General features: G+C 45.4%; 3 protein-coding genes and 1 long non-coding RNA gene across 13 annotated transcripts; 1 reads left to right on the forward strand and 3 right to left on the reverse strand.

Moving 5' to 3' along the window:
• Positions 1–667: 667 nt before the first annotated feature.
• Positions 668–8,219, reverse strand: LOC135372222 (zinc finger protein 883-like). 3 transcript variants are annotated; one of them, XM_064605896.1, is made up of 5 exons: positions 8,168–8,219; positions 7,849–7,917; positions 7,528–7,727; positions 3,665–3,820; positions 668–2,397 (listed from the first exon to the last, which is right to left on the reverse strand). In XM_064605896.1, exons 2-5 carry the CDS (start codon positions 7,878–7,880, stop codon positions 1,187–1,189), a joined length of 1,599 nt encoding a protein of 532 aa, XP_064461966.1. In that variant the 5' UTR covers positions 7,881–7,917; positions 8,168–8,219; the 3' UTR covers positions 668–1,186. The 3 variants fall into 3 exon arrangements, with proteins under 3 accessions (XP_064461966.1, XP_064461965.1, XP_064461967.1); XM_064605895.1 differs by having other exon boundaries at positions 7,849–7,912; positions 8,168–8,206; XM_064605897.1 differs by lacking the exon at positions 7,849–7,917 and having other exon boundaries at positions 8,168–8,215.
• Positions 8,220–13,630: 5,411 nt separating this feature from the next.
• On the reverse strand, positions 13,631–16,319 carry LOC135372219 (putative zinc finger protein 705EP). Of its 2 annotated transcripts, XR_010415883.1 has the most exons (3): positions 14,948–16,319; positions 13,851–14,280; positions 13,631–13,815 (listed from the first exon to the last, which is right to left on the reverse strand). XR_010415883.1 is itself a non-coding variant. In XM_064605893.1 (2 exons), the coding sequence occupies exons 1-2, from the start codon at positions 15,087–15,089 to the stop codon at positions 13,913–13,915; spliced, it is 510 nt and encodes a 169-aa protein (XP_064461963.1). In that variant the 5' UTR covers positions 15,090–16,319; the 3' UTR covers positions 13,824–13,912. The 2 variants fall into 2 exon arrangements, 1 of the variants encoding a protein (XP_064461963.1); XM_064605893.1 differs by lacking the exon at positions 13,631–13,815 and having other exon boundaries at positions 13,824–14,280.
• An 85-nt stretch (positions 16,320–16,404) lies between these two features.
• LOC135372221 (zinc finger protein 574-like) lies at positions 16,405–40,726 on the reverse strand. 5 transcript variants are annotated; one of them, XM_064605894.1, is made up of 5 exons: positions 36,198–40,726; positions 35,030–35,317; positions 31,187–31,538; positions 23,078–28,032; positions 16,405–18,484 (listed from the first exon to the last, which is right to left on the reverse strand). In XM_064605894.1, exons 4-5 carry the CDS (start codon positions 23,187–23,189, stop codon positions 18,210–18,212), a joined length of 387 nt encoding a protein of 128 aa, XP_064461964.1. In that variant the 5' UTR covers positions 23,190–28,032; positions 31,187–31,538; positions 35,030–35,317; positions 36,198–40,726; the 3' UTR covers positions 16,405–18,209. The 5 variants fall into 5 exon arrangements, 1 of the variants encoding a protein (XP_064461964.1); XR_010415885.1 differs by lacking the exon at positions 16,405–18,484 and having other exon boundaries at positions 23,081–28,032; positions 36,198–36,373; positions 37,321–40,726; XR_010415887.1 differs by lacking the exon at positions 16,405–18,484 and having other exon boundaries at positions 23,081–23,830; positions 27,905–28,032.
• A 798-nt stretch (positions 40,727–41,524) lies between these two features.
• On the forward strand, positions 41,525–59,554 carry LOC135372235 (uncharacterized). 3 transcript variants are annotated; one of them, XR_010415899.1, is made up of 5 exons: positions 41,525–41,667; positions 42,630–42,743; positions 56,773–56,933; positions 56,990–57,031; positions 57,105–59,554. It is a non-coding gene; the product is annotated as an uncharacterized LOC135372235 (long non-coding RNA). The 3 variants fall into 3 exon arrangements; XR_010415898.1 differs by having other exon boundaries at positions 56,990–59,554; XR_010415900.1 differs by lacking the exon at positions 56,773–56,933 and having other exon boundaries at positions 56,990–59,554.
• Positions 59,555–60,948: the final 1,394 nt, after the last annotated feature.

Raw genomic sequence — 60,948 nt, forward strand, 5'->3', positions numbered from 1 at the left:
AGTGTCGGACTTTGCCACGAAAGGTCCGCAGTTCGATTCGAGACATTCACGTCTTTTTGCTTGTCTCCTATTGCTACATGAGTACTTTATTTTTATTTTTTTGCTGTTATATATTCATGCTACAATTATTGTTTTCACAGGTCACTACCGCCTGCACTGACTGTTTATGGAATTTTTAGTTGCTCTCCGTATTGTTTTACTAGTGCATACTTACTGTATGCCGACGTACAAGTGTGATCGGATAGTACGGATGCCGGTATCTCGGAGGGTCTCAATTGGATCTACCAGCGGCTGTAAATTAGGCTATCAACATTGCCTACACACTCTCGCCCCCTACCTGTCTCTCACAAAATTGCTTGGTCCCTGGACACATCCAGTCCACCAACGCTCAGCCCTCAAAGCTCTCTTGACCTTTCTGGATACGATAGGACTTCGATCCTTATTGTGAACGAGCTCATTATTTCATTCTCCACATCACCACCAGCAATTTGTTTAGAGTGTCACCCCTGGAGATGAAAATTCTCATTCATCACCTCACAATAAAGTTGTTGTTGTTGTTATAGCATCAGATATTCATTTAATATTCGAAATTTCGAATATTCGCCCAAAATATGCCGTGGAAGCGAAGCATGAGGTTCCCCCATTCACAACACAATCAACCAAAAACCGACTGGTACACATATTTTAACTCCACTCTCTTCATGCGTGCGAGTTTTCAAAGCCCAAGAGAGTAGTGAAACGCAGTGGTATACAGTTTGAATCAATGCAGCCTCTACACTCTGGCCATTACCACGCAGGAACGTGCACCGACTCAACTTCGCTGAACAGGGATCGCACTCGTGCGGCTTTTCACCCGTCTGCGTTCGCCTGCGGCACTGCAGGTTCTTGCTGTCCGTGGACGTTGCAGGATAGTGCATCCTGCAACGTCCACGGATTCGTGTACAGATTCTTGTACATGCGTGTTTGCTTTTGATGCTCGAGGTCCATTCTCCTATTTAACTCTACAGAGCAGAAATCGCATGCGTACAGCTTCTTGCCACTGTATGTCTGCTTTTGATGCCGCAGGCTCCAGTTCTCGCTGTTCGCTGCAGGACAGAGGTCGCCACTCGTGTGGCTTCTTTCCTGTACGCGTTTGCTCGTTACGGTTCCTGCGCTGGCTGAACTGTGCCGGACAGAGATCGCGCTCCTACGGCTCTTCGCCCGCGTGTGTCGTCTTGTGACGCCGCAGAGTCGCGCTGCGGCTGAACCGTGCGACGCAGAGGTCGCACTCGTACGGCTTCTCGCCGGTGTGAGTCCTCGTGTGAACCTTCAGCGCCTCCCTGTGGACAAACTCTGCAGGACAAACACCACACTGGTACTGCTTCTTGCCCGCGTGCGTCTGCTTGTGACGCCGCAGGGTCGTGCTCTGGCCGAACTCCGCAGGACAGAGGTCGCACGCGTACGGCCTCTCGCCCGTGTGCGCGCGCTTGTGACGCCACAGCAACGTGCCCTTCCTGAACCTCGCGGGACAGAGGTCGCACTCGTACGGCCTCTCGCCGGTGTGGGCCCGCGCGTGGGCCTTCAGCTCGTGCCCGTGGGCGTACTCCGCGGGGCAGACGTCGCACCTGTACGGCTTCTCGCCCGTGTGTGTCCGTCTGTGGCGCTGCAGGTTCGTCCCCTGGCTGAACTCCGCGGGGCAGACGTCGCACTTGTACGGCTTCTCGCCCGTGTGCGCCCGCTTGTGGCGCTGCAGGTTGGGGTTGTGCCGGAACTGGGCGGGGCAGACGTCGCACTTGTACGGCTTCTCGCCCGTGTGTGTCCGTTTGTGACTCTGCAGGTTCGAGCGCTGGCTGAACGCCGCGGAGCAGGCGTCGCACTTGTACGGCCTCTCGCCCGTGTGCGTCCGCCTGTGAGTCCGCAGGTACGCGCGGTTGCTGAACGGCGAGAGACAGACGTCGCACTGGTACAGCTTCTTGTTGCCGGGGGGCTTGTTGTGGGACCTGGCACTCTCAGACGGGGGTAATGCAGTGGGACGTGGGTCATTCGCGGGCCTCGTCTCTCGCGTCCGGCCGTACGACCCTGCGGGACACTGTTCGGACCCCTCGGTAAGTGTCTTCACGCCGTTAGTTTTTGTCCGAACGTCCGAGTGGCCGCTGTCAACGCGTGCAGCCGAACAGACGCCGTGCTTGCACGTCTCATCTCGTGCCTCGGCCTCATCCGAAGCAACGTCTCCGGGCCTGGAATCCCCGTGCCGACCGTTCACAATGGCGGAGATGGCGTTTTCGAACAACGGAGGTTGGGATGACGTCATGTTGACGTCGGACTCTGCATTTGAAGGGTAGCAACCCAAAGGCGCTGGATCGCAAATGTCTTTGGGCTCATTCTTCGTCTGGACCACACTGGTGCTTGCTGCTGCTTCTGAAATGGTAAAAATGGGGCTGTGAGTATGCAGATGTTCTTCATTTCTAAGCAGGGATCGGAACCGGTATTTTTTTCGGTCCGGTTCGGGTATATTGGTTCGGTTCGGGTTTAGCTCCGCTGAACCGAAATTATCAGCTTGAACCGGTTCAGGTATATCGGTTCGGTTCGGGTTCGGCTCAGGGAGAACCCCCACCCCCGCACATACACAGACAAAAAAAATCTGTCGGCGGTCGGGGCATTTACAGGGATTGGAACAGTTACTTTTTTAGGCCTCGGTTTAACCGGTCCACGGGCAGTAATTTTGCTACATGCAAGCAAGCTTACGCTCACCGTACACGATTGTAAGAGAAAGGTGTGAGATAACCGTTTCAGGTGAGCAAAAAAAAAAGGTCGGTCAGTAGTACAATTAATTCACCTCTGAACCGATTCCCGAACCGGTAACCGTATCAATTTTTTTCGGTTCAGTTCCGGTTCGGCTCAGGAAAAAACAAAAAAATTGTTCGGGTTCGGTTCGGGTTCGTCAGAAAATAACGTTTTTTTTTTTCGGTTTTCGGTTCGGGTTCAGTTCCGGTTCCGATCCCTGTTTCTAAGTTCACCCCTTTTTTTGTGCGTGCACATGCACATGTCACTCAGTTTTTGTTTACTAGAGTCAAACCTCGATCTAATGGAATGCTATAAAATGGAATTCGCGGTACAGCGAAGAAATTTGTAGTCCATGCCGCAACTGACTTTCATATTTCGTCAGGCTCGATACAACGAAATATGCGGTACAACAGAAGAAACTGTGTTCCATGCGAGTTTCATTGTACCGGGTGTTTCAGTTAAATCCCCGGGCTAAATAATTCGCGAACGGGTGCACCAATCGAAGAACTTTCTTTTTTACAAGTATCTGTCCGATACCGCCTACAAGCTGCGCACCGTGTGAATGAGTGGGAGGCGCTCATTATTTAAATAAAAATTCAAATGAGTTTCGTAAAAAAAAACGAAACTTCTAAAGCAGGGCACTGTCGGCATTCAAATGGGTACTACCCCTTTTGGGACCTTCAGTGGACACCTTTTAGAGAAAAATCTGCAACCGAAGCGGGTCGTTTGTTGCAGTAATTAGTTGGTTTAGTAATTGGTAGGTGGTATCGCACAGATACTTGTAAAAAAGAAAGTTATTCGATTGGTGCACCCGTTCGCAAATTATTTAGCCCGGGGATTTACCTGAAACACCCTGTATAGAGGTTCGACTGTATAGCCCGTTGACAATTTTTGTATCTACCTTCTGATGTCGACTCACGGACATGTCCCACTTCGTCCAGTCCTGACAATATTGCAGTGTTGTAAGGCTCAGTTTCCAATTCTACGATCGGATGTTCATCTGTTGAACTGTTGTCCGGAGGTTCTTCTTTGACACGGCACCTCCGATCCGTCGGTCCTGAAGCAAAACAAAAAGGAAGGAGATGTGATCCACACTGCAATGCTTCGAGTCACGTGACTCTCATCTTCATGCCCTATACAGGAATGGGTTACGTTCGACCTCAACGTACAGTCGACCCGCGTTTATCCGGACTTCAGCTTCTGGACTCGGACGAGAATTCCAGGGAACAGAAGAGACTAATACCCAACAATCGGCTTCAGTTATCGGTCATTGTCCAGGAATGACACTTGGCCCACAAGCGAGGTCAAGCGAGGTCGAGAACCCTGGTTGTGGCCTCCGTTTTACTGACACAAAGACAGTGTTGTTAGGAAGAATTTTCTCCCTTTCCGACTTTGCACGTTACACAAAAGTTAATCCACTCAGCAAGTCTGGTCATTTCAGACTGAGAAGGTCCGCAACGAGGACCCCTGCGCTGCAATCACAGATGACGACATCGTCAGTGTCGTCGCTTCCGATAGTGTTCAAGAACAATCTGATGACGAAAGCATGGATGCATCAGTTGTGACGGTAGAAAATGCGCGGGCTGCACTGAGTACAGCGCTATCATTTTTCGAGCAACGGAACAATATTTCGCAAGTAAATGCCATTCGCAAAGATTTGCAAGAACTGGATGGGTGTGTTAGAATGAAACATATGACAATGGATAGTTTTCTGTGTAACGGCCAACAAAGATGTCCTTTTAGGATCACTCTGGACTTTCGTGTTTCACTTATCCGGTTCCCCCCGCTCAGGGATGGGCAGTATTTAAATACATTGTATTTAAAATAGTATTTAAAATATAAATACATGAATTTAAAATACGTATTTAAATACAGGCAAAAAAGTATTTATATTTATATTTAAATACCGTTTTAGGCGTATTTATATTTAAAATACACTTAAATACACATATCTCATCCTCCTGCATTTGTGGGCTTCTCTCGAGTTCCACATCGTTAGCCTCCAGCGATGAAGGATAGCTTGGTTAGAGGCTACAGGTCACTCATCCCGTGTGTTCAGGGATTTCCGTCCTTCTAGAAAACACCACAATGCGCGAATGAGGGCATCGCCACCCCCGTTGCAGCGGGCGGAACTGGACAGGGCAGACAGACGGGACAAGAACTTACAACGACGACTCAAAACCGGCAAATAAACACTTTATTCAACATACAGAAAGTGGATGAAGCGATAACGGGTTCATTAGCTGGTTTTGAGTCGTCGTCGGTTCTTCTCCCGTTACCGTCCTAACACCCCCTTCGCTGCTCCTGACACTCAAGGTGACGTTTCCGTTCAATGGAAAGTCGGTCCACGCAAGATGCTAAAATCATCACACTGCATCACGGAAAAATAAAGAAATATGTGGGCATTGTGTGCAGCAGAGATGCATCCATAGGTGGCTCCATTTATACACTAATTTAAAAGAATAATGTGCCTAGACGGCTCAAAGTATTTACTGAAGTAGTTACAGTATTTAAATACTGCCTTATTGTATTTATATTTTGTATTTAATTACTTTCAACATAAAGTATTTATAAGCAGTATTTAAATACATGAAAACATGTAGTATTTTGTATTTATATTTAAATACCTGAAAAGTGTATTTATGCCCATCCCTGCCCCCGCTATTGGGACATTTTCACGGGAAACGAAGCCGTCGGGATAAACGCGGGTCGACTGTACATATTGTGAACAAAGACGTGACGAAACGTTGCGGCGAATCTTGTGTCGTCAGGTGACACGATGCGAGAGAACCAGACCTAAGACATGTTCTTCAGGAATATTAAGTACAACTATTCCGTATAACATTCACCATTAAAGCTCATAGTTTTGTAAGTATACAGGGTGTCCCAGAAAACGTGTCATTGAATTATAATAAAAAAACTACGCCACCTAGAATCATGCGGTCAACGGCATTTGTTCTTATTAGGTTTTTGCCACCTTGTAAAGTTAATGTCATGTACCCCAAGTTTTCCGATTCCCATTTTTTCCGATGGTATAGCTCCTGAATATCCCTGTAAATTATCATTAATACGAGTAAATTAAACACGCTCTTCACATTGGTGGGGTAAAAAAGTGACATTTACTAGGCAACTTTCCGAGTTCAGTTCGCAAAAATTTGCATAATTAAACTTACGTTGCACGACATTCACATGAGGAAGCGGCAAAATCCCAGTAAGAACAAATGCCGTTGACCGCATGGCTCTAGGGGGTGTAGTTTTTTTATTATAATTCAATGACACGTTTTCTGGGACACCCTGTATATCTGTTATATATCTATATAGTTTATAGGTATACAGTATATCTATTGCCTTTGAAAAGTATACGGGGTGTCCCATCGAAAAAGGGCAAGGGGCTGAAGAAAAAAACAGTGCTCCACACAAACGGAACCAACTGTACGTGTTTGGCCAGTTGTGTGGTCTATCCAAAGTATCATCGCATTTTTCATCGCCCCTTGTCAATTAATTAGTGGTAATTAATTTTCTAACGTTCTAATTATCGGTTTTAGCTCTCAGACGTCAATGAGGAAGTTGCGGTCCTCAGACGGATGGTACAGATGGACGTGAAAAAGATACAAGACTACGAGTAATGAAGAGGCTTGGGAAGCCTTATAAGGATTAAAAACAATTGCTCCTTTTATTACATTAAAAATTAAGCAGGGGGTACTTAAAAATTGATACAGTTAGGTGCCGACGTTTCAGCAGTCAGCTCTGCCTTCAAACTGTTGAACGGGGGCTGTTAAACATACCAGGTCTGCATTCTCGTAAGGAAGCTATAATGAAGCAAGCTACAAATAGTAATGATAGAATAATGACAATAAATGCTCAATAGTAATATTTGTACAAATTGAGGCAAGCTAGTTCGGAATTCGCCACCCAGCTGCCTGTTGCATAGTTTTGTCGGATCTCTTTATCATACAGTGAACCCTCATTATTATGACCCCCGTTAATCTGACATTCACGCTTTATGACCGAATTCGTGGGGAACGGTTTTTTCCCCATGTAAATCCTTCCCGTTAATATGACATTCTGCTTATCGGACTATGACTGAGATTTTTGGGCACAGCTGGGGTCAAAGACACGTATTATCCTCCCGTTATTATGACCGCGTCACGCACCCCTTTGAGTGGCTGCTGAAGTTTCTCAGGAACAAAGTGACACAGTTAAAGTGGGGCGCAAAGGATTAGGGTGACTCGAGGTGTTGTTGTCCTCAATATTACTCATACCTCTTCTCGGATTGCTAAAGGAGTGAAGCACTGAAGGTTGCCTTATTGTTTTTTGAGCAACACAATGACATTAATAATGTTTGCGTGATCAATAATACTCTTGTACAGTTAGAAAAGCTGATCACTGCAAGCTACTCCAAGCAGTCATTGCTGACAGACTTTTTTATTAAATAAATTGTTGTACAGCATCATGCGTACGTTTTGTTCTGCCGTGCATGCCCTCTGGTCCCCACTGGACCGCTTTCTCGTTATTATGACAATTCGCTTTATGACCAAAATCTGCGGGAACGGAGGCGGTCATATTAACGAGGGTTCACTGTAGTTCCTTTGATGCGCGCGAAACTGTACTATGCGTGCCGTCGACAATTTTGCAAAGTTCCGAAGTGTACGTCATTGTAGAGGTTGATGGGGAAAAACTGGTGCTTTGCCCCCCTCCCAGCCAGAATTCTGTGGCCAGCAGGCCACAGAATTTTTATTTTTAGAATATTTTTATAATTTTTACCAAGGGTACCGGGCTTGGTTGCAGGCTCGTCACAGTGCTGCAGCTGGTCCTGGGTCTCCTCTGGTGACCACAGAGCATCACAAGGTGCCGATTTTACTCCGGGAAGCTGACCACTCAACTCTGAGGTCAGCTGCATTTCTCTCAGTTGTGAATCCAAAGTGGTAGTCAGGACGTCAACACAGCGAAAGGTATATGGCTGTCTTCTCGTGCAATGAACGAAAGCGCGGGTCCGGAAATAAAAAGAAAAAAAGCATCACGTTAAGAGTTGTCGCGCAATCAGTGAAAGTGAAAAACAGTGTGTTGATTAAGTCAGCAACTCACTTTTCAATATGGATTGTCATCCGTGCTTGCATGTGTTCCCAGTGAGGCAGAAGGCAATCAACGCCTAGTCTTTTAACGTACGGTCAAAGTTAGCGAATTTTTACTGTCTAATTGATAAATTCAGCGCAAGACAAGACAAGATTCAGTAGAGAAGAATAAAGTAGCCCCACATTCCGCCTGCCTACCACACGAACTTTCCGTGACGACGAATTCATGCTATGAAAATCACAACCAAAATCACGATGACTAAAGACTTGGTCACTCAAACTTTACTCTCCGTGCATCTCGATATCTCGATCATCCCGATTCCAGTACTAACCTGTGAGCATCAAGCAGATATCAAAAGTTCATCAAAACAGAAAACAGCGTACATGTTGATGGCGATAACGATACGATAACCCCCTTCACTTGACCAAAAGAAGCAATGTGTACCTTATAAACGTATTTTTTTTTTATTTTCTAAGATTCTTAAGGAAAAAGCTATGAGAGCAGCATAGATGACGGTCCTGCAGATCAGGGTTAACTTTTCAATTAGGATTGTCCGCACCTTGACAAGTGAACCCTTGAGTGAACCGAAACCGAAAGTTCAGAGAGGGACGCGTTAGGGCGAACCCTGTCCCTACAAAATGTTTCGGTGCGCACACTCATGCAGACATACGTGCGTAATATATATGAACAGAATGACGCACAGCAATAGTCAACTACTACTCTAGTTAATAGTCAACTAGACAGCTAACAGCAAGCAATAAGCATTATTATTATTTGGAACAGTGAAGTGAGTGAAGGATGCGCAGTACAGAATTACTCAAACTATATATCAAACGATGTTTATTTGTTCTAACAGCTTTAATTATTCTTGCAAAATATTACCAAGCTCATTTTCCGTTATTATTAAATGCATGTGCTCTTTGTGGATCTTCATAGCGAAAAGAAAAAGCAAATATAAGTAGTAGTAGATGCATTCTAAACTTTGTTGGCCAAGATTTGGAGTTTCAAGCCTCCAAATATTTTGCCTGACTGCCACATTATTTGCTCTGCTCAGTCCTTCTACATGGTTTATTGATCATTTCGAACAAAATCAACTTTTGACAACACAATACTTCCATATTTTTCTCCCACTATATAAAAGGATCGAAGCTCCATCTGGCTGTTCTTGGCTGTTGACACATGGCTAAGAGAAAGTACATAAATTATATAAGAACAAAATGACGACATCGTGGCAAATTGGAAATTTCACTACATATTTTATATGGCAAGTAATTGCAGAATATATCTATCAAATATTCAGGTAACAGCGTGCTCAAGATTCACCAGAGGCAGGTGTTCATCCAGTGCTTCACCCAATACATCCAGACACATAGTGGCAGCCATCTGCAGAAGACTACAGTTCCACAGGGTTCATCTCCAGAGTTCACTTCGTGGCACTACCAAAGGCGCTTGAGTAGAAATGCATGCGGACATGTGCAATATTTGGAACTCCATTCCTCCTCCACAACCTTGCCCTCTACGAACTATCCTAGAGACACCGATATACCCATATTGAGGACATCCTACGCAATCCCTTGAAACTAGAGATATGAGACAAATCCAGAATTTCAGAATCCAAATCCAAGGAAGGCTCAGTGAATCCACCAATCTTACAAATGTCGAATCTTTACGAACACCTAATACGAATCTTTAAAAATAAAAGTTTGAAACAGTCACAGAAAAAAATACTTTTACTGAAAAGTGTTTTCAAGCAGAATCTGGTATCTTTGCTGAATGAAGAATAAATTATGTTGTAGTAGTTTATAACTTTCAGGAGAACACATACCCACATACTTCTTGAAGAAGTCCCATTCTTCAGAAGGAATATAAGTCCTCTTGCTAAGTGTAATTTATTTAGTGCGTTGCTCATCGACTACGGGAGGTACATAGGCTCTCGAGTCTGAATTCGTTCCACAAAACTGAGAAATGATCAAAAGAAAAATCGTGTTACTTTTACGCTTGTAATGTCAGAGCTTTATAGCACTGTGGTTCAGCGCAATCCAGAGGCACCGATTTGAAAAGGAAACAGACAACAACGGTTGATGGATTCAAACGATTTGCCATTTCGGGCACTGGAATTAGGATTCCCGAACCTAGGATTCCAGGATTTGCGGACTAGGATTCCAGGATTCCGTTGGCCCATCCCTACTTGAAACCCACATGTGGGTTTCAAGTAACCTGTAGACGGTTTAGTGATGCTGTAGACACCTGTCCTGTTATTTGCTTGCAGACGTTATGGAACATCATAGAACTCTTACTTGCAGACGTTATGGAACGCCGTTCACTGACAATAATGCCCTTGCCCCATTGGAGGCAGCTTTCAATGACGATCGAAAGCAATGGGTATTGAATATGCATGTAACACCACACGGGCTTGTGTGTCTGTGTAACACTCTCCTGGGGGTGCACTTTCTGGTGATCCTGTAGACACTTGTCCTATGTGCTTGTGCAAAAGGCGGTGCACCCCATGCTCTTCGTGGCAGGTTGACAAGCTACTTGCTTGATGGTCCCACAGTAGAACCTCTGTATAGTAAGCCCACATGTATTAAAGGTATGGATGTACAGTAAAACCTCCAAAGTCGGACACCTCCCTACCTCGGACAACTCCCCATGTCGGACAAGATTTCATTGCACGGGCAGGCTCCCATTGAAACTACATGGGGATGAAGCTCTCTATGTCGGACACCTCCCCATCTCGGAAGTAGGACAGGGTTTTCCCTGCTAAATCGGACAAAATCCTGGCCAAATTACCTCAATCTCGGCCCATTTTTGCACCAAAAAGACCCACAATGAGCCAGTGGCCTTGACTTTCGCCCCTTTTTTCCCCTATACTGGTATCAGCATTTTGTTGCTATAGTTTTTAGAGTCCAAAACAAGTGCTGTCAGTCTATATTGTAATTCTTTGTGTAAGCACTTGTCTTCGGTTTGTCTAGAGGCTTTGAACGCGCACTGCATCAAAGCAATGAAAAGTGAGCTGACGCTTCAGAGACAAGTAATAGCTGCTCGAAAAGCTCCACAGGTAATGCCATTGAGTGGAATCTGAACGGAATTGAATCTACCAAAATCTGTAATAATTATCAGTGAAGAATGGGTAGAGGTACCACTACCACCAGGTACCACTAAGGACCATAAATTGAAGAAGGGGGACATTTCTGGCAGCACAGCTGTGATCTTTTCCATTTTTTGTTTCCCTCACATTCTGTAACTCGGACACACTTTGGCTGCACCGTGGGTGTCCAACATAGGAAGGTTTCACTGTAGTAAAGAGAGCTTGATATCCGACTAAACAGCCATACGCATCCCCACATATATATGTTTTCTGTCCATAGCAGAGAAATGCATATAGTAAAGAAAAGAAAAGAAAATTTGGAATAAAATACCCAAGTGCTTTCAAAACTAAACTCCTACGAGATAAGGCAGGACTGAAGGAAACAAATAATGTACCTTACTTACCTTTTCTAGTAGACAATGCTACCATATTGGAATGTAACGATAAATAAATCAAATTACGAAGGAAACAAGAACAACAACATATGGGGACTTTACATAGGAGAAGAGGATTTCTCCTCAATTCCATCTCCCAGATGAACTACCATAGGTACCATGTTTCTTAAGGGGTCGCTGAAACCCCTGCTCCCCCCCCCCCAATAAAAGGACACAACAAAGGAATATATAAGTAGGGCCTGACTTTTTAGGACCATACCAGATTACGCCGATATTTCCCCCCCCCCCCCCCGATTCAAATGGGCAAAGACAGGGTTTAACCCAGTATTTTCCCCAAAACTGCTGGACCAGGGGGAAACTGAAGATTTGCACATGATTCAATATGATTCAACCAGAACTGTGCAGAATCGCATTCAGTTTCAGCCTGATGACACCTGAATTATTGATGAAAGATATAACCCAAAAAACTTCAGGCCGTAATTATACATGAGAGTGGGTTCGAAGGTACTTCTTCAGTAGCAGAAAATGTGGGTTCGGGTCCTACAGCCTGGCTAACCTTTCCAGTGACTTCCATCTTTCACCCCTAATTATAGGTTGGGTGTCTGGTTTTCGGAGCTTACAATTTTTGAGGCCCCCCACACCCGAAACACGGCAGAAAATGAACACTGACCTGAATTACAGTATAGTAAAAAATTGAATTTGCTTAGAACATAATGAAGTAACAGGATAGATTCTATTTTGTCACTTATCTTCGCCCTTTCCCACAACACCTCTGAGACTGTAAACACCGAAGAACGGGAGCTCTGATTCTATGTAGGGCCCGACTTCCTCGGACATATATTTTTAACAAAATCGGGGGGTTAATATCAGGTTATATTTTGCTTCAAGGATTTTGGGTGTAATCGGGTTGAGCTGAACCTGATTCACCCCAACTCTGGTTGAATCGGATTGGATCAGGCATAAAGCTTTGTTTTACTCAGCATGATACATGACACACCAGTAGACGCAGAGTATCAATATTTCAGTCCATGCATCTAAGAGGTGGCATGGTATCTGTTTTGACAGTTTACATCAGCATATTAATGCATTTACAACCCAGTTTCCAAAGTCCTGTGTTAGTTGGGGAAATACCGGGCCAACCATCTTTTTTTTTTTTTTTTCAGATTCGCATTGGGCGGTAAACATCGGGCATCATCGGGTATAACTCTGAAGTCAGGCCCTAATTATGAGCTATGCAGAGCTAAAAAAAATGTTTTTCTTTGGGGGGGGGGGGGGGGGGGTTTCGAAAAATTGGAAAAAATAGAAACAAACGCTGTTATGGCTGAGTCGAAGCATTGCCGGCCAAGCCACAGCATACAATGAGCTAGAAACCTTAGTAGTGTTCACCTTCTATGCATAAATGCAGAGCAGAGCATCCCTTGAGACTGCTGTCTACTCAGCGATAGGTAATTGGAACAACCCGTCCACTCCGACCAGAACTCAGAGATTATGCGAACGCGATGGCGATCGCTTGGAGCAGCCAGACGGAGCTCTCAGTCGGTGGTTGTTGGCGGATTAGAGGCACCTAAGGCACTGTTTGTCGGGTTGGAGCGCATTGAAGGCACGAAAATTTACATTTTTGAATTTTGCCAACTGGAAATTTTGGTCAATTTTTCCTGAGACGAGAAAAAAAAAAAAAAAAACTGGCTTCCCATCTCTAGCTATGAATGACCAAAATTCAGCGACTGACACGGCAACAACTTTTAAAAGGTACAGCCAACTTTATTATGACATGCTTCTACAGTAAGCCTATTTACAAAGGGTACTTTTATGTTGATGAGCCCAGTCCGAGTAAATAACGAAAATAAATAAAACGACGCCCAGTGTACAACCCGCAGCGAGCGCCTATCCGCAGTGAGCACCTGCAAGCACCCGAGCACCCTTCCGCAGGCAAGCACCTGCAGGGAGCGCACAGGGACGGCCCCTAAGGGTGCACGGACACCGTGTGCCTCGTCAGGTGGTGCTTCTGCTTAAAAGTGCGACCACAGATGTTGCAGGCGTGCTTCCGCTCCCCCATGTGAACCACCCGCAGGTGTTTCGTCAGGGTGCACTTTTCCGCGAATCCCCTGCAGCAGACTCCGCACAACGGTGTGGCTCCTCTCGTGTCTTTTGATGTGGCTCGCCTTGTTGCTGGAGGAGCACCTATCCGCAGCGAGCACCTGCAGGCATCCGAGCGCCTTTCCGCAGGCCAGCACCTGCAGGGAGTGCACAGGGACGGCCCTCTAAGGGTGCTCAGACATCGTGTGCCTCGTCAGGTGGTGCTTCTGTTTAAATGTGCGACCGCAGATGTTGCAGGCGTGCTTCCGCTCCCCCATGTGAACCACCCGCAGGTGTTTCGTCAGGGTGCACTTTTCCGCGAATCCCCTGCAGCAGACTCCGCACAACGGTGTGGCTCCTCTCGTGTCTTTTGATGTGGCTCGCCTTGTTGCTGGAGGAGCACCTATCCGCAGTGAGCACCTGCTGGCACCCGAGTGCCTTTCCGCAGTGAGCACCTGCAGGCATCCGAGCGCCTTTCCGCAGGCCAGCACCTGCAGGGAGTGCACAGGAACGGCCCCTAAGGGTGCACAGACATCGTGTGCCTCGTCAGGTGGTGCTTCTGTTTAAAGGTGCGACCGCAGATGTTGCAGGCGTGCTTCCTCTCCCCCATGTGAACCACCCGCAGGTGTTTCGTCAGGGTGCACTTTTCCGCGAATCCCCTGCAGCAGACTCCGCACACGTACCGCTTCTCACCGGTGTGGCTCCTCTCGTGTCTCTTGACGTGGCTCGCCTTGTTGCTGGAGTAGTTGCAGAAGTGGCAGCGGCGCTTTCCTCCCTTGAAGGGGTGCTTCGACTTGGGGGGTTCCTCGGGTAACCCCTCGGAGGCGCACGGACTGCTGCACTGGGGCCCCTCGAAGGGTTCTTCCGTATCCCCCTCTGCGTCGCCTATGACACAAAGAAGTAACGTCTCTGTCATTCGCACTTAAGAAAACATTAAACGTGTATTCTCTTAAAAGCACTAAAGTATGTCGTCGGGGGGATTCGTGTCAAAAAGGTGGACGCTAGAGCTGTGCGAACATTTGAAATTTTGAATATGAAACGAATATCTGGTGCTCTTTGAATGCTATTCGCAGGTAGCTTTTTTGGAACCTGCAGTAATCAAACTTTTTTAACATTTTTTTCGAATAATACTGAAGCGAAGTATCGCCATTCTGCATGTGGGCTTCACCTTCATTACCTTCAAGAGAAGAGAGAACGCGGAAGCACCGCTCAACAAAGCCGTAGTTCTGAACACTGTGCATTCGCACGGTGTCGGAACTTCAGGAGTGGAGTACCGCGCACTTAGCAGACGACACCTAGCAAATGAGGCTGTCTTTTCCTGTCGCGTGAAATGGATATATTGTGGCAGCTCTGCAGGATATTCCCCAGGTTAGCGGTTTATATAGCTCATCGCTCGCACTCGCGCGACAGCAGTATGCTACGACGTCTGTCGCATCTTCCGCTGGAGTATTCCAGGGAATGCTGCTCGTCTTAATGCACAGTGCGGAACAGAATGGAACAGCAAGATCCTGCTAAATGGACGTCGACCGTAAAGAACGTTTATCCAACTCACCGAGATCTTTGGGCTCCTCCTTCACCGCCGGTGCGTCCCCTAGTGATCCCTTAGGCACTGGTTCTTCTGAACGAACACTCTGGAGGGTAAGCAGATGGTGCTCCGGGGGTGCAGTCACGGCATCCCCGTGTGCAAATCCCATGGAACACACTTGACCCGCACGAGGCCTTTCGTGGACCTCAACATGGGGTGCATGCGCTCCAGAGTAATTGCAGAACTGGTGCTGGAATTCTTGCGTGTCGGCATCGCGTCGCCTTCCGGAGTCCTCTTCCAAGGCGTGTGCGATTCCCTGGGGGAAACTTTCGTACGAAAAATCTTCCCACTCCTCTTTCACAACTGTAACAGAAGCAAGGACGTCCGAACATCAGCCAATGGGATAACGGAGCCCACCCCTACTGCCAGTGCAACAGTGGAGAACAGACGACATTCTAGTTCTATACTCCCGTCACATGGATAATCTTCAACGACAATTGAAACACATGGCTATTGAATATGCACGTAGCGTCACCAAATATACGTGAACCTCTTAGGATGCGCAGGATCCAATTGTCGTTGAGAAGTTGACACGTTTTACTCTCTCTGACGCTGCGTGAATATTCAATGGTCATTGGTTCCAATGATCGTCATCAATGAGAATTAAGGAGGCACCCATCTAATGGCACACCCAAACAAGAGGTACGTGACACCCGCAATGGCGAAATGGTCGAAAAGCAGCGTTGATGCAGTTTCGAGTGAAATGTACGTCAAAGTCTTCGAAGGAATAATCTTCTCTTCCCTCTTTGGTGCCTGTAAGACAAAGAAGATCATGTGACTATCAACCAGTACAACGATGGGTGGTCAAAAAAATGTAGCAACACGACCTACTGCTCGGAAGTCAGAGGTCATGTGACAGTTGCTGCACGGACACGAATGCTCAGAGGGTAGTGGCTTTAGTCACACTAGGAGGCACCGCAGTCACTTGTCTTCAGGTTCCTCCGTCGTCTGCTAACCCATGTTAACTTGGACGTAGTTCATGAGAAAGCCTCACATCTTGAGCTGCTGTTATATTTTGAACAGCGACTGTTCAACAATTTCTGCCTTGGAACACTGGCAATGCTCTTCTCAACAGCCCAACAGCACCTTTGTTAATACCTGTTGGCATCACACTGATTGATTGTTGTGAGAAAAGTACACAGGCTGTATTTAGAGCCTGATGCTTTAGGAGCTAACCCATTTCCACCCCGAACTGAAGGTTGCCTCTTTAGGGCAAAACACAATTTTTAGCCGGCAAATTGCCCTTACCGAAATTCCTATAGGAATGCACACTATCCTGCTTGGCAGTAAATGCAATGACGTCACTGTTTGTACCAAACCAGAACAGTTTATTTGAGTATTTCAGCCCAATTTCTCCCCAAATTTAGTACGCTGTTTAGCACTGCTTGTTCTACCCAAATTTGCATGAATTGACGACACATATCGATTTCCCCGATTTTTACTCCCCAAATTGGGTAAGAGAATATTTCCCAAAAACTTCAGGCAACAGAGGACACAAACAGATATGACAGTGGGCACACAAAGTTAGAAGTTTCACCACATATTTTATATGGCAGGCAATGACAGAACATATCAGAAGGTTCAGATAACAAATACGAATGCACAAGGCTTCGCTGCGTTACAGGGTCATGTATGTGTAGTGCTTCCCTTGGCATATTCACACACATAATAACAGCTATTTACATGAGACATACAGTTTCACAAAGTTCGTTCCCAAAGTCCGCTCTTCTCTGGAAACGCACACTTATGTATGGAGACATTGGCAGCCTCATGGCTCTCTATGAACTATCCTAAGGACACCAAAGTATCAATACTGAAGCTGTCCTAAACAGTTCCTTGAAACCCTCCTCTCCTGAGGGTGAACTTTCTGATCACTCTGTAGCTGCTCTTCCTGTCAAACGAAATACCCGGAGAGTCTTGGTCTTGGAGGTCGGCATTGCAACATCATGGAGCGCGGTTCACCGACAATGATACCCCCGTCAACACGGGAAGCAGTTTTCAATGATGATTGAAAGCAACGGCTATCGAACATCCGCATATCGCCGCCAGAGGGCTCTGCATCCGATCCTCTCTGTGGCAGGTTGGCACACTACGCTCATGATGGCACCTATCCGCCCCTGCATATGCTAATGGTATGGATATACGGTACTACGGTACAGTCGCCGACCGATTTTTCGGACCTCGATTTTTCGGACATGCTCGATTATTCGGACTCGCTCGCGGAACGGCCGCAGGTCCCATAGAGTTGAGGTATAAGAACGTCCAAAATTTCGGACGCCGTGCAGCCCCGTCGCTCGATATTTCGGACTCTGTTTGCCCGACCAGCGAATTTCTCTCTTGGGGTGACGGAAAATATTGGTATCGTCCGAAATTCGTATCAAAAGAAATCAACCAACTAAAATATTGAGGCAACAAAATAGGCAGTGATGATCGTTCATTTTCCATTCCTCGGTCTGTCGTAGCGCTTTGGCGTCTTCGTTTTTGGCCAACGGCCCAGCACGTGCTGTCCGCCCGCGAGTGGCGCGAGTCGCGCGACAGCGCTGTAAAGTGAGCTTCACCTAAAGCACACATGCGTTATGTGAAGCCGACTTGAAAATTCACGACTTGAAAATACATTGACGAAATGTCGCTTCGGGAAATAGAAGCTGATGTTATCAGGCAGAGATGGAAGCGCGTTAGGAAAGCATCGACAAATTTTTCAAGCCTACTATGGCGTAGTAAAGGTAATTTTGAAGCGAAATTCGTTTTTTCGGACTGCTCGATTATTCAGACTTTTGCGCGATCCCCGCCGAGTCCGAAAAATCGGACGGCGACTGTATATCCATACCTAACAGTATAACAGCATATTGTGCGGTACGCTTGTATACCCATACCTAACATATAACAGCATGCTCTAACAGTAGTGGGGAGAGCTTGATGTCTCGATTAAGCAGCCATAGGCACCCCAACTTTTCTTTTTTTTTTTTGTCTCCATAGTTTTTTTGTCTCCATTCAATGATCGTTGAAGGCTGCCCGTGTGGCCGGCGTGCAATAAGCCGTACGAGTTCGTCTGTGGACTTGGACACGAGATGCGTATACAGTGGAGTACCACGAGGAGGTACCCTGGAGTAATAATCGCCCTTCCAGAACAGGGACCTGTTCTCGGAGACAAGAGCCGCCAAGGTTATACCATGTGCCCGTGTAGATGATGTTTCCGTTGAAGCACGTGACCGGAGATGCTGCAACCTTGTTACCTCTCTCCCGCATGAAACTTCCTCGAATGGGCGTTTAGGGAGCTCGTCGATGCGAACACGTTGCGGCAGACTCCGCACACGAACGGCCTCTCTCCGGTGTGGATCCTCTCGTGTATGATGATTAGGCTCCTCTTTCTATTGGAGTAGCTGCAGAAGCTACAGTGGTGCTCGACCTTCTTGGGCTTCGGGTGCACCTTGGGTAACCGCTCGGAGGTGAGCGCGCCGTCCTGCTGGGGACCCTCGAAGACTTGCTCCGCCTCTGCTGCAACACCTGCGTGACAAAGAAACGGCAAAGACAATGTCGTTCACTCTCAGCAACCGTTGAACACGTTCAATCGATGACACGCCTGATGCAGTACAGTGGTCTGCTTCCCCCAGTTCAAACAAACTGCCGGCTTTGAATGCCAAAATATGTACACACTTCCAATTAAACGCAACAAGTTCCGGGACGACCGCCAATGTCCGAGGGACTTCTGGAGAAAGTCCGGATGCCTTTGTCCCCAGAAGATGTCACACATGTGGCTCTGGTATATCCAGTAATGAATGTCCATCGGAGATCAGTGGGAGCATCATTAATATCATATCGATATACATATATCTGAAGGATTCCTGTCGTAGCTGTTTCAAGGATTGCCCAAATCAGGTTCCTGGCCAGATGTTGTTACATGAACATTTATTGCTGAAAATGGAAGTGCCGGTGCTGAAGCACTGAGGAAGTGTAAATTTGGATGGACCTACTGGATGTCTCAAACCGAAAGCAGTAAACAAAACGCAGACATTATGGTGATGATGAGATAATACTTCAGGCAGTCCCCCACTTCTGTACTTTTTCTGAACGTAAGTGTATGAAACTTAAAGGGGCACTAAACTGATGGTCGCGCTTTGTCTAAGAAACTACACAGAGTGAAAGCAGAGATTTCACTCTACCTAAATATGCGGAAGACATTGTGCGGCTCGAGCGCTTTAACTATCTAAAAAGCGGATCAAACCAGACCAAGTCACTGCAACTCTCCCTTTTCGTCTCATGCGTCAGCCAATGGGGCAGGCTCATCCCCGAATTATGTTTTGCGTCATCAACCAATCTTGGACTCCCACAACGTCAGTCGCGGGGGAGAACCTGCCGTACCTGTTTGCTGTCGCCGCAGGGGGGGTTTCACTTCAAATAATAAGTGCGGCTTATAAAGAAATCTCATTTCTAGATTAGGGAAGCCATTCGGAAAAGATGTACAAATACCGTATTTTCATGCGTATTAGCCACACCGCAGATAAGCCGCAGGACTTGTTTTTAGATACATTTTGAAAATGTTTTTGCAGATAAGCCGCGGGTAATACAACGCAGCTGCTTTGTGCGCTAAACCAGTGATGCCATGCCTCACCTCTAACTGCCGTGCCCACGAATGCTGCTGCTCTGGTCAAATGAGAACTGATGCTTAGCTGACCACGTTTTATCCTGATGTCAGGTGTATTGAACCCTTCCTGTGGGTCTGCCGACAGAGGAGACCGTAGGGAAGGCCATAAACCCTGTCCACATTCCGGTGTCGGCATGATATATAACAAAGGAGGTCAGTTCTAGTGTTCTACTAAGATCGGATTGTGCCCTTGTTGCGTGTTTTTCGTGGATTGACGGGTTAGTGGTGTTCCAGGAGACATGAATCACTGTCACCCCTTTTGTTAATGCTGCGTGGGGGAATGCACCAGGGAGATCATATCTATTCGAATGTGGATCCACCCTTTCGGTATTGTTCGTGCACTGGCAGGGCAGTCCTGTTCCGAAAAACATGAGGCACTGGCCCTTTCGTTTAATCCGGGGTATGGGGAAAATACCAGGGAAAAATAGCCACCAGATAAGCCACAGAGCGTCCACGGAAGAAAAAAAAAAATCGCGCATAGCCGTGGTTAATATGCGTGAAAATACGGTACATGCATTGTGGAAGGACATTCCTCGTGAATGTAGCCGAGTGGCTCCGAAGAAAACATTTACTCAAAAATGCAGCAGCATAGGTGGTGGCCCGCACGAAACGTCAAAATGACGTCGCTCGTACTGTTGTGAGAACTCGAAGGGCGGAGCAAGTTCAAGAAATAGTGCGCAACACGGTCTGTAATTCCTGCGCTACTATGTCATCGTCGACCTTCATAACTTAAGAAAATATGCTTCAGAGTGAAATACAGTCATGTCTCATTTATCAGGACACCTCGGGAGTCGTCCCTTTTCGTCCGGATAACGAATTTCTGGATAACCTAACCAAGCAAAATTCCGGGAAAACCCGAAAAATTTGGGAGACATCTTTATAGCACCAGAAAAGGGAACGTGGAAAAGATGGATAATTCAAAAATCAACACGAAGTGATCTGCTCGAAATTAGTAGGCACGCGTGTGACATGATTTTGATTGGAGCCACGGTACCTGCTGCATCACCCTACTGTTCAAAGAAGGATGATGTCCCAGAAAGTTGGTCCCGCACACATTTCTTTTTGTCTTTTTGCAAATGTCTTTTGGCATAGGCCAAATGGACATGGCCATTGGACATGGCCCACATGGCCATTGGCATAGGCCAAAAGACAGGTGATGCTTTCGGACATTGACGTTCACATGTAGATCTTGTGCGCCAGGTGGATACAGGGCACCTCTTCTTACCGCGTATCGTCTCCCATCTCTACCGTGTGCTCGCACACACACCAAAGGGGAGTGACCTCTGAAGAAAGGGAAGTCAGACAGTACAGAATGCCCCAGTGAGATGTGACCTTTTCCGGAATAATGCGAACACAGCACATGCCAGAGACAGAGGATGTTGACACCTTTCCGTATAAGCGAATCAGAATGACTCCTGGAAGATTGGTCCCGGTACCTGCTGTCCGGACACGGATAATGAATTCCGGATAACTGAGACAAAATCCAATGGCAGCAGGTCCGTTCCCGGTAATGTAGTCCGGATAACGAGTTTTCGGGATATCTGAACTCCGGATAAGCGAGACATGACTGTAGACGTATTCCTACTGACACATCATTGCTCTTATATCGGTTTAGTGCCCCTTAAAGCGCTTCACGTTTCCCTTCGGCTCGAAGGCGAGCAGGACTCCCAAATTTGCGAATGCTCGCGAAATAAGCAGTACATACAGAGTGCTTCACCTGAAGGGATAAGAGACTCCAACTGGCGAAATACCCGCCGGAGGATTGTGGGACTTGTGGGCAACGTACAGCTACCTTCTGAAAACTTTTGCACACATTTAGCGAGGCTTTGGACAATTTTTATTTCAGGGAAATTTATTTTTTCCTATCGAACTCTAAAAATTGTAAAGAAAAACCCCACTTTCTTTTGAAAACAGAAACATGAACCTCTCCACGGATAACAGCAGACCTAACAAGAATCTGTGCACAGCATCGAAAGAAATGCCGCTTTAGCCCCTCACTTGGCGTGGAATGACCCAGGTAGCTTTTTGCAACCTGTTTTCAGTATTCAAACTTTTTAAACATTTTTTCGAAACACTGAAGCGAAGCATTGCCATTCTGCATGTGGGCTTCATGCTCATTACATTCAAGAGTTAGGTCAGTTCCACTTCATGTCACTGCCAATTGTTCTTTAGGTGTACTGCTCCATTCTGCAAATGGACTACAACTCATTACACTTGAGTGTTAGGTGAAGCCCACTCTACACTGTTTACAATATTCTGTCACTAAAGTCTACAACTTCTGCGAGTTAAAGAGGGTTAAAAATTGGGCGGTTCAGTAGATCGCGATTATAAAAGCGCCAAAAACTCCCAGTGCCGGGAAGCTAAAATAAAAAACACAAACACACTGCACTACAATGTGCCTGTGTTTATTACTTTAGCTCCGCAAATAATGGTACCGTGACGTTACACGTAAGGTTTGTCCGCGCAGTGTGGAGACGTGTTGCACGTGCCGCGGAGTAGCACTGCGGATGATTTGGACCACCTGGGGTTCTTTCGACGCGTGCCAGGAATCTCCGACACACGGTGCTGGAAGCAATGTTTACGTCCCCTACGTTGCTACTGCGCTTGGCTGGGATCGAACCCGCAAACGTGAGCTCAGCAAGCCAGCACATTACTGACTGGGGTTTTTAGCGCTTTTAATAATTCCGTGAGTTTATGGTCAACATGTACTCTGGAAACTGTGTGTATCCGGTAAATGTACTCCCAACTCTGAGTTATGTTCAGTTACAGATGAATATATGTACAGTTTCTAAAAACTAAAAGAGATTCACAATGTAAACATGGAAGTGAGGAGACGCGCACAAAGCAGGCGGCATGGAACATGTTGACTAACTCTCAATATGCAGTTCATCCCACTAATGCAGTCTACCATACAAAACGCAGAGGGACCCTTGCCTCACGATATGTTATGCTGGGTGAAGAGGCTCAAGAGTTTGGAGGAGAATACTATCATCAAATGAGCAAAAAACACCTCAACATACTTCACCATGGGGAATTCTAAATTATTCCAATTGGACCTTTACTGAGCGAGCGGAAGATTCTTACGGAAGAAACTAGTGGAGGAAAAAGCAGAAGCACTGGTCGCAAAGCCATAGTTCCGAACACTGACCATTCGCGCAGCGTCGGAATTTCAGGAGTGGAGTGCCGCGCACTCAGCAGACGACGCTGTCATTTCCTGTCGCGTGCTACGGATATCTTGTGGCAACGCAGCAGGATATTCCCCAGGTTAGCGGCTTATATACGTGAAGGCACGACGCTCAGCGTTCGACATTCGCGCGACAGCAGTATGCTACGACGTTTGTCGCATCTTCCGCCGGAATATTCCAGGGAATGTCGCTCGTCTGAATGCGCGGCGTGGGAACGGCAAGATCCTGCTAAATGGGGGGTCGACCGTAAAGAACGTTTATCCAACTCACCGAGACCTCCTAGTGATCCCTTAGGCACTGGTTCTTCTGAAGGAACACTCTGGAGGGTAAGCAGATGGTGCTCCGGGTGTGCAGTCATGGCATCCCCGTGCGCAAATCCCATGGAACACACTTCACCCGCATGAGACCTTTCCTGGACCTCAACATGGGGTGCACTTGCTCCGGAGTAATTGCAGAACTGGTGCTGGAATTCTTGCGCGTCGGCATCGCGTCGCCTTCCGGAGTCCTCTTCCAAGGCGTGCGCGATTCCCTGGGGGGAACTTTCGTACGAAAAATCTTCCCACTCCTCTTTGACTGTAACTGTAAAAGAAGCAAAGACGCTTGAGCATCAACCAATCGGATAACAGAGCCCATCCCTTTTGCCAGTGCAACAGTGGAGAACAGACGACACTCTAGTTCTATACTCCCGTCGCATGGATAATCTTCAATGACAATTGAAACACACGGCTATTGAATATACGCGTACCGCCACGCGCCACAAAGTGTATGCCAACCTGTTAGGACGCGCAGGATCCAATAGTCACTGAGAAGCTGACACGTTTTACACTTGGTGGCGCTTATTCAATGGTCATTGGTTCCAATGATCATTGGGTACATTAAGTAGGCACCCTTCTAATGGCACACCCAAACAAGAGGCACGAGACACCCGGAGCGACCAAACGGCAAAAGCAGCGTTGATGCTGTTTTGGGTGAAATGCACGTCAAAGTCTTCGAAGGAATAATCTTCTCTTCCCACTTTGGTGCCTGTAAGACAAAGAAGATCATGTGACAATCAACCACTACAAGACTAACGATGGGTAAAATGTGGCAACACGTCCTAGTGCTCGGAAATTGCTGGTCATGAGTGCTCAGAAGGTAGTGGATTTAGTCGCTTGGATCACACTAGGGAGCATCGCAGTCGCTTGTCTTCAGGTTCCTCCGTCGTCTGCTAGCCCGTGTTAACTTGGACGTGCGGGGCAATGGGGACTCTCGCGGTGCAGAAGTCACGCTGCCAGATATAGTTGGGCAACCCTGAGCCTGAGGATTTATCGAGGCCAGGTGGAAAGTGCGCTAGATGGCAAACTCCTGGTGGTAGGAAAGCGCAACGAGAACACGCACGACTGCCAGGTTCTGACAAAGGGAACGCGTTTGCTCAGGACCTTGCAAAGAAGGCTGAGAGACTACGTGAATTCACCATACGTAACAAAATGTATTGGTACGCTCTTTCCAATAACACCGATAGAGAAATTCACAAGAATATAAGGGTGCTGTATCACATTTTGGCAAACATTATTTAACATTGTCTAGCACTGAATGCGAACGTGAATATAACAGTTTATGCGAAAGGCCTCACATCTTGAGCTGCTGCTATTTTGAACACAGACTGTTCAACAATTTCTGGCTTGGAACACTGACAATGCTCTTCTAAACAGCCCAATAGTACCTTTGTTAGTACTTGTTGGCATCACACTGATTGATTGTTGCGAGAAAAGTACACGGACTATATTTAGATGAATGATGACAAAAGATGAATGATGATTTGAGGCTTTGTGTGTATTTGTCCTTTTTATGTTGTTCCAGTCTCAGAACATCCGTTCTCTCATGTTCTATATTTGGAGCCTGATGTTCTAGGAGTTAACCCATTTTTTTTGCCCCCGAATTTTTTAGCCAGCAAATTGCCCTCACCGAAATTCCTATAGGAATGCGCACTAGATGCTTGGCAGCACATGCAATGACATCCCTGTTTGTGTACCAAACAAGTACAGTTTGTTTGAGTATTTCAGCCCAATTTGTCCCCAAATTTAGCACGCTGTTTAGCTCTGCTTTTTCCAACCAAATTTGCATGAATTGACAGCACATATCGATTTCCCTGATTTTTACTCCCCAAATTGGGAAGAGAATATTTCCTGAAAACTTCAGGCAACAAACCAACAACATCCCAGTAATTCAATCAGTACAGAATAAGAGGAGGTCGCAAACAGATATGACAGTGGGCACACAAAATTAGAAGTTTCACCACATATTTTATATGGCAAGCAATGACAGAATATATAGGTATTGAAGCTTCAGATAACAACAAAAAAAAAATGCTCAAGGCTTCACTGCGTTACAGGGTCATGTATGTCTAGTGCTTCTCTTGGCACATTCACACACATAATGACAACTATTTACATGAGACATACAGTTCCACAAAGTTCGTTCCCAAAGTCTGCTCTTCTCTGGAAACGCACGCTTATGTATGGAGACATTGGCAGTCTCATGGCTCTCTGTGAACTATCCCAAGGACACCAAAGTATCAATACTGAAGCTGTCCTAAACAGTTCCTTGAAACCCTCCTCTCCTGAGGGTGAACTTTCTGGTCACTCTGTAGATGCTTCTTCCTGTCAAATGAAATGTCTGGTCTTGGTCTTGGAAGTCGGTGTTGCACATTCGCTTTCATACTTGCAGACGTTATGGAATGCGGTTCACTGACAACGCTACCCCTGTCAACACGGGAAGCAGTTTTCAATGATGATTGAAAGCAATGACTATTGAATATGTGCATATTGCCACCAGAGGGCTCTGCATCCGATGCTCTCCGCGGCAGGTTGACACACTACGCTCATGATGGCGCTGCAGTAGAACTTCTGTATACAGTAAACCTGCGTATACTAATGGTATGGATATACGGTAATACGGTGTATCCATACCTAACAGTATAACAGCATACTGTACGGTACGTTTGTATATCCGTACTTAACATATAACAGCATGCTGTAACTGCAGTAAGGAGAGCTTGATGTCTTGATTAAACAGCTGTAGGCACCACACATTTTTTTATGTCTCCATGGTAAAGAGAAATCTTTATTTTTTTAAATAAAAATACCCAGCTGCCTCAAACGTAAACTCTCATGGGAGAAGACAGGACCGCAGGAAACAGAAAACCTGTTCACAACCTTATCTATCTTTTCTGGTAGATGTAATTGTTTCTTGTGTTTTATCCTACGATACTTTCATGTAATAAATGTTACGCATACAATTACAAAGGACTCTGCAAGTTTAGGGTCTCATTCGCTCTTGCGCTATACAATTGCCTCTGCTCTACAGGTTGGCGCCCTGTGATAGAATGCGCCAACGTTGATAATGCTGCTGCGCTTTTTACTAATGTTGTGCAGTCCGCTATAGGACAGTTTGTTCCAAAGAAACATTTTCACTCGCCTAAGTATCCTCCCTGGTTCTCCCATGAACTTAAAGGACTACTAAGGAAAAAGCTGCACTTTCATCAAAAGTACGTGCGGACTAAACGCGACGACTGGTATCTAAAATTCAAAGAAACACGTAAGCTCGTCAAAACTATCTACAAAAGGGACCGAAAAACACACGAGGACTTCGTCCAAGCATCTCTATCTGCTAACCCAAAGGAATTCTGGAGGTTTGTTAAGGATAGAACAACCTCTCGTGCTGGCGACATTATGCTGAAACACAATGACGATTTTGTCTCGGCGCCTTTGGCAGTTGCGAACTTGTTTTCCGATTTCTTTTCTTCTGTCTTCTCTAAATCTGCCCCCACAATCACTGCTCAAGCCTCTCCATCTAATCTTAGCCTCTCGAGCATTGTTATTGATGAACAGGAGGTTTCTCGTGCCATCTCTTCATTAAAATCAACCTTGTCCTCTGGCATAGATAATGTCCCTAATTTCATTGTCAAGGGTTGTGCCAATGTCCTCGTGCCTGTGCTGACTTCCCTTTTTAACCGCTCCTTACAAAGCGCTCAGTTTCCTGAGGTCTGGAAAAAATCTCTCATAGTTCCTATACACAAAGGTGGTTCACGAGTTGAAGTCTCAAACTACAGGCCCATATCCTTGTTACCCTGTTTCTCGAAAGTATTTGAAAAGGTTATGTTTTCGCGATTACCTTTCTACTGTAAACATTTTCTTACATTTACACAACATGACTTCCTACCTGGCAGATCTGTCGAAACCAATCTTGTTACATATATGAATTTTCTAGCGCATCATATTGGTAAAAGCATGCAAGTAGATTCGGTTTACTTCGATATATCGAAAGCGTTCGGTTCTGTGAGTCATCAATTACTTGTTGATAAATTATCCATCTATGGATTTTCCCATCAAACTTATGCAACTGGTTCACTTCTTATTTAAGTAACCGCAACAACGTTGTTATTTACAAAGGTACCCAATCCCGTTCATACTTGATGACCTCCGGTGTTCCTCAAGGCTCTATCCTTGGGCCATTACTGTTTAATGTTTTTGTCAATGACCTTTCCACTTGTGTGCAACACAGTAACATTCTTCAATACGCTGATGACCTCAAGTTGTTTTGTTGTATTAATCATGCTGACGAATGTTTGGATTTACAAAATGACATCACTCGTGTACAGTCTTGGTTTACACGGAACATGTTGAAACTCAACGCTCTTAAATCTCATGTAATCACTTTCAGTCGGAAAACTACCCCCATCCACTTTACCTACTCTATGGCGTCAACCACCATTAATCGTGTTAACTGTATAAGAGATTTGGGCATCACTTTTGATAGTCATCTCTCTTTTCAAACGCACATTACGTATATCACAAATCTTGCATTCTCTAAACTAGGTGTCATCTCGAGACTTACAAAAAACTTCTCGCACCCCTTTTGCTTCTTTCGCTTATTTTTTTCCACGGTTCTCCCTCTCATCGAGTTTTCCTCTGTTGTATGGAACTGTTTGAACAAATCTCTCACATCTGATGTTGAAAAAGTCCAAAGACGATTTATTGCTATTTACCACGACCGATACATTGGTAAAACTATGTATTATAACTACGACCACATTCTTGAAAAACTTAACCTACCCACCTCAGCTCATCGAAGGACATTGCGCGACTGTCATTTCCTTTTCAAGCTTGTGCACGGCATCATTGACTGCCCTGATTTGTTATCTTCGGTGTCTGTTCATCGACCATTGCGTAACTTGCGATCCCAACCTGTTTTTCATGAAAATATGGCCCATTACTGTGCACCTATATCTCGCTTGCAGCGCACCATGAATACTCTCTGCCAGAATTATGATATTGACATCTTTTTTTTCTCATTCTCATCATTTAAATCTTCTCTTCCTAACAGCAACGCGAGAACTGTTTAACCCTTAACATTTCATTATTTGCTGTTTGTTGTTTTATGCTTTGTATTGTGTTCCCTGTGTCTTGGTGCACCATCCGTTAGACCCCACGGTCGTTGATGGGTACCCTCAAAATAAAATAAATAAATAAATAAATAAATTCTTTTGGGTTTAAATATAATTCTGCCCAATTGTTCTCTCCCAGGTCAGTTTCGGGAATTGTAATCGTATTAAGTCGTATCATGTACATGATTTAGTAACAATCTGAGCACGCGTCCGATGATAATACATACTACCTTAGCTGAGTGTAACGTGCAAAGTGTGCAACGTGCAAGTGTAACGTGACATGTGCAAGGCACATTTAATATTACATCATGTGCTGTTTGTGACTATAAATCGCGAGTGATGAATGTTTGACCAGTATGTCGGTTGAACAAGGTCAGCTCAAGTATTCAACCGGGTGTTCTGAGGTCTGTGTTGTCGTTGTCCCTCCGCGTGAAAATTGCCTCATCCGCTACGACGAGAACAACACGTGCATCTCAAACTACGTGGCGCGTGCTGGACAGAAAGAAAGAAAAAGTTTCCCGGTAACGCCCGATTGTATCAATGGCACCCGATTTCACCCCGAATTTAAGACTTGGAAATAGCGCCCCACCATCCACCCCTGTCACCTGAATCCGGAAAGTCATTTAGCCCACAAAATGTCAGAACCCCATATAACCCATATAGGGTCAGACCCCATATAGGGTGCGGCACGAAACGTGTCATCTGGGGTTCATAAGAAAACGGTAGAACGGACAAAATATGCGGTCAGTACGGCTCCCGTGCGGCGATTAAGTTTGCCATCTTCACAAAATACTGTTGTCGAATTTCAATTGCAATAAATTAAAATTTCTGAATTGAACTCTGAAATTTGCCTAGGCAACTTAACGTTTTTTTTTTTTTTTTACAGAATCAGGAAGCCAGTGGCAGACTTAGTTGAATACACCGGAAGGCGAAATCTCTAATGCTACGGCGAGTGCGAAAAAGAATTGCGAAAATCGTCTTTTTCTGTATTTTTGAAGATGGCAAGCTTAATTGACGCACGAGAGCAATTGACCGCATATTTTTCCGTTCTACCGTTTTCTTATGAACCCCAAATGACACGTTTCGTGCCGCACCCTGTATAAATGATTTACGAGAGAAATTAAGCTCCTGATATAGTAACAACATCTAACGGTCCAACCAACTTTGCTGTAAAGAAGTTCTACGGTATGCGCATCTTCAACGGCGATTGCTTTCAACGATCGGCGAAGGCTACCAGTGCGATGGGGGGCATAACACCCCTGTCAGATGGGCGCACTTACGGCCTTAACAGTTACGGTCTTAGGTGCGCACGGCCATTAAACTCTTTCAAGACGGTCAGTCATACGGCCCCTGCGACAAAACAGAGGTGTGAGGGGAATCGGGGTCCCACGACCACTGAAAGCACATTCGTGATTGGCTATGGCCGTTGAGAACACGATCCCGATTGGCTGACTCTTAATTGTTAAGTCAATTTGACGGGCGCGCTGTCTTTCCTTATCTACAGGGTGCGGCACTCAAGTGTACCACATTTCCGTCACTTCGTAAGAAAAGAAGATAGAGTCCAACTCTCTTGAAATTTTGCACGGTGAGTTTTTTCAGCATTCCTTGCAGACGTCGTCTGTTAGCGCACACAGGAGATCAAAATTGTTCAAACTTTTGACCACATGCATTTTCTATGCCCTATTCCCTGTTATTTTGATACACTTTGCTGGGGAACCGCGTTTCACAACGAGTTTCGCCACATCACACACAGATGGCGCAAGGCGCCAAGCGAAACCGAAACTAAAATAAAAGTAAATAAAATAAAAAATATAGTAAATAAAAGTAAAAAAAAAAGTAATTTCCCCACCTCTACCCCCCACAACGAAGTGTCCCTAAAATAACCGGGAATTGGCCATAGAAAATCAAAAGTTCGAACAATTTTGATCTCCTGCGTGCGCTAACAGACGACGTCCGCACGGAATGCTAAAAAAAACTTCCGGAAAATGGCTCTGACTGTGCAAAATTTCAGGCGAGTTGGACTCTATCTTGTTTTCTTGAGAAGTGACGTAAATTTGGCATGCTTGAGTGCTGCACCCTGTAGGTGGCGTTGCGTGTGCCCGTCTGACAGAGGTACGAGGGGTATGAGTTTGTTTGTGGACTTCGACACGAGGTGAGTGTACAATGGAGTACCACGAGGTACCCTGGAGTAATACAGTCGCCGTCCGATTTTTCGGACTCGACGGGGACCGCGCAAGAGTCCGAATAATCGAGCAGTCCGAAAAAACGAATTTCGCTTCAAAATAAACTTTACTAAGCCCTAGTAGGCTGGAAAAATTTGTCGATGCTTTCCTAACGCGCTTCCATCTCTGCCTGATAACATCAGCTTCTATTTCCCGAAGCGACATTTCGTCACTGTAAGTACACTGACAGAGGCATCGCCGTCATCAAGTCCGCACGTCGGCTTCACCTAACGCACGCGTGCTTTAGGTGAAGCTCGCTTTACAGCGCTGTCGCACGACTCGCGGGCGGACAGCATGTGCTGGGCCATTGGCCAAAAACGAAGACTCAAAAGGAATGGAAAGGAAAGGAAAGGAATGGAAAGGAATGGAATGGAAAGGAATAAAAAATCAACAATCATTACTGTCTATTTTTTTGCCTCAACATTTTAGTTCATTGATTTCTTCTGATACGAATTTCAGACGATACCAATGTTTTCCGTCACCCCGTGAGAGAAATTCGCGGGTTGGGCAAACAGAGTCCGAAATATCGAGCAACGGAGCTGCACGGCGTCCGAAATTTTTGACGTTCTTATACATCACCTCTATGGTACCTGCGGCCGTTCCGCGAACGAGTCCGAATAATCGAGCATGTCCGAAAAATCGGGGTCCGAAAAATCGGTCGGCGACTGCAATCGCCTTTCCAGAGCTGTTCTCGGCAGAAAGAACCACTGAGGGTGCATGGTTACCACGTGCCTCTGTAGATGATGATATTTCAGTTGAAGCGTGTGACCAGAGATGATGTTGAACACCCCTTGTTAACTTTCCCGCGCATGAATGTGCCTGAAATGGCTCTTCAGGGCGCCCTTTGTTGCGTATGCTCTGTAACAGACTCCACACATGTATGGCTTCTCTCCGGTGTGGATCCTCTCATGTATGATGATTACGCTCATCCTTCTATTGGAGTAGGTGCAGAAGCGACAGCGGAGCATGATCTTCTTGGCCTTCCGCCGCTTGGCCTTCGGGTGCACCTCGGGTAACTGCTCGGAGGTGAGCGCAATGCCCCGCTGGGGACCCTTGGAGTCCCCCTCCGCCGCCACCGCGGTAACTGCGAGACAAAGAAACGACAGAGTCCCTGTCATTCACTATCAGTAAAGATTAAAGGAGTACAGACGGCCATCCAAAAAAAGTTTCAGATTAAGACGTCCGATGAAAGTGTGTGCGTCATTTTACCGATCGGCGCGGAAGGTTTTGATGTGTGCAATGTGTTACCCAGAAAAAAAATTTTCTGGGTAAAAAATAAAAATCTTATTTTTCTTTTCTTCCCCTTTTCTCCTTCTTTCTTCCCCTTTCCTTTTCTTCTTTTTCCTTTCCTTTTCGTCCCCTTTTCTTTCCTTCTTCCCTTCTTCGCCTTTTTTGTTTGGAATAGCAAGCCGACCTTCGTCTGGCTGACCTTTCTTTTTCTTAATAAACATATTCCCCCCCAGAAAAAAACTCACATAAATATGGGTCCGCGCCTTCACCCTTAACTCGCAACTCCAGCTATAACGAGGATGAGAAGTTATGATGCCACGTCGTCGATGACGTTGTAAGGAGAACTCGTTCTGGTTCGCCGGTCAGTGGGGGTCAGCGCCTTGTCCCTTTGCCGCTGTAAACCAGTTTTTGCCAGTTCTCCCGGAGAATTGGCGGATAGAAGGAGCGGCCAAATCATTACCGAGCCAGGAGAAAGGCTTTTTCGGAACCCCGAACAGCCGAGTAGCAGACGACAGCGGAGTAGCAGACAACATTTCTCTAGACCAATCAGCGAGCGTTCTCCTTATACCATCAGCGCGAGGTTTCAGGCAGATCACAGGCTGGTACTGCTCTTCACCACCGTTGCGCACGGTCGCATTTTGCGGCGTATTTTAAATTCAATTTCTGCGATAATTATGACTCTGTGGTGTAAATTACTTCGCATGGTGCATCTTACTGGCCTACTTAACAGTTTTATAGGAAGAAAACTGGGTGTTAAAAATGACTTCTGTGCTACTTTAAACACATTCAATCGATGACATGCCTGAACAGCCGTCCAGTGCTGGTGTGGCAACGTTTGGGACTTATAAGCATATGTTCAACGTGCAGCCAAAGAGCTTCTGCTATTTTTCTTCCCTTTATACTTCGCTGGCTTTGCACTGGGCTTTCAGACGTGAGTCTCTCACCGTGACGGGAGGACATCACTTCCCATAAACACATATATATACATGGTGTCCACGCTAAGTGTGAACAGATTTTTTAAAAATATATATAACACTTTTTCCAAGATGAAATCAATTGCAATATAGCATATGCTAAAGGGCACTCCCTAGCAGGGCATTAGCAAAGTCCAAAGTCAATGTCATAATTAACTTTCCTTAATTAACTTTTTAATTATAAAAGCTACAAAGTTGTCCCAATGAGAACATCTGTTCCTTTCGGTCACCTGATATCGTAGCCGTTTTCAGAACAAAAATCCGTTCGATAGATCGCCCGCAAAAAATTCGTGAAGGAACGCCATTTTTTTCTTAATTTTGTTTGTGTGTGTAACAGCGTCTCTAATGGCGGGTGCTCTAGATCATTTATGAATGTGCCAGGTTGAGTGCCCGACCTGGCACATTCACACCCGACCACATAATGGCACCCCTGTTCACCTGGCGCCCATGGCACCTGTCCACACCTGCCACACCCTAGATACGCCACTGCTTAAAGTAGCACAGAAGTAATTTTTACACCCTGTTTTCTTCCTATAAAGCTATTAAGTAGGCCAGTAAGATGCACCATGCGAAGTAATTCACACCACAGGGTCATAATTATCGCGTAAATTGAAATTTTAAAGTACGCCGCAAAAAGCGACCGTGCGCAACGGCAGTGAAGAGCAGTACCAGCCTGTGATCTGCCTGGAACCTCGCGCTGACGCTATAAGGAGAACGCTCGCTGATTGGCCTAGAGAAGTGTTGTCTGCTAATTCAGTGCCGTCTGCTAACTCAGCTGTTCGGGGTTCTGAAAAAGCCTTTCTCCTGGCTCGGTAATGATTCGGCGGCTCCTCCTATCCCCAATTCTCTGGGAGAACTGGCAAAACTGGTTTACGGCGGCCAAGGGACAAGGTGCCGACCCCCACTGACCGGCGGACCAGAACGAGTTCTCCTCATCACGTCATCGGTGACGTGCCATCATACCTCCTCATTCTCGTTATAGCTGGAGTGGTCAGTTAAGGGTGAACGCACAGAGCCATGTTTATGTGAGTTTTTTTCTGGGAAACAAATTGCACACATCAAAACCTTTAGTGCCGTTCGGTAAAACGACACACACACTTTCATCGGACGTCTTAATCTGAAAATTTTTTGGGAAGGCCCTCTGTACTCCTTTAAGCGCTTCACATTTCCCTTTGACTCGAAGGCGAAGAGGACTCCCGAATTTGCGAATGCTTGCGATATCAGCAGTACGTACGGGGTGTTTAAGCTAAAGGGATAAGTAACTCTTAACTGGTTACGTACTCGTCAGGGGATTGTGGGACTTGCGGGTGACTACCTTCTGGAAACTTTTGCCTCCATTTAGGAAGGCTCTTGGACAATTTTTATTTCAGGGAAATTTATTTTTTTCCAATCGAACTTTGCAAATTACCAAGCAAACCTCGCTTTTTTTTTTTTTTTTTTACAGAAATATGAAGTTGTCCACGGATAACCGCAGACCTAACAAAAACTACTCGCAGTATCGCAACAAAAATAGGCGGAAAAAATCTGTAAAAATGCCGCTTTAGCCCTGCTTGCTTGATTGTGCGCAGAGAAGCGTGCCCAGAAGGTGCGGGGAGAGGAGGAAGTGCTCTCATCTCTTGTTTTACCTTTCTTTCCCCCACTTTGACCTTTTCGACCATTTTTACTACTTTTGTTTTGCTATTTCTGTTGCGATACTATACGTAGTTTTTGTTGGGTCTGCGGTTATTAGTGGAGAAATCCATATTCCTGTAAAAAAAAAAAGTGAGGTTCGCTTGACAATTTTCGAAGCTTGATTGAAAAAAAAATAAAACATTTCCCTCAATTAACAATTGCTCAGTGGTACTGTACGAACGTAATGCAAGAGTAAAGACATTACTTGGTGAAAGTAATCACATTAGTAACGCATCATTAATAGAGCCTGAAGTTTTCGGGAAATATTTTTCTCTACATTCGGGGCGTAAAAATCGGGTAAATAAACATGTGCACTAAATTCATGCGAATTCGGGTGAAAAAACTTCTAGTATGCTAAATTCGGGGTGAAATGGGGCTCAGTTACTCAACTAACTGTAGTGGTTTGGTACAAATGGTGATGTAACTGAATTTTTCTGCCAAACAAGTAAATTAATGCATTCCTACAGACATCCCAGTGAGGGCAATTTGCCAGGTAAAAATCAGGTTTCACCCTAAAGAGGCAACCTTCAATTCGGGATGCAAATTCGGGGAAGAATCGGGTAAAACCCTAAAACTTCAGGCTCTAATCATTAACCACAAAAAAGTGACGATTACCATAATGCACTGCTTCTGCAAAAAGTAACGGTAATGCATTAGAAAATAAAAGTAATTTCTCCACCTCCGACTGTGTCCAACTTACTCAAATCCTTGGAACCCTCTATCCCCACGGGCGCGCCCCCTGGTGATCGCGTAGGTGCCCGTTCTTCCGAAGGAATTCTCCGCGGGGCAAGTAGGTGCTCTCGTCTCGGTGGCTGGTGCTCTTCGACGACACGCCCCTGCGGATGACGTTTTCCTCCCGTACGAGACCTTCCGCGGACGTCATCGTGTGTCGCTTCCTCTCGTTGCCTTTTAGAGTCCTCTTCCAAGGCGTGCGCAATCCCCCGGGGGAAACTTTCGAACGAAAAATCTTCCCACTCTGCTTTCACAACTGTAACACAGAGGAGGTCATCTGAGCATCAGCCAATGCGGTAACGGGGCCCTTCCTGCTACGAACGAAACAGTGGAGAGCAGACGACGTTCGAGTTTTAAGCACTCTCTGACACTGCTCGCACAGAAATAGTTTCACAGTTCACTTTCACGTCATACTCTTTAACTGCAAAACAATACTATTATCTCAGGTGGAGCATAAACAACGGGGCCCGATTTTTTCGGGTTATTTGTATCGGCAACATTGGGGGGAAAATATAGGGTTATATCTTGCTTCGATAACTCGGTCGTAATAGGATCGAAATGAACCGGATTCCACCCGATTCTGGTTGAATCGGATTGAATCAGGCGTAAATCTTCCCTTTACTCTGCATAATAACACATGACATGCCGGTAGACACAGGGTATCGATGTACGTATAGTTCATGCATCTAAAAGGCTTCCTTTCCACTAAAAGCACTAAAAACGGGGCGACACACCGTACAGACCGCTGCTGTCCTGTGTTGTGCTGTTTTCAGTAGTGAAAGAGAAGTATCTTATCAACAAGCTCAAATGGATGTTTTAGTTATTTAAGAGCATAGTTACGCATTTACAACACAGTTTCCAAGGTTATGTTTAAACCTGATGACTTTGGTTCCCACTGGCCTAGCAGTCTTTGGGAAAATGTTTTCCTTTTTTTTTGGGGGGGGGGGGGGGGGTAAATATGAAGTGCAACCCCCAAAAGTCAGACCCTAAATACAAATGATTCATTTGTCCCCCAAAACACTGCCTTTGAAAATTGTGAAGCCGACCCCACGCCCACAAGCTTAGATAAGCGACACCTATTATCTGTTATCTATTACACTCTGCAGTCCTCGAAACGATGGGCAAAGTATAACTACATGAGAGGAGTATAGTTGCGCTCTTCTGCTCATGGGCATCAACATGTCCTCCTCGGCAAGTTTGATGCAGACTACAGTTCCACGCTGTTCAGCCCTAAAGGGATTATATCTCACGCTCGAGATGAAATGTACGTCAAAGCCTTCGAAAGTATAATCTTCTCTTCCCTCTTTGGCTCCTGTAAGACAAAGAAGATCACGTGACTATCAACCAGTGCGAGACAAATGGCGGGTGGCCAAAATCCGGCAACGCCACCTAGCCACCACCTAGGAAGTCGACGGTCATGTACAGCTCCGGTCAACCTTAATAATAACACTGGAAAAAATGTGGTCTCGCTCCCGAGCGCGATTACAGCAACCCTTGGGGGGACGAGGAAATCTTAATTCAACAAAATTATTCTGTTATTTTAACACAAGGATTTTGTTCATTTAACATTCTCCCAGTTCCCCAAGGGTGGCTTTTATCGCGCTGGGGAATGAGACCGAATTTTTTCCAGTGTTATTATTAAGGTTGACCAGAGCTGTACAAGCTAGGATTCAGTGATGGCCAGTAGTTAACTACATGCAGTTAAACTACCTGACTGCGGTTAAAAAGTAGTTATCAACTACTTGCACAAATGTAGTGTGCAACTACTAGTTAAACTACTATATTTCAAGTAGTTAACAACAGTAGTTAGGATAGTACAGGCGTCAACTACTTCCGATTTTGCCGCAAGCTTTACGGCACAATTGCTCTTCCGACTTTTACCTCGAGCTACCTGTTTGATGAGAATGGAGGTGCAGAGTAACTGTGCCGTGCATGTGTACGAAATCCTCACTTTTATCGCTGCTTGCGATTCATATTTAGGTGTTCAAGAACACGACAAGATGGGATTGGTGTTGATGGACAACGTTAAGTAGTTAGAGATATAGTTAAAATACACTGCAGTAGTTAAAGAAGTAGTTTTAACTGCCTCCATTGAAAAGTAGTTGAACTACTAGTTAAACTACCCCATCACAAAGTAGTTAGTAGTTATAGTTAAAGTTATACTGTAGTTATACTGTAAGAAATAGTGGCCATCACTGCTAGGATTACATTGGGGGCGCTGCAATCGCCTGTCTTCGGATCACTCCGGCTTCTGCTAACCTGTGTTAACTTGAACGTGCGAGCCAACTGGGACCCTTGCAGTGCAGAAGAGACGCCGCCAGACATGGTGGGGCAACCCGATGTACGGCCGTATCGAGCCCAGGTTAAAAAGAAAAAGTGCAAGACGGGGAATTCCTGGCACGACCTGATAGATTATAGTGGCCATGTCATAATCGACAAACCCAATGAGGAGCCCCTCCACACGATCTACTAGGGGGCGCTGCTCATCGGCCCACTGTGTCTGCATCGTGATTGGACGATGGAAATTTGAATTTTGAACGCGCAGAAGCGGATGCACAACTAGAGATGCAAAATTTCTGGAAATTTTGAATCGCTAAAAAAGTTTTTCTTTGCGGGTTTTTTCCAAAAAGTTCGAAAAAATGGAAACAAACGCGGTTACTGCTAAGTCGAAGCATTCCCAGCCAAGCCACATCATACAATGAGCTAGAAACTTTAGTAGTGTTCACCCTCTAGGCATAACTGCAGAGCAGATGCATCCCATGAGACTGCTGTCTACTCAGCGATAGGTAACTGGATCAACCCGTCCACTCCGACCAGAACTCCGACATTATGTGAACGCGATGGTGATCGCTTGGAGCAGCCAGACGGAGCTCTAAGTTGGTGGTTGTTGGCGGATTAGAGGCACCCAAGGCACTGTTTGTCGGGTTGGAACGCATCGAAGGCACGAAAATTTACATTTTTGAATTTTGTCGCCTGGAAATTTTGGGCTATGTTTCCGGAGACGAGAAAAAAAACAACAAAAAGAAACAAACAAAACTTTTTTTCCCAAAAAAACTTGTTTTTTTTTTAGGCTTCGCATCTCTACGCAGGACTACCATAGCAAAAGCAGACGACAGCAAGAGTTCCTTTGAAAACGCATAGAATGATGATGATAATCAAGCTAAAGTACAGAGTACTGTAGAAATTGATGAAGCAATAACCGGGCCGATCAGTAGCGCCACCGCTAGCCTCCAATTGCGGCGCTGGGAACAGGTCCGTATGACACGGTCGCTACTATCTAGTAGGTCGCGACCCCTGGTGCTAGGAAAGCGCAACGAGAACACGCGAGATTGCCAAGTTTTGACCAAAAGAACAGTATCGCTCAGAACCTGGCAAAGAACGCTGCAAGGAAATGATCACGCACATTCGTTATAAGTAAAGCCTGAAGTCTTCGGGAACTTTTTTTTTTCCCAATTCAGGGGATAAATATCGGGGAAATCAACATGCGCTCCAAATTCATGGGAATTTGGGAGGATAAACTTTCAACGTGCATCGGGAAAAACAACGTGTGCTCCAAATTGATGCGAATTTGGGTGGAAAAACTTCAAGTATGGTAAACTCAGTGACAAATCAGGCTCTATTACTCAAAGAAATGGTACTGCTTTTGTAGAAATGGTGATGTAAATGCGTTTGCTGCCAAGCAAGCTAGCGTGCATTCCTACAAACACTTCAGTGAGAACAATTTGCCAGGTAAAAATCAGATTTCACCTTAAAGAGGCAACCTTCAATTCGGGGGTACAAATTCGGGGAAGAAACGGGTTAAACCCTAAAACTTCAGGCTCTAGTCATACGTAACACAAGATTTAGTGTTTTAGTGCTTGTCCGTGTCCTATTTCGTTTTCTGTCCGCACCTTCGGTTGCGCTAAAGTATCATGAATGCCAGGGTAACATAAGAAGACAACACAAAATGATAATGCAATGACAAAAATAATAATAAGACACGAAAACACACTACTTAATTTCACCTAATTAATTAATCACAAAACAAAAGCAGCTTGAGTACCGTCACACCACTGGAAACACTGCAGTCCGTCTTTTTTGGTGTGCGATGAAACTTTTTTTTAAATCTTTAGCTCATTTTTGGTGAAACACCCTGGTTATTTGCTTGTTGTGTATTAAAACTTCAGCTGCATTTGAGACTTGTGTACGTGTGCATCCTTTTTCGTCCCCCTAATAGTGGGCAGATAATATTAGAAACCTTACAACGCATTTTACGTGGACACTAATTGCAGGACATACTGATTGGATGATCCACATAGAACGAATAAGCTCAACGTTTGCTGCACGTAACAGAGTAGAAGGTGAGCAAGCTGGTTGAACGGCAACATTTCCTCGTGCATGAGGAACCACAACACAAGCACAGTTGTCGACCCAAATTGATCGGAATCAGCACGGTCACGTCCTGTCATAACTCCACCATGAAGAAATCACACACCCATAGCTTGACAGCAATTCTGTACATTGACGGATGTCGAGGTTACAAACACTGCCTACTGGATCATACAGGGCGTTCAAAGAATTGTAAGACTACATGGAATACGCTCGTACGGGCCTCTGCTACGGATTGAGGCCGTTTTGAATTTGTGTCACGCATTAATCGCGGTAATTCGCGTAATTAAACTCGAAAAATTGCCAAGCAATGGCAGCATTTTTGTTTCTCAATTTGGAAGCCTATAGCCATAACAAACCAATCCAATCAAAATCACAGGGGGGGTTTTTTCGAAAGATTTAAAAAAAAATGACTGTCAACAAAAAAATTTGACAGTTGGAAATCAGTCCCCAGGTGAGGTGCCCTCGCTGATATTTACGTTTGCGGAACTGTCCAGATACCCTCTTTCCTGTGCCAGAAGAAACAAAACCACGCCACAACCGAAATACCGCCTTTGCCTCGCAGATTTTTTTTTTAGTTTAATTAAATAAATTAGCTTCATTAATTTTGCGTATCACCGATTCAAACGCCCTTAATCCGCGGCAAGAGTCCGTATGAGTGTATTCCAAGCAGCTTTACGATTTTTTTGCGTAACGCCACATCATCTTTCCATTCTTCACAGGCATTTTCATATGGACGGCCGTGTTGATGAACGCCTCCGTCAATAGCAGACAGGTTGTATGTATCTCACTGCGCCGTCATTTCTCAACATCTTGATATCTAACCTTCCACTGTCATAGGAGGGTGCCCGTAACACTCGGTCGAACAAGGATGAACACGGAGATCACAAAGACATACGGGACCAGCTTGTTGCAGGCGTTCGGAGATGTTGGACACACAGGATGTTCCTCACTGGTTATTACGCTCTCTCTTCGCTACCAACAGGTACCTGCACTTTGCTACGTTGAAGTCAGCTACGTATACAGGCTCACTTCTGGCAATGTATTGTCAAGTTTCTGCACAGGTAAACGTCGCCATGATCGGCTTGAAGTCGAGAAAACACTGACCCAACACGATTATATGCGCCCGGTTCCAGTTGTATGCGATGCACTTAAGTGAGTTGAACATACGGGCATCAGTACAGTTGCGCTGCGGTAACATGTGTTTAAAGACAAACGAATACTTTTGGATCGTATTTTACATTGAGGTTGAAGCGGACATGACATGATTGCGGTGACGATGGCGGTGGTCGACAGGAGCAAGATGGAGTGGAAACCGAAACCATGAAAAGATGGCTAGGAAGCAAGCGAGCTGGTGAAAAAGATTTTGCGTGACCCTCCCCAATGGCAGGTGCAGGGATGTATCCATACCCCTCCCCCTGCAGTGCAATGTGTCTTGTCTTTTTAGCTCCCCAGCCACTGGGGTTTTGACGCTTTTAATCATGATTCAAGAAAACTGAACAGCCCAATTTTTAATGCATAATGTAAAAACCCCGAGACTAGGAACACGAAGGGACAGACACAACACGAACCTTCGTGTTCCCTAGTCTCAGGGTTTTTACATTATGCATCATCTTCACCAGCTCGCTTGCTTCCTAGCCATTTTTTCATTGCCAATTTTTAACCCTTCTCGATCCCCAAAAATTATGCAATATTTCGTCGAAGACTATAAAATAAATGGGAGTAGCTGTATGTTATCATCTAACTCAGGGCCGGCGAAACGTTGGAGCAGTCGGGGCCCGTAATTTCTTTCGCCGGCCCTGATCGTGATTGACGGAGGTTTGAAAAGCGCGCGTCCACGAGGAGGAGGAGGAGAGAATATAAAAAAAACGAAGTGTTGGAGAATCACATGGGGTAGGCTGATAGCCGGCAAAGAGACTCTCCCATTTGGGAACGGGCATATCGTTTTGTAATGCCGCTAAATCTTCCCTGAAGCGACTACAGCCTCTCTTCCTGAAGCTCTTGGCTCTTGGTGCTCTCAAGCCATATCTCGAGCTCATTTTACGATTATATCATCATCATCATCATCATGGGAAGTTTGGGAAATATGGCCGCGCGCACGCAGGGCAGATTCGGCGAGCGCAGCCCAGAACGATGCGTGAAATGTGGCATACTAGCGTTCTATATGCACCATTAACCTGCTCGTTACGAGACAAGAAAGGAAAATATTTGCTTTGAGACCCAGTCCTGTAACTATAGGTGGGCGATGTTGTCATTTCCGTTCATGAGTCTGTGTTACTGTGTGAGGGAAATGAGCTAAGTTTTCCCATTGGAGTCAAATTCCCTGCATCGTAATGCGAGCTTTGCACTGTTACAGCTCGGGAGATTAAGGGGTAGCAATCTCCCATTTACTTGATTATTTCAATAGCGCTCTCAATCGCGGAAGGCTGCATGGACGATGTTTTGGTTGTGTCAAGCGCGAGAAATGTCTTGCGGGCTGCCGCTTTAAATGAGGTGACAAATCGCTGTATCACGGTACCCGCTAAATAATGATAATTTTGTGGTTCTGTGACACCAGAGCAACTTAACTTTTGCTTTTCAAGAAGTACCTGTTTCGTGCGTGAAAAGCTACCGCTCACCAAGTATTTTCTCGGGTCGGGGTGGGTCTTGACTTGACGCCCATATCCTGTTGTTGGTTTTACAGGCCGGTATGTTCTGCTTTCGTCTTTTTTTCCCCTTTTTTTAGGGAGGGGGCATATGGCATTAGGGAGGGTGGGTGTCAATTAGGAAAAAAGAAATCCCGCGAAAGCATGCTTTCATTTTTGAAACAGACACAAGATGAATTAGTAGTAGCAGTGTATGTCACACAGCGCTGACTGATTAACACAATTAATTGGATACCGGTTCCATTGACAGTTACATAAAGTCGACCTTTTGCTCCTTTCATTACTCTCAAACAGAGGTTATAAAATGTTTGACATCTTTTACAATGTTGCTAACTGTAATCTATGCTGGAAAACGATTGGACGACAGCCTGCTGTAACTGCAAGATATCGTGCAAATCCACTTTTTGGCTCACCGACCTGAGATTTCTGTCAGACTGAAACATAGCAAAAGCCACTATATGCTTTGAGTGACGCAGACTTTCTTGAGACAACTCTGGAAGATACTGCTGAAATGAAATATTCAATGTGATATACTGAAATTATTTATTGTTGCAGGAGCAATGGCAAACTGCACTGCAGTACACATCAAAGAACAGGAGAGCTCTTTGGATTGCAGCTTGTCGAGCGAATCGCCCAGTAGGAGCTCGCAGAACGGAACAGAGCCTGACAGTAAGTGTTCCATGACCATGTACTATTCAGATATTCCCATTCCCTTAGAATATTCTGGTGGAAGAAAAAACTGCTGGGGAGAAGTTCCACTGCTCAGCACATAGCAGACGACATAATTGGCTTTGTCGTCTGCTATAAAATATTGTGTAGCTGAGCCACGGTATGTACCCCATTGCTGGAAGAGCACAGAAATACATTTTTCGTATCATCCACTGGAACATTCTGGGGAATGCTGCTTGTGTGAATGTGTGTGGAAGAAAAAAAAACTGCTGGGCGGAAGTTCCACTACTATGCAAGTAGCAGACGACACCATTGGCTTTGTCGTCTGCTACAAAATATTGTGTAGCTGAGCCGCAATAAGTGCCCCATGGCTGGAAGAGCACAGAAATCCATTTTTCGTGTTTTCCACTGGAACATTCTGGGGAATGCTGCTTGTGTGAATGTGTGTGGAAGAAGAAAAAACTGCTGGGCGGAAGTTCCACTACTATGCAAGTAGCAGACGACACCATTGGCTTTGTCGTCTGCTACAAAATATTGTGTAGCTGAGCCGCAATAAGTGCCCCATGGCTGGAAGAGCACAGAAATAAATTTTTCGTGTTTTCCACTGGAACTTTCTGGGGAATGCTGCTTGTGTGAATGTGTGTGGAAGAAAAAAAAATTGCTGGGCGGAAGTTCCACTACTATGCAAGTAGCAGACGACACCATTGGCTTTGTCGTCTGCTACAAAATATTGTGTAGCTGAGCCGCAATAAGTGCCCCATGGCTGGAAGAGCACAGAAATAAATTTTTCGTGTTTTCCACTGGAACATTCTGGGGAATGCTGCTTGTGTGAATGTGTGTGGAAGAAAAAAAACTGCTGGGCGGAAGTTCCACTACTATGCAAGTAGCAGACGACACCATTGGCTTTGTCGTCTGCTACAAAATATTGTGTAGCTGAGCCGCAATAAGTGCCCCATGGCTGGAAGAGCACAGAAATACATTTTTCGTGTTTTCCACTGGAACATTCTGGGGAATGCTGCTTGTGTGAATGTGTGTGGAAGAAAAAAAACTGCTGGGCGGAAGTTCCACTACTATGCAAGTAGCAGACGACACCATTGGCTTTGTCGTCTGCTACAAAATATTGTGTAGCTGAGCCGCAATAAGTGCCCCATGGCTGGAAGAGCACAGAAATAAATTTTTCGTGTTTTCCACTGGAACATTCTGGGGAATGCTGCTTGTGTGAATGTCTGTGGAAGAAAAAAAACTGCTGGGCGGAAGTTCCACTACTATGCAAGTAGCAGACGACACCATTGGCTTTGTCGTCTGCTACAAAATATTGTGTAGCTGAGCCGCAATAAGTGCCCCATGGCTGGAAGAGCACAGAAATACATTTTTCGTGTTTTCCACTGGAACATTCTGGGGAATGCTGCTTGTGTGAATGTGTGTGGAAGAAAAAAAAACTGCTGGGCGGAAGTTCCACTGCTCAGCACATAGCAGACGACATAATTGGCTTTGTCGTCTGCTATAAAATATTGTGTAGCTGAGCCACGGTATGTACCCCATTGCTGGAAGAGCACAGAAATACATTTTTCGTATCTTCCACTGGAACATTCTGGGGAATGCTGCTTGTGTGAATGTGTGTGGAAGAAAAAAAAACTGCTGGGCGGAAGTTCCACTACTATGCAAGTAGCAGACGACACCATTGGCTTTGTCGTCTGCTACGAAATATTGTGTAGCTGAGCCGCAATAAGTGCCCCATGCCTGGAAGAGCACAGAAATACATTTTTCGTGTTTTCCACTGGAACATTCTGGGGAATGCTGCTTGTGTGAATGTGTATGGAAGAAAAAAAAACTGCTGGGCGGAAGTTCCACTACTATGCAAGTAGCAGACGACACCATTGGCTTTGTCGTCTGCTACAAAATATTGTGTAGCTGAGCCGCAATAAGTGCCCCATGGCTGGAAGAGCACAGAAATAAATTTTTCGTGTTTTCCACTGGAACATTCTGGGGAATGCTGCTTGTGTGAATGTGTGTGGAAGAAAAAAAAAATTGCTGGGCGGAAGTTCCACTACTATGCAAGTAGCAGACGACACCATTGGCTTTGTCGTCTGCTACAAAATATTGTGTAGCTGAGCCGCGATAAGTGCCCCATCGCTGGAAGAGCACAGAAATACATTTTTCGTGTTTTCCACTGGAACATTCTGGGGAATGCTGCTTGTGTGAATGTGTGTGGAAGAAAAAAAACTGCTGGGCGGAAGTTCCACTACTATGCAAGTAGCAGACGACACCATTGGCTTTGTCGTCTGCTACAAAATATTGTGTAGCTGAGCCGCAATAAGTGCCCCATGGCTGGAAGAGCACAGAAATAAATTTTTCGTGTTTTCCACTGGAACATTCTGGGGAATGCTGCTTGTGTGAATGTGTGTGGAAGAAAAAAAACTGCTGGGCGGAAGTTCCACTACTATGCAAGTAGCAGACGACACCATTGGCTTTGTCGTCTGCTACAAAATATTGTGTAGCTGAGCCGCAATAAGTGCCCCATGGCTGGAAGAGCACAGAAATACATTTTTCGTGTTTTCCACTGGAACATTCTGGGGAATGCTGCTTGTGTGAATGTGTGTGGAAGAAAAAAAAACTGCTGGGCGGAAGTTCCACTACTATGCAAGTAGCAGACGACACCATTGGCTTTGTCGTCTGCTACAAAATATTGTGTAGCTGAGCCGCAATAAGTGCCCCATGGCTGGAAGAGCACAGAAATACATTTTTTGTGTTTTCCACTGGAACATTCTGGGGAATGCTGCTTGTGTGAATGTGTGTGGAAGAAAAAAAACTGCTGGGCGGAAGTTCCACTACTATGCAAGTAGCAGACGACACCATTGGCTTTGTCGTCTGCTACAAAATATTGTGTAGCTGAGCCGCAATAAGTGCCCCATGGCTGGAAGAGCACAGAAATCCATTTTTCGTGTTTTCCACTGGAACATTCTGGGGAATGCTGCTTGTGTGAATGTGTGTGGAAGAAGAAAAAACTGCTGGGCGGAAGTTCCACTACTATGCAAGTAGCAGACGACACCATTGGCTTTGTCGTCTGCTACAAAATATTGTGTAGCTGAGCCGCAATAAGTGCCCCATGGCTGGAAGAGCACAGAAATAAATTTTTCGTGTTTTCCACTGGAACTTTCTGGGGAATGCTGCTTGTGTGAATGTGTGTGGAAGAAAAAAAAATTGCTGGGCGGAAGTTCCACTACTATGCAAGTAGCAGACGACACCATTGGCTTTGTCGTCTGCTACAAAATATTGTGTAGCTGAGCCGCAATAAGTGCCCCATGGCTGGAAGAGCACAGAAATAAATTTTTCGTGTTTTCCACTGGAACATTCTGGGGAATGCTGCTTGTGTGAATGTGTGTGGAAGAAAAAAAACTGCTGGGCGGAAGTTCCACTACTATGCAAGTAGCAGACGACACCATTGGCTTTGTCGTCTGCTACAAAATATTGTGTAGCTGAGCCGCAATAAGTGCCCCATGGCTGGAAGAGCACAGAAATACATTTTTCGTGTTTTCCACTGGAACATTCTGGGGAATGCTGCTTGTGTGAATGTGTGTGGAAGAAAAAAAACTGCTGGGCGGAAGTTCCACTACTATGCAAGTAGCAGACGACACCATTGGCTTTGTCGTCTGCTACAAAATATTGTGTAGCTGAGCCGCAATAAGTGCCCCATGGCTGGAAGAGCACAGAAATAAATTTTTCGTGTTTTCCACTGGAACATTCTGGGGAATGCTGCTTGTGTGAATGTCTGTGGAAGAAAAAAAACTGCTGGGCGGAAGTTCCACTACTATGCAAGTAGCAGACGACACCATTGGCTTTGTCGTCTGCTACAAAATATTGTGTAGCTGAGCCGCAATAAGTGCCCCATGGCTGGAAGAGCACAGAAATACATTTTTCGTGTTTTCCACTGGAACATTCTGGGGAATGCTGCTTGTGTGAATGTGTGTGGAAGAAAAAAAAACTGCTGGGCGGAAGTTCCACTGCTCAGCACATAGCAGACGACATAATTGGCTTTGTCGTCTGCTATAAAATATTGTGTAGCTGAGCCACGGTATGTACCCCATTGCTGGAAGAGCACAGAAATACATTTTTCGTATCTTCCACTGGAACATTCTGGGGAATGCTGCTTGTGTGAATGTGTGTGGAAGAAAAAAAAACTGCTGGGCGGAAGTTCCACTACTATGCAAGTAGCAGACGACACCATTGGCTTTGTCGTCTGCTACGAAATATTGTGTAGCTGAGCCGCAATAAGTGCCCCATGCCTGGAAGAGCACAGAAATACATTTTTCGTGTTTTCCACTGGAACATTCTGGGGAATGCTGCTTGTGTGAATGTGTATGGAAGAAAAAAAAACTGCTGGGCGGAAGTTCCACTACTATGCAAGTAGCAGACGACACCATTGGCTTTGTCGTCTGCTACAAAATATTGTGTAGCTGAGCCGCAATAAGTGCCCCATGGCTGGAAGAGCACAGAAATAAATTTTTCGTGTTTTCCACTGGAACATTCTGGGGAATGCTGCTTGTGTGAATGTGTGTGGAAGAAAAAAAAAATTGCTGGGCGGAAGTTCCACTACTATGCAAGTAGCAGACGACACCATTGGCTTTGTCGTCTGCTACAAAATATTGTGTAGCTGAGCCGCGATAAGTGCCCCATCGCTGGAAGAGCACAGAAATACATTTTTCGTGTTTTCCACTGGAACATTCTGGGGAATGCTGCTTGTGTGAATGTGTGTGGAAGAAAAAAAACTGCTGGGCGGAAGTTCCACTACTATGCAAGTAGCAGACGACACCATTGGCTTTGTCGTCTGCTACAAAATATTGTGTAGCTGAGCCGCAATAAGTGCCCCATGGCTGGAAGAGCACAGAAATAAATTTTTCGTGTTTTCCACTGGAACATTCTGGGGAATGCTGCTTGTGTGAATGTGTGTGGAAGAAAAAAAACTGCTGGGCGGAAGTTCCACTACTATGCAAGTAGCAGACGACACCATTGGCTTTGTCGTCTGCTACAAAATATTGTGTAGCTGAGCCGCAATAAGTGCCCCATGGCTGGAAGAGCACAGAAATAAATTTTTCGTGTTTTCCACTGGAACATTCTGGGGAATTCTGGTGCAGCACATGCGGACGCACACGGGCGAGAAGCCGTACAAGTGCGAGTTCTGCCCGGCCGTGTTCGGGCACCTGTACCACCTGAAGCCCCACCTGCGGACGCACACGGGGGAGCGTCCGTACAAGTGCGACGCCTGTGACGCCCAGTTCAAGTGCAGTTCCAACCTGAGGCGTCACACGCGGGTGCACACGGGCGAGAAGCCCTACAAGTGCGAGTTGTGCTTGGTGTCTTACACTCAGACGGGGGGGCTCAAGAAGCACATGAAGAAACACCGGGGAAACGTGTGAAGGAATTGTGCGGATTCGCCGATCGGATGTGGTGCCGTTTATGGAGAGCGTTTGGCCATTGGGCCATATTGATGCTGATTGATTGTTGTTGAAATCTAATTAGAGAAGACACGTGCGTACTTCTTGCTTCGAAAGCAAGCCTTTCGTCCTCGAACTCTTTCTGTTCGGCAACAAAGCCCCCCTTTATCACTGGCGCCAGTGGGTCGTAAGCCGGTTATTCCCGTAGATTACATTCAACGCGACCACGAAGGTGTCGACCAGCTGGCGGACAGCATCAATATGGTGCGGACTAGACGGCTGATAAGCAGATTCCGCTCGGATTCAGGCTTTTCGAGCGGCTCAACGACGACTCTGACGTCAAAATAAGCTCCTCCCATGAGGCGGCAAAAGATCAAAGAACGGCCAAACCCTCTCCCTATAAGTGGCTCTGCTCGAATGTTGCTAGCCTCGAGCCCGCAGCAGGTCATGTGATAGCTTCCACATGAACTTAGGTGCCTAGAAGCTAGGCCTACACGTATTACACCAGGCCTGAAAGCTTCACGATGCCGACATCGTAGAAAGTTGTGCCGAATTTAGTTCACTCGCTTACCACAATGGCGCTGGCTCCTTGGCCCAGAATTGCGGAGAGTTTGTTGGATAGCAATAAGTGTAAATGTTACAATATTTTAAAGAGCAATTAAATAGCGATTTATATGGCGCACGTTTCTAAGAATTCAATTCTAGCAACAATTGGAACATGAATGTTCGTACGAGTATGTACTAGAAGTACCGTGATGACGACGGCTAGTGTCGTCTGCTATGATCGTTGATGTCTTTGATATCTATGATGAGCATTTAACTTGGAATTGGCATTCCTGCTCAGATTTCGGCGCAAAGGACGTTTATTAAAAGACGCAGCGACAACGTATTAGACATGGGTGGTGTACACGATGCTTGAACCCACTTTGAAGCGTAACTGCAGCGTGCAGTTAACAGGGTGGAGGGAAGTACTCTGCTTAACAGCCTTTTGGGGCCACGTAGAGAGCGCCAATGTGGCAGGCGATGAAACTAAGTGTAGCACAGGTTTTTTCTAGGGGGAGAGGAATCTTTCAGGCCTGTTGTTAATACATGTAGGCCTAGCTAGAAGCTAGTGGTTTTACTCACTTGGATCACGTTAGGGGTGTCTCAGTCGCTCCTGTTCTGCTTCTGTCGTCTGCTGACGTGTGAGCTTCGGCCATCAGAATCTGGTAAAGAAAGCTGTCAGGAAATTACAGTGACAATTTGCTGTACAGTTGAGCATAAAAGGATTATGTAAGCGAGCTGGTGATACGGATGACATATCTAATTTTTTGGGTGAAGATGGTGACAGAGGTAACATCCCTAATTTTGGGGGTAAATATGGTGACATGGGCAACATATCCCTAATTTTTGGGGGTGAAATGGTGATGCAGGTAACATATCCCTATTTTTGGGGGTGAAGATGGTGACATGGGCAACATATCCCTAATTTTTTGGAATGAAGATGGTGACACAGGCAACATATCCCTAATTTTTTGGGGTGAAATGGTGATACAGGTGACATATCCCTATTTTGGGGGGTGAAGATGGTGACACGGCCAACATATCCCTAATTTCTGGGGTGAAGATGGTGACACAGGCAGCGTATCCCTAATTTTGGAGGCGAAGACAAGGGGACAGGACAGGACAAGACTCAAAAGTCTTATCTTCATCCCAAACTCAGGAATATGTTAGCCACATGTAAAGTAAAGTGAAGTGGGATGTGATGCCGTAAGTTATCCCAGATAAGTTTTGATGAATTTTTTTTCTTCTTGGACCACAAAGGAGTGTTGATCTGGCCACCAGATCAGGACCCGCTCCGTTCATCCCCAAAGCTTGTGACCCTCCGACATGGAGTGAGCGCGGTCCTCTCCCTGCATCACCGCAATCTCGGATACCTTGCATATCGAAATTTTGAGTTTGGATATTTCAACGCAGTCGCATGTTTTCAGATTTTTTCTTTAAACTTGGAATGGCATTCAGTGAGGATTGTCTCCAGTCCTGCTATCTTACTTTGGCTCGAAGTCATATAATTACAGAGTTATTAAATCTTAGGCAATTAGGTAGTCACCGCACATTTGTATACTTTAATCAAAAGGATGTCTGCCTGGCCCTCAACTGCAAAGGCATGTGATTTGTTAGATTGTGCAATATTTTGTCAACAGCAGTAGCCTGCATGTTGTGATGTTTCCGCTCCCAGAGCAAACATCAAGGACAAAATTCTGTCTAAACTATGGCTGGTAAACTGGTAAACTATGGCTCTGGTAAACTTGGCTATGTTGTTCTCGTAGCTTTTTTTTTTTTTTATGAAACATCTGTAAAAGATAAAGAAAAGCCCCGTATATTTGATTAACGGGATCATTTGTACGGCGACATTCGGTATCTCGCTGAAGGCTTACGTTGCGTGTCACCCAAAAGATTACAAAGGTCCCTTCGACAATTAGGTGCAAGATTCTGTGCAGACCCTTCCTTTGACTCTGAGAAGTCGACAATTTGTGACTACGTCAGACTAGGGTTGCCACCTTTCCTAGTGAAACATACCGGCCGCAGGAGAGGAGGAAAGACTCGCAGGAGAGGAAAAGTGGGTGAGGGTTGGACAAGCACAGGATGGGGGAGAGAGAGAAAGAGCGGGTGTGCTCGCTCAAGATAATACGAGGAAACACATGTTCCTGTGTGTGGCTGGATCATTGATACTATAAATTGCTATAAACAGGCATGAACGCTGATAATAACAATGAATAATAATAATAATGAATAACTAAGAAAACGACTGGTGACTGCGGAGTTGGGGGTTCTGTGCTGCAGATTTATTCAAGCTGTAGTGGGATGTTGAACGGAAAACCCTGCAAAAGCCCCTGTGAAAGATCTTGAACCACAAATACTGGCAAAAGGCTGCCGGTACCACCTTCCTACCGGCAGAGCGAGCAAATAACTGGCCGTGCCGGTATAGTACCGGCCTGCTGGCAACCCTACGTCAGACAAACGGACGGTCGTCTAAACGAAGATCTAGGGGAGCGTGCCTCACATGGTGAAAAGAATGTTTCGTCATACGAAACTGCAAAACACATGCACCCATGAAATCATTATAAACGGTCTTGGCCTCTCAGAATAATGCATACCTCGATCTAACTCACAACTGGAGTTCCGTGTTTTTCGGCATTTGCCGGTAAATGCCTAAAAACATCCGCCATATACAGGGTGTTCAAAATTAAGCTTTCACTAGCACTTTATAAATAGGCGAACAAAAGAAAACTGGTGCTACTGTTTCTGTTCCTTGAGTAAGAAACAGGTGCTACATAATTAACAGCACCTGTTTCTTACACAAGTAGCGTAAAGTTATAATCCGGTTTCCTGTCATCGCTGTGTTTGCGTAGCGCTCGTGAAAGCTTAATTCTGAACACCCTGCATTTTCTCGGAAATTCGGCACATTCCGAAAGCCGCTGAATTACGCTCCAGACTCCTGGATGTGGTGCTACGTGGCAAAAATACCGATACCTGACTGCATTTTCATTTTCCCTTTGGGGCATCACATTTCCGTATTTCCTTATTTAGTACGTAATATTTTCAAATTCCCGTATTCCCCGTTACGCTCGAAGGAAATACGTACAGAATTCTCGGGTATAGGGGGTATTCGCCTACACATGGAACCCTCCAACAAAAGAAAGGAAATTCTGCGTTCTCAATGGCCTCCAGTTAATTTTTAAACTTAAAGAAATTTATTTGATAGTGCCACAAAGCAACTGTGGCCACGAGCAGGAAGGTGTGGGGGACAGGGTTAGTATGCGTCCTGGGCAGACTTCAGGGGGAACAATGCCGGCATCTGTCTGGAAGGTCTTCGGGACGCCCGAGCAAAAACCTCCGACAGCGCACCCGGTGACGGGATTCGAACCCGTGTCGCGTCCCAGTCTTCAGCACGGTCTTGGGCACCACCAACGAACGGGACGCATAAGACCCGTTCCGCCGTGCCGCTGATCCCCCTCTACTAAGCTGCTCCGCTTCTATTTTACGCAAACGTTTCAAACGAGGGTGTCAAACCGAACCGAAAACCGTATAACCAAAACCATCATTTTTGCCGGAACCGAACCCGAATTTTCGTGACATTGTTGAACCCGAACCAGAGCAGAACCGGGAAAAAAATAATAGCGGTAACCGGTTCTCAACGAAACAGTTCGGACATAGAAGTCAGCGTGAGGGTTCAAGTGCCTGTCAACCTCCGAACACACTGGTCTCCATATCGTGGATTTTGCAAATTTTCATGTAGCAGTCAAACGAGGATGTATAGTAAATATGCTTTCGGCATCTTTTTTGACGCCTTGTTTAACGTTGTGTGTCGATTCAGTCATGGACATTAAAGTGCGGCTGTCCTTGTGAGCGCCATGCGGACGAATGGAGCAGGAGTAGGCCTGTTGCGTATCTCTGTGGGACGGTGACGGTGATTCATGTCATCGGGAAGACCACTGACCTGTCGATCCAGAAAAAGCACACAACAAGGGCAAAATCCGATCTTAGTAGAACACTACAACTGTGCTAGAACTGACCTCCTTGGTTGTGCAGTTGTACACCATGCCGACCCAGAATTTATTTTATATCTGCACCGCTGGTTTACCGCAAAAATCAGTCGCGTCGTACTGCCCGCGGCTTATCTGACAGAAAATTTTCAAAATGTTCCTAAACATGGGTCCTGCGGCTTACCTGCGGTGCGGCTTATATGCGTGAAATTACGGTACTAGAAAATTCATGTGGATATTGGTCATGTACATACACGTGCGACACTTGTTGCTGCCTGACTGGTGCGGCACTGGTGTATTGCTCCTTGAAAGATGTAGCCCTATGGTGCTTCCTTACATACTTATTGTCACAGGTGAATGTTGCACCATGTGCGCTTTGGTGGACCTGCATCGTTAACTATTGAGGCAAGAATTGCACACTTTCTCGGTAGGCTATATAAAGGATGGCCTAAAAAGAAAATGGCCTCCAGGTAGAAGGCACACGCTCTGCGCACCAGCTGCTGTGCCGTTCCGGTTCAGTTCCCGATTGGCACCTGCCCAATAAAGGTGTTTTTGTTGACCACACACTCTCTTTGCTGACTACTACACCTCTCTATATCAGCTAAGACGACATATTCTGTGAGAGAAAATTTTGATTTTCCCATAGTAATCACTATTTTAGAAGAGTTGGCCATTGTTTTTTTTTTCTCGTTGGACATCATCTTTTGCAACCCATTATGTATTAGGTTTTGCGTTTATATTCCTTACTGCTTCTACATCAAATGTTCCCTCCCCCACTCTCAAAGCCTAATGCCCTCCATGGGCTTCCCCAATGTGCAAAGAAAAACAAAAGGCGAAACAAGCCCGGGAAGTCAGTGGGACGGGTCACGCCCCTTGCTGCTAGCCACTGGTCTATAACTCTAGAGACTGCAAGGTCTTGCAGGAGACAAGTTTATTTCAATTACGGCAGGGAGTGAACCTTCCCAAAAAAAGGATTAACGAGCACTAGAGCGCACTGGACAAGTAAATGAACGCATCATTATGAAATGATCTACCACGGCCTTCTGGTCCATCAAGGTCATGATCCATCATTTGAAGTGCACTCTGTCATGTTTCTGGAGATGATGTTTCAGTTGAAACATGGTGGTCTTGTAAGTGGACGCATCGTTACCAAGTGGTCCACCATGGTCATCTGGTTCACCAAAGGCTAGTTCCATCTCAAATCGAACAATCCGGTACACTTAATGTCTCGAATCAACGGGAAAAAAATATATGTTGAAGCCATCGGTGAGTTAAGAGAAATAAACGCTTTCCGAATTCTCTGCGCTGCGCGGTTCGGGAAGTAGGAGAGGAGGAAAAAACTGCCTCTCATAAGACGATGTCGTCGCGCGCGGGTTTGACCGTTCGCTACAAGGCTATTTCTTGTCGCATTATAGAAATTTCTTGATCTGGCTTTACACCAGTTAGAGCACAATAGGATCCTGCGTTGGCAGTGCTGTACCGGTTTTTGTTGGTCTGCAAAAAAATATCAAAGTTGACTCAAAGTGCCGAAAAACACCATATTGACTGCAGCTTTGTGGACGATGTACAAAACGGATAAGATTGAGCTTTATGCCGTTTAATTTGTTATTCATGTGGCTATCGAATGATATATAATTTGTTGCTCTACTCTGTCAGGAACGTAAGCGATACCTCTTTCAGTAACACCATACCACCGAAAAATGACGAATTTCGGGAGCCTTTATCTAAAAAACCCCACCAAAAACTTGCCTCGAAAATTTTATATGTTGTAGGTAGTTCCTTAGACTATGCACAGAAGAAAAATCAAAAGTCGGACTTTATCGGTAGGCGTACTGTGAATTTTTTGCCAGCCCTATACGCGGAGCGCATTCAAGCCGTGGCACCGTGTCCCGCGTGTTGCAAAATCGAATTTTCCAGAGGGTCTTTCAACTTCTGTCTTCACATAAACAGTAATTGCTATCATTTGAAACCGTTCTGAGCGCTTGTGTTCAAAATAGTGTTGTAATCGCTGAATGTAGATTGTGGAGCAACCATATGTGCTAACATTTGTTGCGGGATGACACACACGCATTGCAAGTGCTGGGAGCCCGTGAAGAACAGAATGCTTTAGAATACTTTTGCGTCTCTATAAGAGGTATATTTGTCCACGGTGATCATATCGAAGCATATTTACAGTACACAGAATAACAACAACTTGACAGCGAAGAAGACAAGGTGATGAAGCTAAGAAGGTAAAGAAAGTTATGCAGAGCATTCCGGGTGGATGAGAGTGCTCGTGTCATGAACTGCTTTAGGCCGTTGTGGAAGCCACTTTCCTTAATGTTACTTTTGATGGCAGGTTCTTGTCAGATTTTCTTTCAAATGTGGGCAACATTGCTGCGTGTTGTGATTCAGCCACCTTTGCTGTGAAGTACTTGAAGCAGCTTCTGCATAGCTGGCCAATTTCTGTTACACCTTCGGCTTGATTTGCTGGAACCACAGCCTTTATGGCAGCTACGCCGAGCTCCGAAGCAAAGCGAAAATCCTTTGTCTATAGCACTTTTTTCTTGTGTATGAGGCGGTATATATATATATAGTCAGCTAAATCCACACGATCAGCACTGTACAACAAAGAGGCCATTCAGGTAGGTGTGATACCAGGACGACACACTACAGTAATGCAAATGTCGTCGCACACTCTGTATAAGGGCACTCCATGCACTTCTGTAGTCGAGAAGTGAGTGAAGCGTCTTCTGTGTGTAGGCGAAACTTTGCGCAATGTGTCTTCAAGGAGTAAATGCGATCAGGACCTTCCCATGGTCGCAGCATGTCGAACCGAATAACATATTGGACAGCGGCGCCAGTCGAGCTGTTTCGGCAAGGTTCATAAAAGGCACCATGAATTACCCTTGAGTATGTGCGTATGACACTACAACATTTTCCTCAGTGCAATTTCCCCCGTCCGAGGTCATGGGGCCGTAGGAATTAAAGGAAATGTTTCAAATAATACTGGAAGTCACTGCGTCCCTCCTGCCATAATGCGTACAGTAAATATGCTTGTTTAGAATAACCCTCAACAGATATGCCTCTTACAAAGATGTAAAATCATTCTGTTCTTCCCGGGCTCCCAGCACTTGCAATGCATGTGTGACATCCCGCAAAAAATGCGAGCACCATCTGGTTGCTCTACAATCTAGATTCAGCGACTACACCATTGTTATGAACGCAAACGCTCAGAACCTTGAAAAGGAAACCTTGGAACCTTAGAATGGTTTCAAATGACAGCAATTACTTTTTATATGAAGACAGAAGTTGAAAGTCCCTTTGGAAAATTTGATTTTGCAACACGCGGGACACGGTGCCTCCGCTTGATAGGGCTGGCAAAAAATTCACAGTGCGCCTACCGATCAAGTCCGAATTTTGATTTTGCTTCTCTGCATAGTCTAAGGAACTACCTACAACATATAAAATTTTCGAGGAAAGTTTTTGGTGGGGTTTTTTAGATAAAGGCTTCCGAAATTCGTCATTTTTCGGTGGCATGGTGCTACTAAAAGAGGTATCGCTTACGTTCCTTACAGAGTAGAGCAACAAATTATACATCATTCGATAGCCCTATGAATGGCAAATTAAACGGCATAAAGCTCAGTCTTATCCGTTTTGTACATCGTCCGCAAAGCTGCAGTGAATATGGTGTTTTTCGGCACTTTGAGTCAACTTTGATATTTTTTTGCAGGCAAACAAAAACCGGTACGGCACTGCCAACGAAGGATCCTATTCTGCCCTAAGTGTTCTCAAGCCAGATCAAGAAATTACTATAATGCGAGAAGAAATGGCCTTGTAGCGAACGCTCAAACCCGCTCGCGACGACGTCGCCTTATGAGAGGCATTTTTTTCCTCCTCTCCTATTTCCCGAACCGCGCAGCGCAGAGAATTCGGAAAGCGTTTATTTCTCATAACTCACCAATGGCTTCAACATATATTTTTTTCCCGTTCATTCGAGACATCAAGTGTACCGGATTGTTCGATTTGAGATGGAACTAGCCCAAAGCAACCTGGTCCATCATTAAACCGCACTCTCTCATGTTCCTGTAGATGATGTTCCAGTCAAACCACACTGGTCCTGTAAGTGGACACATCGTTACCAAATGATCCACTGTGGCCACGTTGGTCACCCAGGCCATATGGTCCATCATTTGAAGTGCACTCTCTCATGCTTCTGCAGATGATGTTTCAGTTGAAATGCCTGACCACAGGTGAGACATCTGTGGTTCCTCTGACCCTCATGAACTGTTCTTGAATGCGTCTTCAGGTTCCCCATCTGAGTGAACCCTTTGGAGCACACTGGGCACACGTAAGGCTTCTCTCCCGTGTGAGATCTCTCATGGTATTTCACCTTAGCACTGCTGTCATTGGAATAATCGCAGAACCGGCACCGATGTCTTCTTCCCGCGTGGGAGCGCTTGTTCTTGTGCTGCTCCCTCAGGAACTCCTCCGACGAGAACGCACTCTCGCACCAGGGGCCTTGTAGACGCTCCTCGACGTCCCCTGCAAGGCACAGAAAAGAAAAATCACGCTCCCATCGAATGGTATCGGGGAAATGCTTTGAACTGCACTGTAACGTGTAGTACCGTAAGAACTAGCCCTTATCCTTCGGGCAATCTGATGATAAATGTTCCAAAGTGCACCTCAAAAATTTACAGATTCAGTTGCAGTTCAGTCCTCGAGCACGGAAATAACTGTCCGAACTGCTTTTTTTAGGTAGTGGTTTTTAGTTTTAGTTTTTAGTTAGTTCCTCGTTAGTTAATTCTGTTCCTGGCACATTCAATGTGTCCCAGGAACAGAATTTAGCATGAGTGCATTCAGTCAACATTTTTTTTTTAAGATCTAGAGCACGAATTTATTTAAGATACGCAGGATGAGTTGATGCGATGCATATGCGTTGTTGTATTCACTCAGTAGCAAGAAAATGTTAGTTACATGCGGAAGTGTGACTCGTCGTCGACAGCTTCGATTACGAGAGGGTTGAATTATGCGAGATGTAGCTCATTATGCGAGCTCAATTATGTGGGCCCAAGGCCAAAAGGATTACAAATATCGTGTACCACATTAGCGTGCTGAGTAATTTTCAGTCGTAACATTTGCACCACGAGGCAGCGTTTGTGCTCAACTAGGGTGTACTTAACACGTTTCTTATCATCCGTGTCCTAGAAAAAAATCGTTGGACAAGCCAAGTCCAGAACACGCGTTTCATTAGTTCAGGGTCAGTTCCCAGATCGTGAAAATAGTAGTCATCTGGTTCGGCTCTGGAGAAAATAGCTGCCTGGATCCAGTTCGACACCCTTCCCACGGCTTCTCACACAGACACTGAATACTTTTCCGTAGTCATCCCATGACGTTGAGCCACATTATCATCACCATCATCATCATTAGATAGTGTTAACGTCATTCATTTCACGTGGAATATATTTTTTGCATTTTGGGGGTAGGTTTGAGGTAAAAAAAGAATTCCCAGTTAACCTAAATTTGTGACAGATCTGGACTCATATCGGTCGATCGCTTCAGTAGTCAACCTGGGGGTAGGCTTGAATTACTAATGATTCCGAAACAAGCAACACCAACACGCTGTTCATCTTCTAGTTCTCCTCTAATTCCAAGTCTTTCCTTCCATCATCTATGGGGCCCACAACATTCATATTCAATGTCCAACGCCACTGTACTGTACCTCCAATTTGCGGGTACGTAAATTCACAAATTCTTCACGCACACAAAGAAATAGTTCCACTCGAAAAATTCAACTTGTACTATTCTCCACTCAGAACTGCTTCAAGTCATCTCATATTCCTCTGAAATATGAAAAGCACTATTTTTTCTATACTACAGAAGAAATCTGCTGTATATCACGACATTATTTGCTTCTAATCTGTTTTACGGCTCATGACATGAACCTTTTCTTCCCCAATTTTGAAGAAACAGAAAACCAGAAAACGCGAGGGTGTATTAGCGGCCGTAAGTGCTGGACTGACTCAATAATCGAGCAAACCCTCTGTTAACTCGTTGGTGTACTGTCGAAGCAAGCTATGTGTTCACACTTGCAAAGCACAAAACATGTGTAGCGTGAAGAGTGTGTGAGATGATTTGATGTGTCCTTGTCAACTATTGACGTGACGGGTGTACCTGAACTGATAGGAGCACAAATAGGACTACACGTAGAGCCTATTTAATTGACAGTCCTTCTTCACATAGCACATGGAATGTACAAAGGTGCTGAGCTCCAGTACCTGCGCCACGTTACATCACTAGCAACTTCATTCTATGCACTGTGCTCAATGTACAATTACACATTTGCTCTCCTCATGATGGACGATAAGGGAAAGTGTCGACCGCACAGTTCTCGTACCACATGGAAGGATGTGGTCTTACACTTGGAGTAAAACGATGTTTGACTAAATTAGGGATAGACAATTACTACCATCCCTTACCCCCGCTTAATGGTTTCATCGTGACTCCCCACTTTTCCTCCCTGCATTCTTAAGCTATGGTACCACTCAGTGACACACACACACAATTGTTCTTTTTACATTTTTCCCTATTTCCCAATCCCTTCCCCGCTTAATGTTTTTACCGTGACTCCCTCCTTTTCCTCCCTATGTTCTTCAGCTACGGTACAACTCAGTGGTATTCACAATTTTTTTAAAAACATTTTCCCTATTTCCCTCTTCCCAATCCTTTCCCCGCTTAATGTTTTCATCAGGACTTCCCCCTTTTCCTCCCAACGTTCTTAAGCTACGGTACAACTCAGTGGTATTCACAATTTTTTTAAAAACATTTTCCCTATTTCCTTCTTCCCAATCCCTTCCCCGCTTAATGTTTTTACCGTGACTCCCTCCTTTTCCTCCCTATGTTCTTCAGCTACGGTACCACTCAGTGGCATTCACAAATGTTCCTTTTACGTTTTTCCCTATTTCCCTCTTCCCAATCCCTTCCCCGCTTAATGTTTTTACCGTGACTCCCTCCTTTTCCTCCCTATGTTCTTCAGCTACGGTACCACTCAGTGGCATTCACAAATGTTCCTTTTACGTTTTTCCCTATTTCCCTCTTCCCAATCCCTTCCCCGCTTAATGTTTTTACCGTGACTCCCTCCTTTTCCTCCCTATGTTCTTCAGCTACGGTACCACTCAGTGGCATTCACAAATGTTCCTTTTACGTTTTTCCCTATTTCCCTCTTCCCAATCCCTTCCCCGCTTAATGTTTTTACCGTGACTCCCTCCTTTTCCTCCCTATGTTCTTCAGCTACGGTACCACTCAGTGGCATTCACAAATGTTCCTTTTACGTTTTCCCTATTTCCCTCTTCCCAATCCCTTCCCCGCTTAATGTTTTTACCGTGACTCCCTCCTTTTCCTCCCTATGTTCTTCAGCTACGGTACCACTCAGTGGCATTCACAAATGTTCCTTTTACGTTTTTCCCTATTTCCCTCTTCCCAATCCCTTCCCCGCTTAATGTTTTTACCGTGACTCCCTCCTTTTCCTCCCTATGTTCTTCAGCTACGGTACCACTCAGTGGCATTCACAAATGTTCCTTTTACGTTTTCCCCTATTTCCCTCTTCCCAATCCCTTCCCCGCTTAATGTTTTTACCGTGACTCCCTCCTTTTCCTCCCTATGTTCTTCAGCTACGGTACCACTCAGTGGCATTCACAAATGTTCCTTTTACGTTTTTCCCTATTTCCCTCTTCCCAATCCCTTCCCCGCTTAATGTTTTTACCGTGACTCCCTCCTTTTCCTCCCTATGTTCTTCAGCTACGGTACCACTCAGTGGCATTCACAAATGTTCCTTTTACGTTTTTCCCTATTTCCCTCTTCCCAATCCCTTCCCCGCTTAATGTTTTTACCGTGACTCCCTCCTTTTCCTCCCTATGTTCTTCAGCTACGGTACCACTCAGTGGCATTCACAAATGTTCCTTTTACGTTTTTCCCTATTTCCCTCTTCCCAATCCCTTCCCCGCTTAATGTTTTTACCGTGACTCCCTCCTTTTCCTCCCTATGTTCTTCAGCTACGGTACCACTCAGTGGCATTCACAAATGTTCCTTTTACGTTTTTCCCTATTTCCCTCTTCCCAATCCCTTCCCCGCTTAATGTTTTTACCGTGACTCCCTCCTTTTCCTCCCTATGTTCTTCAGCTACGGTACCACTCAGTGGCATTCACAAATGTTCCTTTTACGTTTTTCCCTATTTCCCTCTTCCCAATCCCTTCCCCGCTTAATGTTTTT

This window comes from Ornithodoros turicata, unplaced genomic scaffold, assembly GCF_037126465.1.
Source record: "Ornithodoros turicata isolate Travis unplaced genomic scaffold, ASM3712646v1 Chromosome132, whole genome shotgun sequence".
NCBI classification, from domain to species: Eukaryota; Metazoa; Arthropoda; class Arachnida; order Ixodida; family Argasidae; genus Ornithodoros; species Ornithodoros turicata.

Coding starts and splice junctions, on each gene's coding strand:
- LOC135372221 (XM_064605894.1), bottom strand. CDS start 23,189: ATGGGATTTGCGCACGGGGATGCCATGACTGCACACCCGGAGCACCAT. Junction 18,485..23,077: donor GGGATCACTAGGAGGTCTCG/GTGAGTTGGATA, acceptor TTTGTCACGCAG/GTGTTGCAGCAGAGGCGGAG.
- LOC135372222 (XM_064605895.1), bottom strand. Junction 7,728..7,848: donor ATGACAATCCATATTGAAAA/GTGAGTTGCTGA, acceptor TTGCACGAGAAG/ACAGCCATATACCTTTCGCT. Junction 2,398..3,664: donor CCGTGAGTCGACATCAGAAG/GTAGATACAAAA, acceptor TTACCATTTCAG/AAGCAGCAGCAAGCACCAGT.
- LOC135372219 (XM_064605893.1), bottom strand. CDS start 15,089: ATGGGATTTGCACACGGGGATGCCGTGACTGCACCCCCGGAGCACCAT. Junction 14,281..14,947: donor GGAGGAGCCCAAAGATCTCG/GTGAGTTGGATA, acceptor TTTGTGTCATAG/GCGACGCAGAGGGGGATACG.